General features: G+C 47.0%; 1 long non-coding RNA gene across 1 annotated transcript; it reads left to right on the top strand.

Annotated features, from left to right (window-relative positions):
- Positions 1-19,091: 19,091 nt before the first annotated feature.
- LOC140429977 (uncharacterized) lies at positions 19,092-31,330 on the top strand. The gene is made up of 2 exons (XR_011949249.1): positions 19,092-19,171; positions 29,897-31,330. It is a non-coding gene; the product is annotated as an uncharacterized lncRNA (long non-coding RNA).
- The last annotated feature ends 40,759 nt before the right edge of the window (positions 31,331-72,089 follow it).

The following is a 72,089-nucleotide window of genomic DNA, read 5'->3' on the forward strand; positions in this document are numbered from 1 at the left end:
TCCAATGCTATTCACCCCAACCGCTCTAGGTGGTAACGAGTTCCGCATTCCCAGAAATCTAGGAGTGAGAAAATAGTCTTCAAGACTATTGCCGCAATATTGTCGAGGGCCATGGCCTTTGCAGTATCCAGAGCCTTCAGCCATTTCATAATATCACATGGAGTCAATCGAATTGGCTGAAGACTGGCTTCTGTGATGCTGGGAACTTCTGATGGAGGCTAAGATGGATCATCCACTCAGATCTTCAAGTTGAAGGTTGTTGCGAATACTTCATTCAACCTATTGCACTGTTGTGCTGGGCTCACCCATCATTGTGGATGTAGATATTTGTGCATCCCCCTCCTCCAATTAGTTGTTTAGCTGTCCACTACCATTGACAACTGGATGTGTCAGGACTGCAGAGCTTAGATCTGATCCCATTGGTTGTGGAATCGCTTAGCTGTCTGTCGCTTGCTGAGTATGCTGTTAGTCCTGTGTTCTAGCTCCACCAGAACAACACCTTATTTTTAGGTTTGCTTGATGTTGTTCCTGACATACCCTCCTACATGTTTCATTGAACTAGTGTTGGTGGTCATGATAGAGTGTGGTATATGCTGATACATGAGGCTACAGGTTGTGGTTGAGTACAGTTCTGCTGCAGCTGATGGCCCACAGCGCCTCATACTTGCCCATCTGATTTACTAATCCTAGCAAGCCATTCAAGTGTATCAACTGTTAAAAAAAAATAAGGAATGAAACCGGACAGACCACTCAAATGTTAGTTATGAGGACTTGGCAGGGACTACAGAGCTGAGATTGCCATTGTCATTTCCAGTATCTAGGTCGATGCTGGGTGGTCCGTCCAGATTCATTCCTTATCAGGGTTTGTTTTTAGCAGTTTGAAATGAAATGAAAATGAAAACGAAAATGAAATGAAAATCGCTTATTGTCACAAGTAGGCTTCAAGTGAAGTTACTGTGAAAAGCCCCTAGTCGCCACATTCCGGCATCTGTTCGGGGAGGCTGGTACGGGAATTGAACCATGCTGCTGGCCTGCCTTAGTCTGCTTTAAAAGCTAGCAATTTATCCCAGTGTGCTAAACCAGCCCCTGTTTGAGACAACTGAGTGGTTTGCTCAGCCATTTCAGACGCATTTAAGTGTCAACCCCATTGCTGTGGATTTGGGGTCACATTTAGTCCAGACCAGGAAAGCACAGCAGGTTTCCTTCCCTAAAAGACATTATTGAACCAGATGGTTTTTGGAACAATTGACAATGGTTTTGTGGTTATCATTAAACTTTTAAATTTCCAGAGTTTAATTGAATTCAAATTTCACCATCAACCATAATGGGATTCATAGCATTGTCCCAAGAGCATTACCAATCCAGTGACAGTACCATATGCCAGCGCCTCCCCTTACTGAGATAAACATAAGGACAGATATAGAGTATGCTGCTATTCAATATCATGACATTTTTACACCATCACAACAGAGGTAAATTGCACCCAATTTTGATCTTGTGAGACAGAACTAAAAATTACAAGTGATAAGAAACTAACCACAATGTTTGTACACATTTAGATATTTTTGACAGCTCCTGGACCACATAAAAGACAGTTAAGTGCTCTCTGTCTGTTTCAGAGCTGGGTACTTCATAGCCATTAAAGCGTGAAGGGAAATTAGTGAAACAATGCAAACTACTGGGTGTCTGTGAAATCTGTCAATCACAGCCTAGTGAAAGCAACAGAGGAATAAATAAAAGGCTTGCACATCAAAGGTCTGAGGGGGTTTAAACCTAGCTGACTGGTTTTCTCTTTCCAGGCTTGACAGGTGCTGCTTCCTCTGCCTGAGCCAGCAGGTGTGTTGCACAGGTGAGTTTTAAAGCAATGATTTTTTAAAACTTTCTCTGCCTGGAATGCTCTCTAGCTTCCAAGCACGGGTCTCTCTGATTGGGGGTTTTCAAGCAGGGTTCTATCTAATTGAGAGGAGGGGTTCTCTGGTGGGGGTCTCTTTAAATGGGGGGGGATCTCTGGTGGGGAGACACTCTAATTATGGGATCTCTGGTGTGGGTCTCTCTACTTGGGGTCTCTGGTGGGGATCTGTCTAATCAGAGGGGTTTTGTTGGGGGAGTAGGGTAGCTCTGGTGGAGGTGGGTAGGGTAGCCCTCCAATGGACTTTGAGGGCAACCCCTCAAAGGGATACTCCCCTTGACCCACCGCGAGGGCCACGCTTGTCAAGACCTGCACTAATTCCTGACCGTCTTATTCCCAGCGCAAAGGACTGGAGAATCACGCGGGCCCAGAGAATATGGTGCCTGACCCTTTAATAGGATGCAAACGATCCAAATGACCCATTTATATCTTCCCAATGGCGCAATCCAAATGCCAGCGGGGGATCAGAACATCGGGCACATATACCACTTTATGCCCGGTGCTGGATTCTCCCCCTCATCAGGAACCCCCCTCCTGGCGGTGGGTGGCAGAGAATACAGCCCAGTGTGTTTTGTATCTGCTTCTGTACCACAATTGGTTACTGCATCTCAGCCACATACTGACATGAAGCTGAAGTTTTGAAAAAAAACATAAATCGCCAAGTGGGTTTGAATGCTGGCTTGGTAAAAGTGTTCTGTTTTCCTGTCACTCTCCTTAAATTTCTTGTGTATAATTATCAAAGCAGGAGCGTGTTTTCGTGTTCCCTAAAGCAGCAAAATCTGCCAAATTGAATAACAGCTGCTCTCTGATACGAGCTCAATGTTACAAATGTTATTAAACATTCAAGCAAAGGGATTTTTGTTCAACAGAATCATTTCAATTTGTCTCAGCAAATCAGCCAAGGAACTCGGAAAGTGGAATTAAATTTGTGGAACTCACTCATCTCCAACTGTGACCCCCCCTCCCCCACCCCTCCCCTCCCCCACCCCTCCCCTCCCCACCTCCTCCCCCACGCCCTCTTCCCAAAGCCCATGGATAAATTGAAATGCAGGGTGTGGGCAGGGGGATTTCTTTTGCATGCTCTGGAGGGGGGGCATTTTTACCTCCAAATTTCAATGTGTTTGCAATTGGGTGGGCTCAGTCCTGACCCTATCCTGCACCCAGCGCAGACCTTCTAGCTTTAACAGAGCCAAGACAGTCTTGACAGGTGGGTTGGCCATTTAAATACTGGAATTAAACATCTTATTTAGCCACGTTTTAAAATTTAAACCGAGTCACAAATTCTTGATCGACAAGGGTGTCAGGCAGGAACTCGGAGTTAAGTCTGCAATCAGAGTAACCATGATCTTATGGCATGGAATAGATCAGGCCTAAGGGGCCAAATGACCTCCCCTGCTCCTATTTCTTATGTTGGCTTGATCCATTTAGGTTAGATAAATACACAACGGGATAATAAGGATACACTGATCAGGTTGGAAGAAGTCAGATGGTGGAGAATCATGTGGGGCATAAAGATCAGTGTAGGCCGGTTGAGCTGAATGACTTGTTTCCCTGCTGTGAAATATGACATAGTTTCCAGTTCGGCAAGGAGTAAAGGCTTTGTTAATTGATTGCAGCTGGAAGAATTAAATCCCACATAATTCCTGCTAGGTAGGAACATTCAAAAGATTAAGAGAAGCAGTTGACTTTGTTATAATCTTTTAATATTTGCTAAATCCAGGTAGAGTTCGGGAAGGTTACATTCGTTATTCACATAGGAAAGCATAAACTTAGTAATTACAGGCTGGGGGCATAAACACAGCGTGGGGTTCCTCATTCCATGGCCTAAATGTGGTGGCGAGCGGGAATAGCAGAGTTTTCCCACCGACCACAAAGGCAGGTTTTCTCGCCCATATACTTCTCACCTCATTGAACATACATCAACAGGAAACGCATCGTTTTGCGGCCTGTGGTTCTCCTGCCGCACTGCGAACTAAATGAATCATCACAGCAGGCGTCATATTTAAACCGCATCCACCTTCTCAATGGCTGCAGGCCAAGACTGCGGCAACAGAGGGACGATCCTCAAGGCTGCAGGCCATGTTTAACGACGCGTCGCTACGTCACCTTCTTGACACTGTCAAGGATCACGTGGAGGTGCCCTACCCACACAATGGCAAGAAAGAGGTTCAAAAACCTCGCAACTGCAGTTTGGGCAGGTCACGAGTGCAAACTCGGCCCAGCAGGGAGCAGCCATCCAGTGCAGGAAGAAGACGAATTATCTCATCTGTTCTGCCGGGGTAAGTCAACCATCTCATCACTGTCAGCTCATACTCTCACTCGCCTCTCAGACATTCGCAAGATAACACTCCACAGGGGTCTCATACACACTGCCAGCTCAAGGGACATCACCACTCACTCTCTCATACATGATGTGGAGGAAGGACCAGTGCTCCGATAGCTAGTGTTTGAAATAAACCTGTTGGACCTTAACCTGGTGTTGTAAGACTTCTTACTCTACTCTCTCATACAGACATTGACATCTCCACCTGGCCTCGCATCCTGTATAGCTTGTGTATTAATGCCATGCACAGCTCCACTCAGCGTTCACGCAAGGCAGGCATCCTTATCAGCTGCCTTGACATGCATCATGATCTCACTCTCTCCATCTGGTTTTATGCAGGACAATAAGAGGGAGATGTCTCATGTTGGTGGTGGGAAGCCTGACCCGATGGCAGTCAATCACTTCCTGTGAGGAGCGTACTGCCAGCTGACCGGAGAGGACCGGAATTGTGCCTGCAGTGACGGTGAGGTCAGTAGCGCAAACACCAGTGAGGACACTTCACCAGCTGCTCCCTCAGAGAGCAGGACTTCTTAATGTTTTGGAGTCTGCTACCATGTATAATTATCTCAACTCTTCCATAGGCAGAACATCCAAACTCCCCGGGGACACCCCGGGATCCAACCCTTCATGTCCAGGCCCGAGGACATCTCTGATGAGGATCCTGAAGAAATGCATCTGGAAGATCTGCCACAGTGTTCACCCACACCCACCACCAGCACACAGAGAAACACCTTGGTGGAACCAAGGTCAAAAGCAGGCTCGGCATCACAATCTGGTAAGCACAGCACAGATCCTGGTCCACAGCAGACGGGGACAAGCCAATCCAACAACACTCGGAGGATACCTGGAGGTGAGGATTCTGCTGACCCTCAGTCAGGTGACGAGCCTATAGATTCAGTCCTAACTCAGATGTTGGAGCTGCAGTAACAGACCCGAGAATATCAGGCAGAGTTATCAGATGCCAAAACCAAAAAGGAGCAATCACATTGCTGAGAGTGTTCCATAGGCCCCCTAACAGTCCAAGAGAAAAAGAACAGCAGATATGCAGGCATATTTCAGAGAAGTGTAAAAGTAACAGGGTAGAGATAGTGGGGATTTCAACTTCCCCAACATAGACTCCAAGGTGGTCATACTGTAAAACTATGTAAAACATAGTTTAGAGAGAGTGGAGTTCTTAAAATGCATCCAGGAGAACTTTTAAGCAAGTACACAGAAGACCCTTCAAGGGAGGGGGCAGTCCTGGACTTAATTTTAGGTAATAAAGCCAGGCAAGTGGCTGGAGTATCAGTGGGGGAGAATTTTGCAGACAGTGATCATAGCTGTTAGATTCAAGATGGTTATTGAAAAGGACAAGGATGGGCCTGAAATCAAAGTTCTAAACTGGGGGAAGGCCAATTTTTATAAGATCAGATATGGTTTGGCCCGCGTGAATCATAGAATCATAGAATTTACAAAGCAGAAGGAGGCCATTCGGCCCATTGAGTCTACACCGGTCCTTAAAAGAGTTTCCTACATAAGCCCACACATCCACCCTATCCCGGTAACCCAGTAACCCCAATTAACCTTTGGACACTGAGGGGCAATTTATTGTGGTCAATCCACGATTGTGGACTAGGAGCAGACATTTTTCGGTAAATCTGTGACAGAAGAGTGGGATACGTTCAAGAAGGAAATAGGGAGAGTCCAGAACCAACATGTTCCGATAAAGAAAGAGGGTGGGACCAACAAATCCAGTGAACCAAGCATATCGAAGGATATACAACATTGTGCCAAAGAAACAAATCCACTTGTTTCCCAACCGGAAACCCAGGATGAACAGGGATATCCACTGCTTGCTGAAGTCGAGGTCTAAGGCGTTCAAGTCAGGCGACCCTGACCTCTACAAGAAAGCCAGATATGATCTAAAGAAATCCATCAAAGATGCCAAAAGACAGTACCGGACCAAGCTCGAGTTCCAGGCGAGCCACACAGATCCCCGCCGTCTATGGCAAGGTCTGCAAGACATAACGGGCTACAAGATGAAGGCATGTAAAATCGCCGGCTCCAATGCACCCGTCCCTGATGAGCCCGACACAGTGTATGCCCGCTTTGAGCGAGAGGTCAGCGAGAGCAAGCCCTCCACCCCGGAAGCCTCGGATGAACTTATATCTGAGATCACCACTGCAGATGTCAGAGCAGCCTTCTCGCAGGTCAACGCACGGAAAGCCACTGCCCCGGATGGGATACCCAGATGAGCACTCAAGTCTTGCGCGGATCAGCTGGCGGGGGTATTCGCAGAAACTTCAACCTCTCTTTACAACAATCTGAGGTCCCTATCTGCTTCAAGAAGACGACCATCATCCCTGTACCAAAAAAAGTCAAGCAGTGTGCTTTAATAACTATCGTCCAGTGGCTCTGACATCCATCATCATGAAGTGCGTCGAAAGGTTAGTCATGGCACGAACAAACTCCAGCCTCCCAGAATCCCTTGATCCACTACAGTTCGCCTACTGCTGCAACAGGTCCACAGCAGACGCCATCTCCATGGCCCTGCACTCTACCCTGGCACACCGAGATAACAAAGACACCTATGTCAGACTCCTATTAATCGACTACAGCTCAGCCATCAACACCATCATTCCTACGAAACTCATCTCCAAACTCCATGGCCTTGGCCTCGGCTCCTCCCTCTGTGACTGGATCCTGAACTTTCTAACCCACAGACCACAATCTGTAAAGATAGGCAACAACACCTCCTCCACGATCGTCCTCAACACCAGTACCCCACAAGGCTGTGTACTCAACCCCCTACTATACTCCTTATACACCTATGACTGTGTGGCCAAATTCCCCTCCAACTCGATTTTCAAATTTGCTGATGACAACACCGTAATGGGTCGGATTTCAAACAATGACGAGACAGAGTACAGGAATGAGATAGAGAATCTGGTGAACTGGTGTGATGACAATAATCTCTCCCTCAATGTCAACAAAATGAAGGAGATTGTCATCGACTTCAGGAAGCGCAGTGGAGAACATGCCCCTGTCGACATCAATGGGAACGAAGTAGAAAGGGTCGAGAGCTTCAAGTTTTTAGGTGTACAGATCACCAACAGCCTGTCCTAGTCCCTCCATGCTGACACTATAGTTAAGAAATCCCACCAACGACTCTACTTTCTCAGAAGATTAAGGAAATTTAGCATGTCAGCTACGACCCTCACCAACTTCTACAGATGCACCATAGAAAGCATTCTTTCTGGTTGTATCACAGCTTGGTATGGAGCCTGCTCTGCCCAAGACCGCAGGAAACTACAAAAGGTCTTGAATGTAGCCCAGTCCATCATGCGAACCAGCCTCCCATCCATTGACTCGATCTATAATTCCCGCTGCCTCAGAAATGCAGCCAGCATAATTAAGGACCCCACGCACCCCGGACACACTCTCTTCCACCTTCTTACGTCAGGAAAAATATACCAATGTTTCAGGTCACGTACCAACCGACTCAAGAACAGCTTCTTCCCTTCTGCTTTCAGACTTTTGAATGGACCTACCTCGTATTAAGTTGATCTTTTCTCTACACCTTGCAATAACTGTAACATTATATTCTGCAGTCTCTTCTTCGTTCCCTATGTAAGGTATGCATTGCTTGTACAGCATGCAAGAAACAATACTTTTCACTGTATACTAATACATGTGACAATAATAAATCAAATCAAATCAAATCAAATTGGATAAGGCGAAAAAGGAAGGCTTATGGCAGATATCGAGGGCTCAAAACAGCAGAAGACCCATAGGCGGATAGAGTGCGTAAGAGGGAACTTAAAAGGGAAAGTAAGCGAGCAAAATATTACGGGCCAGGGTTTAGAGAACCCCAAAGTGTATCATGGAGTTCACCTGACCCACAACTTTTAATAGATTTTGGTTATGGGGAACACAATGGCCCACTCTACAGGTGTGATGCAACAGAGATCTAAAGTACTTTTAAAACAAAACAATGTTTATTATATGAATCCAGTTAACATTTTATAAACACACAGTAAGCATCTTAGCAACTATCCACTCAAATATTTCCCCCAAAGAATACAGTACTCTATAAGTAACCCTTAATCTTTCCTGGCAATATCCATAAAACAAATACCCTCTTTAACACAGACAGATTTAAATTCTCTACTGAGAACAGTTATCACTTTTAAATTAGCAAGTGATATAAAGACATTCTTTTTATGCAGAGAGAGATCAAAATTACACCTTGTTTGGCTGGATGCAGCTCCATCTCTGAAAACGAAACTAAACACACACTGTAGCTGCCAGCTCAAAAACAAAAGTAAAAGCAGACAGACAGCCCAGCTCCAGCCACACTCTTTCATCACCGCAGCTATTTGATAAACACCCATTTCTTAAAGGTACATGCACTACAGCTATTTGATCAACACCCATTTCTTAAAGGTACTCTCACATGACAAAAAAAGGAACATGAAAGGATACTGGCAGGTAAAATAAAGAAAATTCCAAACGTGTTTTATTTGTGCATTAAGGATAAAAGGATAACTAGGGAAAGAGTAGGGCCCATTAAGGACCACAGTGGGAATTTATGAGCAGATCTGGAGGACATAGGGTGGGTTCAAAATGTAGGTGTTCACGAGTGGAAGGGCCAGTGTGGGTATGGAAATCAGGGAGAAGGACTGTGACAAAAATTAATGAAATTAACACAGCCAGAGAGGAGGTTCTGAGTGGTCTGGCAGGCTTAAAAGTAGGCAAACATCCAGGGCCAGATGAAATGTATCCAAGGCTGTTGAGAGAGGCAAGGGAGGAAATAGCAGGGGCACTGGCAATAATTTTAAATTCATCCCTGGCCACAGGAGAGGTGCCAGAGAACTGGAGGATAGGCAATGTGATACCTTTATTCAAGAAGGGAGGCAGGGAGAAACCAGGAAACTACAGACCAGTCAGTCTAACCTCAGTGATTGGAAAACAATTGGATGAAATTCTGAGAGACAGAATTAATCTGCATTTGGAGATGCAGGGATGAATCAAGAACAGTCAGCATGGTTTTGTTTAGGGGAGTTCATGGCTGAGCAACGTGATTACATTTTTAGAAGAGGTGGCTATGTGTGTGGATGTGGGCAATGTATTTGATGTTGTCTACTTGGACTACAGCAAGCTCTTGATGAAGTCCCACATGGGAGACTGAGAGCGAAGGTAAAAGCCCACGGGATCCAAGGAAATTTGGTAAATTGGATCTGATGACTGAGTGACAGGAAGCAGAGGGTGGTGATCAAGGGGTGTTTTTCTGATTGGAAGCCTGTGTTCAGTGAGGTCGCGCAGGGATCAGCTTTGGGGCCCTTTCTGTTTGTGGATTAAGTAAGTGATTTAGACATGAATGTCGGAGGGTTGATTAGTAAGTTTGCGGATGATACGAAAATTGGTATGGTGTGAATACTGAGGCGGATAGCCTTCGAGGACAGGGAGGTTATAGACGGGCTGGTCAGATGGGCTGATCAGTGGCAAATGGAATTCAATCTGGATAGGTGTGAGGTGTTGCACGTGGGCAGGATAAGCAAGGCAAGGGAATACATAATAAACGACAGGACCCTGGGAAGCACCAAGGTTCAGAGAGACCTGAATGAATCTACAGTAAAACCGCAAACTGAAAGTAAAGTTTGAAGAAGAGTAAGGTGCTAAAAACTACCATCTGAAACAAAGACTCATTTTTCCTTATACTTACTTTCCCCCCCTTTCTTCTCCTTTGTCTTGTGTGCGTATGTGTGTGTGTACAGAGAGTGGATGGCAAATTAAAGTGGGGCATTAGGAAATAGATAACAGGAAACCCGTTGTATTTGATACATCGGTCATTATAGTTCTTGTTGCAAATAAGCAGTTATTGTGATTAAACTTACAAAATTGGTGACTGTAATTGTTGGGCAGCCAAGAGACAAAGAACAAAGAACAAAGAAAAGTACAGCACAGGAACAGGCCCTTCGGCCCTCCAAGTCTGCGCCGACCATGCTGCCCATCTAAACTAAAATCTTCTACACTTTCGGGTTCCGTATCCTTCTATTCACATCCGATTCATGTATTTGTAAAGATGCCCCTTTCATGTCACTATCGTCCCTGCTTCCACCACCTCCTCCGGCAGCGAGTTCCAGGCACCCACTACCCTCTGTGTAAAAAAATTGCCTCGTATATCTCCTCTAAACCTTGCCCCTCGCACCTTAAACCTATGCCTCCTAGTAATTGACCCCTCTACCCTGGGAAAAAGTCTCTGACTATCCACTCTGTCTATGCCCCTCATAATTTTGTAGACCTTTGTCAGGTCACCCCTCAACCTCCTTCGTTCCAGTGAGAACAAACCAAGATTATTCAACTTCCCCTCATGGATAATGCCCTCCACACCAGGCAACATCCTGGTAAATCTCTTCTGCACCCTCTCCAAAGCCTCCACATTCTTCTGGTAGTGTGGTTACCAGAATTGAACACTATACTCCAAGTTTGGTCTAACTAAGGTTCTATACAGCTGCAACAAAGACTTTGGGTATTTTTTTAAGAAATATTGGTTAATTTTCTTGTCCTGTAAATCCGGGTCAAGTGAGTTTGGAATTGACCACTCACTAGCCCAGGGTGTCATAATACTCTCCTCACCTAAACCCTCAGCGAGCTTTGCCAAGCTAATTTCAGATGATAATGCATTTGGAACACTTGGACCGTTGAACCTAATCTTGTTATGCTTATGTTTACGAGATTGGATGACAATGCTGAGGTTGGAAATGGGCTCGGAGTGAGGATGAAATGCAGCTGATGTGGACTCTTTAATACCAACGATGCGGAACATTAAGGGTTCAATGGTCTGTCTGCAATATTGGAATTGCTAGGGCCAGCGACTGGCCATTAGGGAAAATGATTGTGTCAAAGAGCAGGCAGGGGTCTGAAGATGTTTCTCGTGAGGTCTTCCATGCCCAGTGAAAGGTCAGGCTGACTTCAACCCCATTCCCTCACTGAGAGTGCTGGATGTCAATGTTATGCGGAGTGAAGTGACACTGAGGACTCAGTATGATCAATATTCATCAGTACTTGCAGGGTGGCATAGTGGTTAGCACTGCTCCCTCACAGCGCCAAAGACCCGGGTTCAATTCCAACTTTGGGTGACTGTGTGGAGTTTGCACTTTCTCCCCGTGTCTACATGGGTTCCCTCCGGGTGCTCCGGTTTCCTCCCACAATCCAAAAATGGGCAGGTTAGGTGGATTGGCCATGCTAAATTGCCCCTTAGTGTCCAGAGATGTGCAGGTTAGGTTACGGGTATGTGGAGATAGGGCGAGAGAGTGAGCCCAGGTACGGTGCTCTTTCAGAGGGTCGGTGCAGACACGATGGCCAAGTGGCCTCCTTCTGCACTATAGGGGATCTATGGTTCTATGAATGCTCTTGGCTGACCTGGTCCAAATCTCACCGAACATTTTCACCATCAATGTCACACAGAAGGCATTGTTCTGTAGCTGGAGATTGATCTTCTTGAGGGATCGTTTCAGACTGCAAGCATACTGCCACAAACGCACTGAGATTTGTATCCCAGCTTATGCCTCATATAGACTGGGCTGCTGGAGAAATGGTTGAAGAGGCTGCACCATCTGATTTGGAATAGGCCAGCAGATTGGGCCTGGTAATGTGGACATTTGAAGGGTCGATGCAGACTCGATGGGCCGAATGGCCTTCTTCTGTACTGAAGGGATTCTGTTCTAAGAAAAGTGCTGGGGTTGTAAATGAGGAACGTTCAATTAATATTTGAAGTTTGTTACACAGCCTAAAAACTGCGATGATTGGAACTGGTAGCGATTCAGGCAGGGAGAAGAAATTCCATGGCAATGATAGTTGGGATGATAAGCACCTTCTCTGATAGATGAGCAGTGACAACATGCATCCCTCCAGGACTTTTGCAGGAACTCCCAGCTTGCAGATGATGCTAAGCGAGGTCATGGGCAATTCTGAAAGGTCCCATTCTCCGAGCAGAGAATGCATCTTGTGAATGTGAGCACAGAGTACCCAATTCATTTTTTCCAAATAAGGGGCAATTTAGTGTGGCCAATCCACCTAGCCTGCATATATATTTTTTGGGTTGTGGGGGCAAAATCCACGCAAACACAGGGAGAATGTGCAAACTCCACACAGACAGTGACCCAGAGCCGGGATCGAACCTGGGATCTTGACTCCGTGAGGCAGCAGGGCTAACCCACTGCGTTACCATGCTGCCCTGAGCACGGACATTTTTAGCCATTCCTTTTAATGGGAAAAAAACACAGGTTGTGGGATCATGAATTTCTTCGATGTATTCCGTGATTGCCACTGGGGAAAGGAACATTGGATCATCCGTACAGTTAACTGCCAAGAGAGAAGCAGAAAACTGCAAGTGGACAAAGAATGATGAAACGAGCTGGCAAAATAATGATGCATTTAACTGCTCGGTGTTAACAAAGCGTGAAGCCCTGTTTGAGCAGATGGGAATACATTCCAAATGTCGACGTATTTGGGGATGTAGATGCACAATGAGATTTATAGACCCAGGTATTTAAATCGTTTGTATATGTATTTAGTCATGCAAAAAATAACACTCACATAAGTAAATGGGGTTGGTCCTTGGCTTCACAGAAAATTACAGAATCTAAAAATCAGTAAGTGCCTCTCTGGTGACACAGAGTGCTCAAGCTCCGGCGATACGACTTCCATCTGGCATACACCCCGGGCAAAGACCTAATCATTGCCGACGCTCTCTCCAGGGCAGTCAACACTCCGTGTGACCCAGCGGGATTCGTCTGTCAGGTTGACGCCCATGTGGCCTTCGTGGCCTCCAATCTATCTGCCACGGATGAACGCCTTGTCCAAATTCGCCGCGAGACAGCGGCTGACCCTTTGCTACAGCGTGTCATGCGCCACCTAACAGACGGGTGCCAATGTCCGCAGTTCTACAACATCAGAGATGATATGGCGGTAGTTGATGGTGGTCTCCTGAAACTGGACCGCATTGTCATCCCACACAGCATGCACCAGCTCGTCTTGAACAGCTACACGAGGGCCATCTTGGCGTGGAAAAGTGCCGCCGACGGGACCGAGAGGCTGTGTACTGGCCCGGCATCAATGACGACATCGCCAACACAGTTCTCAACTGCCCCACTTGTCAGTGCTTCCAGCCGACCCAACCACGTGAGACCCTACAGCCCCATGAGTTGGTCATGTCCCATTGGTCCAGGGTCGGCATCGACCTGTGCACGCGCTGGGCAGGGACTGTCTTGATTGTAGACTACTTTTCAAACTACCCGGAGGTGGTACATTTACACGACACCACATCGTCTGCAGTCATCCGTGCCTGCAAGGACACCTTTGCTTGACACGGCATCCCACTCACTGTGATGTCGGACAATGGCCCCTGCTTCACAAGCCAGGAATGGTCCAACTTTTCCAGGAGGTACAATTTTGTGCATGTGACATCCAGTCCCCTGTACCCCCAATCCAACGGCAAAGCAGAGAAGGGCGTCCACATCGTAAAATGGCTCCTCTGCAAGGCTGCCGATGCTGGGTCCGATTTCTACCTCACCCTGCTGGCCTATCGTTCGGCCCCACTGTCCACTGGCCTGTCGCCAGCCCAGCTGCTCATGGGTCGCACCCTGAGGACGACGGTGCCGCCCATTCACGTCCCGGACCTCGACTACGTTCCGGTCCTTCAACAAACGCAACAGTCTCGTGCACAACACAAGGCGGCTCATGACTCCCGTGCAGCTGATCTCCCTGCTCTGGCTCCAGATGACAATGTCCGTATCCATCTTCCGGATGGTGGCTGGTCTGCAACTGCTGTGGTTCTTCGGCAGGTGGCTCCCTGCTCGTTCCTGGTTCGTCTACCGGATGGCTCCATTCTGCGCCACAATCGACGTGCCCTTCATCTTGTTCCGCGCTCGCTACGTGATCCTCCACCATTGCCACGCCCTCCTGTTGACCCTGACCTGGACTATGCACAGATTCCGGTCACTCTGCATCCTCCTCACTCTGATGCAGTCCAGCCCACTCCTCAGCCGACGGCTCCTAACCCACCCTTGAGGTGGTCAACCAGAATTCGTCGCCAACCTCAGTGACTTAATTTGTGAACTTTGTGGACTTATGGGGCGCAATTCTCCCATCGGGAGTCTAAGTGCCGACGCCGGAGTGAAAACTGGAGTGTTTCAATTTGGCGTCGGAGCCCGCTCCCAGCCCCCTATTCTCCCGCCCCCGGGGGACTAGGAGCGGTGTTGCGTCACTTAACGCCGCGTAACTGGCGTCACCTGCGCATGCGCGGGTTGGCCGGCGCCAACCCGCGCATGCGTGGTTGCCGTCCTCCCTGAGGCCGCCCCGCAAGAAGATGTCGGATGGATCTTGCGGGGCGGCGGAACAAAGGAGGTCTTCTTTCGGAGAGGCCGGCCCGCCGATCGGTGGGCACCGATCGCGGGCCAGACCCCATTTGAGGCTCCCCGGTGCAGGAAACCCCCTCCCCCCCCACCACAGGCCGCCCCCACAGCGTTCCCGCGCTGTTCCCGCCAGCAGCGACCAAGTGTGGACGGCGCCGGTGGGAACCCGTCGTATTGGGCAGGCTGCTTGGCCCATCCGGGCCGGAGTATCGCCGCTTGCCCGTTACAAACGGTGAGCGGCGATTCTCCCTGTTGCCAGCCGTGATTCTTGCCGCGCTAGCTTGGGGGGGGTGGGAGAATTGCGTGCGGGCGTCAGGGTGACGAGGCGGGACACGCGCGCCGCCCCAGCGATTCTCCCACCTGGCGTGGGGGGGGGAGAATTCCGCCCATGGACTTTCTGATTTGTTCTGTTCTTCCGTTTAATCGTTCAAGTGATTTGTATATAGTGTTCATCTCGTTATTCTTGTGACACACTGTCTTTCAGCACCAGGCACCTTCCCATGTAAATAGCTTAGTTTTTATGTACATAGTCCTGTAAATATTTCGCACACACATTCACCGGAACATTCACCATACACTATTTATTGCCACGCAGGTACATTTTTTATAAAAGGGGGGGGATGTCATAATATACACCAATATATCATGGTGCAGACACACACTGATGGACACACAGTGGGACCAATCAGCTCACACAACACCGCAGCCAATCACCAGTGACAGCACATGCACTATAAAGACAGGGGGCATCAGAATTCCCGCTCATTCGAGTTGCAGCTAGCTAGGAGGACAGAGCTCACAGACTGCAACACAGACATTCACCATGTGCTGAGTGCATCGACTGGTTAGGACAAGTCAAAGATCTTTAGTTAAAGCTAGTATCATATTAACCCACAGTCTGAGTATGTTTAAACAGTTAATGATTCAATAAAATAGTGTTGCACTATTTCAAGTGTTGGTGACCTGTATGTGATCCAGAACACCCAACACATCAGTCGTGATACAGAATTGGCTGGCCGAAAGAAGACAGCGAGTGGTAGTGGATGGAAAGTATTCTGCCTGGAGGTCGGTGACCAGTGGTGTCCCGCAGGGATCTGTTCTGGGACCTCTGCTGTTTGTGGTTTTTATAAATGACTTGGATGAGGAACTGGAAGGGTGGGTTAGTAAGTTTGCCGATGACACGAAGGTTGGTGGAGTTGTAGATAGTGTTGAGGGCTGCTGCAGGTTACAACAGGACATTGACAGGATGCAGAGCTGGGCTGAGAAGTGGCAGATGGAGTTCAACCTAGATAAATGTGAAGTGATTCATTTTGGAAGGTCAAATTTGAATGCTGAATACAATGTTAAAGGTAGGATTCTTGGAAGTGTGGAGGAACAGAGGGATCTTGGGGTCCACATACATAGATCCCTCAAAGTTGCCACCGAGGTTAATAGAGTTGTTAAGAAGGCTTATAGTGTGTTGGCTTTCATTAACAGGGGATTGAGTTTAAGAGCCGTGAGGTTTTGCTGCAGCTTTATAAAACCCTGGTTCGACCACACATAGAATATTGTGTCCAGTTCTGGTTGCCTCATTATAGGAAGGATGTGGATGCTTTGGAGAGGGTGCAGAGGAGATTTACCAGGATGCTTCCTGGACTGGAGGGCATATCTTATGAAGAAAGGGTGAGGTAACTCGGGCTTTTCTCACTGGAGTGAAGAAGGAAGAGAGGTGACTTGATAGAGGTGTACAAGGTGATAAGAGGCATGGATAGAATGGATAGCCAGAGATAACCCAGGGCGGAAATGGCTATCACGAGGAGCCATAATTTTACGGTGATTGGAGGAAGTTACAGGGGAGATGTCAAAGGTAGGTCCTTTACACAGAGAGTGGTGGGTGCGTGGGATGCACTGCCAGCAGAGGTGGTGGAGTCAGAGGCATTAGGGACATTTAAGCAACTCTTGGACAGGCACATGGAGAGCACAAGGGGTGAAGGTTAGGTTGATCTTAGATTAGGATAAATGGTCGGCGCAACATCGTGGGCCGAAGGGCCTGTACTGTGCTGTAGTGTTCTATGTTCTATATTCTATAGGGCTTCAACTGTGGTGAGGATGGGCAGGCCATCCTAGGCCTCACTCATGCCATGTAAAATTACAGACAGGTTACGCGTAGGTGGGAGGGCGGCTGCAAGGCCAGCCAGGTCATTTTATGGCTCTTCCCGCCTGTGAACCCACCAATGGTGGCGCGGCATCCTCTGCCCCAAAAATACTCCATTCGACACTCTGAGGGCATGAAAGCATTATGTAATTGCAAGCTCTTCCTTTAAAACTTTAACATTCACTAATTCTGAACATGCACACTTCATTGTTCCTGTAAGTCACCTTAAGAATGTTAAAGTGTGTGTTTCATTTAAGTAGCACTACCCAGATGCGAAATCAAAGTTTGTGAATCATACAGTATTAATATAACCAGCATTTGTCCCCCATTCTCCTGATTTACTCTTCAGCTCTACTTAGCATCACCAACACTTTGTAGTATCCTGCTGTTGTCAAGTGAGAAGGTTACTCTCTCCCTTCAGCTCTCTAAGCTTGAAGTGCTAAATGACCCTGCTCTCCTATGGAAGATGTTTCTGTTTCTATGAGCAGGCTACCATCAGCTTCTCTCAAAAGGAGTAAAAATACACACAGCATATCAGGTTCTGTGGAGAATGAGGTGGTGGGAGTGCTGCTTGAAAATATATATTGGCCTGATAATGCGACAGGCTCAGTGGATGATATCTCTCTACCATTTGCTCCACTTACTGCCACTTCCCATGTGGCATTCGCACTCGGCAAGTGATGGTAAGGACCCTGAGTTCCCCCAGTGGAGGAATTGAATCCAGTAGTGACGTCCTCTTGCCTCAAGCGAAGTCTACATTTCCTGCTCCATGCCTTGGTCTTGGCTGAGGCAAAGAGGGAGACTTGGAACTAATCTTCAGTCCTCTTCTCCAACTTTAAAGCCCTTAAGTCCTGATGCATAATCAATACGCCTATTGAGATTTTCCATCCTTGCACTGGCAAAGATCGTTCTTGATAGCAGGAAGCCCACCAGATATGGAGCAAACGTTATGAGACCCTAACCCAAGGTTAGAATTGGGATGGATGCAGAAGAAAGAGTGGAATTACTGCCCTACCTGAGCTCTGTCCTGAAAAGGAGAATCTATATAGTCATGCTTTATTATTATTCTAATTGAATGTGGCTGACTGCCATTTGGTAAATCCCTCTCGACATGACACCCTCTGTTTTCCCTTGCCAGACTCACACTGTCTCACTTTGTCTCATTCAGTCTATTCCTGTTACTCCAAAATCATTTTTGACTGGGAAAAGATTCAATTCATCTCCGAAAATAAAACAGAAGATGCATTCTCTTTTACACAATTTCAGTTCAAAATTGGCAGATGTTTCAAATTCAGCAAAATCAAATTAAGAGCAGCAGGCTATACTTTTTAATCCCTGCCCAACAGCAATTTCAGATTCACTATTATGCTTTGCAGGTTCCAGGTTCAAATCCCGCCACTGCAGATGGTGAAATTTGAATTCAGTAAAAATCTGGAATTGAAAGTCGACATGAAAACATTGTCAATTGTTGTAAAAACCCATCTGGTTCACTTATGTCCTTTCAGGAAGGAAATCTGCCATCCTTACCTGGTCTGGCCGACATGTGACTCCAGACCCACAGCAATGTGGTCAACTTTTAACTGCCCCCTCAAGGACAATTTGTCATGTGAGAGTACCTTTCAGAAATGGGTGTTCATCAAATAGCTGCAGTGATGTCAGAGTGTGGGTGGAGCTGGGCTGTCTGTCTGCTTTACTTTCGGATTTGAGCTAACAGCTACAGCGTGTGTTTGGTTTCGCTTTCAGAGTTTGAGCTGCATCCAGCCAAACATGGTGTAATTTTGATCTCTCTGCATGTAAAGAATATCTTCAGATCATTTGCTAATTTAAAAGTGATAACTGCTCTCAGTAGAGAATTTAAAACCTGCTATCTTTGTTAAAGAGGGTATTTGTCTTCTGAATGTTGCTAGGAAAGATTAAGGATTACTTATAGAGTACTGTATTCTTTGGGGGGGGGGGGAGTCTTTGAGTTGATAGTTGCTAAGATGTTTACTGTGAGTTTATAAAATGTTAACTGGATTCATAGAATAAACATTGTTTTTTTTTTAAATTACTTCAGATCTCTGTCGCACCACACCTGTAGAGTGGGCCCTTGTGCTCCCCATAACCAAAATCTATCAAAAGTTGTGGGTCAGGTGAACTCCATAAGACACTTTTGTGTTCTCTAAACCCTGGCCCATAACAAATTAGAGATGGACAATAAATGCTGGCACAGCCTGTGACGCACATGTCCCACAAATAAATTTTTAAAAGATCCAATTGATCAGCAATACCTTAAAGATAATCCTCTCACTGTCTGTTTCAGGAATGAATGTGACACAGAAGTAAGAGTCTGACCAAGCCAAGTACGTCTCCAGGATTTTGATCCCTGCCATTGTCCCAACAATTGGAAAGGAAGGATGAATTTTCAGGTACTTGTTCGGCATGACATGGTGAAACAAACAAATGTATTGACCTTCTTGAATTATCCTTGAGAAGGTGATGGGGAACTGCCTTCTCTGTAGCGTAGGTACACCCCCAGTACTGTTGGGGAGTGAGTTCCAGAATTTCAATCCAGTGAAGATGAAGCAACAGCAATGAATTTTCCCAACAAGATAAATTGGAGGGGAGCTTGCAGGTGGTGGTACTCCCACGCATCTTCTGCTCTCGTCCTTAGGGGTCTTAGAGTTTAGAAGGTGCTGCCAAAGGATCCTTGACAAGTTGCACCATGTTGGTGGTACACACTGCTACCACTTTGCTTCAGTGATGGAGGGAGTGAATGCTTAAGGTGGCGGATGGGATTCTGATTCAGGGGGGATACTTTGTCCTGGATGATGTCGAGCTTCAAGCGTTGTTCGAGTGTCATTCATCTGTGTAAGTGTGGAATATTCCATTATGTTGGCTTGAGCTGCAAGGGTATGATTGAATGGTAGGCCTCCTCAGCTTCTATCCTGATCCTCAACCATCCATTCTGGTGGAAGTCCAGGATTCAGGACTTACCAATAGTGATGGAGCTGCACAGCAAAATTAATTGAATTGCTAACTCTCCACTCAATCAAGGATATTCTGGATGGATGAGCGACACATGCTCCTGAATCCAAGTCTTCCACTAGAATGAGCAGCACACAGATTTTCCAGGGTATTGTTTTATTATTTTGGCATTATTAGATTTTTTAAACTAGATATCTGAACCTTACTGATCATGTGAATTTGAGGTAATGTTTAATAAATAGATATTAGGGACTGTACCTGATGAAAAGGCACAGGCCAATTATGACTGAGATGAGGAGGAATTTTGTCACTCAGATGGTCATAGAGTCATACAGAACAGAAGAGGCCCTTCAGCCCACGGACAGTGACCCAGAATCAAACCTGGGACCTCGGCGCCGTGAGGCAGCAGGGCTAACCCACTGTGCCACCGTGCTGCCTCTAGAAAACAACTTAAGCCTATCCAGTATCTTCATAGCTCAACTGTTCCATCAGAGGCAACATCCTGAAAAGTTTCCTCTGCATCCTCTCCAGTGCAATCACATCCTTCCCATTGTGTGGAAATTGGAACCACATTCGCTGTGTTTCAATGCTCTGGCACTTCCCCTGCGACCATAGAAGAATTAAACATTTGGGAGAGAGTCCCTGTACTTTCCTCCCTTGCTTCCCGCAGCAGCCTGGGATGAGATTTGTACATTTAAACCTGCCAAAACCTCTAATAGCTCCTCGCTCCTTGTGGCAAACTGTTTAAGAACCGCATAGTTCCTCTCCCCAAATTCTATATCAACAGCCTCCTTCTCCTGAGTGAAGACCAATGTGAAGTCCTTGTTTAAAACCCTACCAATATTCTCCAGCTCCACCGCAGATTGCCCCCTTGGTCCCCAAAGAGCCCAACTCATTCCCGAGCTAGCTTCTTCCCCTTAATACACATACGGAATATCTTGGGATTCTGCCTATTCCTACCTGCCAGTGCTTTTTCATGCCCCCTCTTTGCTCTCCTAATTGCTTTCTTAAGATCCCCCCTGCACTTTCTATTCTCCACTAAGGTCTCTGCTGATTTGACTCCTTTGTACCTGCTAAAAGCCTTTCTTTTCTTTCTTATCGAGTCCTGAACATTCCTAGACATTCATGGTTTTCTGGGCTTGTTGCTGTTACATTTCACCCAAAAGGGAACACATTGGGCCTGTGCTCCCCACATTTCCTTTTTGAATGTCCCCCCCACTGTGCTGCAGTAGATTTTCTCACAAGAAGCTGCTCCCAGTCTACATTGACCAGACCCTGCCTATTTCTAATAAAATCTGCCTTATCCTTGGTGCTTCACGGTGAATCGTGGGGTGAATCTCCAGGGTGAAGACACAGCTGTTGAGGACATTCAAGACTGAGATCCATAAATTTCTGCATATTAAAAACGTCAAGGGATACGGGAATAGTGAAGAGGAAGATCAGCCATGATCCCATTGGATGCCGGACTGGGCTCGAAGGGCTGAATGGTCTACTCCTGCTCCGATTTCTTTTGTTCTTATGTAAGAGACCGGAGAATCCCGTCCTTCATTTTTGGAGACAAAAAGGAAAAAAAAAATCAAAATGCTGGAGACCATTATAAACAACGTGCTTTGTGTTCATTTGGGAAGAATTGAGAATGGTTAATGAAGAGAGGTTCCATACCTTCATTCGCTCCTTAAGCAAGTAATACTTTGCAGGCGAGCATTCCTTCTTGTGGCTATCAAATACAGGAAAAATGGCTATTATATGCACTGTTCTTATCAAATTGGATCTGACATTACCATATATGGGAATCCTTATTCAATTGGCAGTAAACGTCAACATATTCTTCAGAATATTTTGCCAACACATGTACAAAACGGCCTTTGCTTATTGTCAATGAGATCATCTTTGTTTAAGGCCTGAATTTCGCATTCATTGGGTGCGCATGATGGGCGGGATTGTCTAAAAGATGTCATGTCATGCAATTAACATCTGGCCAGTGGAGAAGGTTTGCAGGCAGGGGCAGGAGTGTGGCAGGTGCCAGGTCGAATGGGGACCCGGAGGGAGGTTTAAACACGGCTGTGGCGGAAAGCAGAAGACATCCTGGAGTTACAGAGGAGGCACAGGTAACTGAGCAAAGGAAATAGAGATGGCAGCAGCACCCAGTCGACATGCCAGGAGGGGAGCAATGCAGATGGGCACTCTGGCCCCCGCTTCTCAGTTGACTGCTTTGGCACTCTCATTGAGGCAGTGACTGCCAGGTGGGACATCCTTATGTTGTGGCATGGCAAGAGGAGGCCACCCCATCAAACAAAAAAGGCCCAAGCAGAGGTGGCAGCCGAGGTCAGCCGCGACACCAGGATACAGTGCCGATAAAGGTTCAATGCTCTTCACTCAGCAAGAGTGAGTACTGAGTTGGCATGGTCGATTGTGGAGAAATCAGGAAGGATAGCCATCCTTGGTGGCGATTAGGGGTGTAGAGATCAAATGAACATAAGACGCATATACCTGGGCATGTTAAGGCTGGGAGATAAGTTCGAAAACCATTCACCCATCCAAGGGTCAGGTGTGCAAAGATGACAGAACTTCAAATGGTTCACGGGATTCGGGGGGGTTGGGAGAATGAGAACATGTTCTGAACTTGCAGGTGGAGGATAGAGTAATGACAGGACCTTTGTGCTCAAGAGAGGTCATAATGCCGATGAACGCACAACAACTGACCATGGGGTGGTCAATCTTCTCATCCTGAGCACAGATGTGATAGATGCCCTTGTGCTCGGGTGCGAGCGTGGAGGAAGGCCCCCTAGTCACGGAGAGTCAGGCATCTTGGAGGAAGGTAAGAGTCCAATGGACAGAGATGACACAGTGGCACAGTGGTTAGCACTGCTGCCTCACAGCGCCAAGGACCCGGGTTCGATTCCCACCTTGGGTGACTGTGGAGTTTGTAAGTTCTCCCCGGATCTGTGTGGGTTTTCTCCGGGTGCTCTGGTTTTCTCCCACAGTCCAAAGATGTGCAGGTTGGGTTGATTGGCATTGCTAAATTGTCCCTTAATGTCCAAAGATATGTAAGTTCAGGTACGGGATTGTGAGGCTAGGGCGGAGGACTGGGCCTCGGTAGGTGAAAGCCAGGTATTTATAATACACCTAATATAGGTAAAAGATAGCTGTTTAAGCGTAAATATTAAGCCCCAGTTTTAAATTATGGATTAAAAACACATATACTGCAAATTCATGTCATCATTTTGTCCAACATAACTTTTAGGTACATAGTTTTAAAGTAACACAGAAGACTGACAAGACAAACACTTTTAACTACATTTCTCCAAGGACAAGGGCTGAATCCATGGCAACGAGGTGACAAGAGTCCAGTAACTTAAAGGCTCTATTGTTCTATTTTCGGGCCATAAGTGATTACAGCGTGAACCACATTCCATAACTTATAAGGCTGAAACATTTTAATGGACAGTTTATAAAACATCGAATCAAATATATTTGATTCCAACTTTCTCAAAACATAACAATTTCATAGAAGCAGCATATTTCACTTTACTAGATTAAAACAGATTTGATTTACATTTTGCAAGTCATTGTCCAGAAGTCTCCATTGTTACAATAGCCAAGCCAGCATACAACCAGTTTTTGCTGGCTTTGATCAAGCACCATATCACATTCTTTAACATACACAAGTGTGCAGGTACGCAACAATTAGAAGCAATGTTACATATTGAAGCTGGACGGCTTGCCGTCAAATCAAATGTGTTTGAGTCCAACCCAAACCAATTAGGATTATATTGGGGTGTGATTAGATGACTGAAGACAGATATGAAACAGTATAACTGAAGAGTTTCTGTTCTGTCATTTTTAGGTAGGTTTGGGTAGGGGTAGGTTTTTGTGGGTAGATTGGTAGTTTTTGTTTTGTTGGTTTGAGGGTGAAGATTAGATCTCTCTCTCTTTTTCAATTCACTGTCTCCCTGTATTCATATGTCATTTTCAGACTTTGACTTTTAAAAGTTATTGTCGAGCTGTTTGCCTAAGCAAGAAGATAATGGGCGAGATTCTCTGACCCCCCGCCGGGTCGGAGAATCGCCAGGGGTTGGCGTGAATCCCGCCCCCGCCAGATGCCAAATTCCCTGGCACCGGATATTCGGCAGGGGCGGGAATCGCGCCGGTTGGCGGGCCACCCCGCGATTCTCCGGGCCGGATGGGCCGAAGTCCCGCTGCTAAAATGCCTGTCCCGCCGGCATGGATTAAACCACCTACCTTACCGGCGGGACAAGGCGGCGCGGGCAGGCTCCGGGGTCCTGAGGGGGGTGGGGGGGGCGATCTGGCCCCGGGGGTTGCCCCCACGGTGGCCTGGCCCGCGATCGGGGCCCACCGATCCGCGGGCGGGCCTGTGCCGTGGGGGCACTCTTTCCCTTCCGCCTTCACCACGTTCTCCACCATGGCGGAGGCGGAAGAGACTCCCTCCACTGCGCATGCGCGGGAATGCCGTCAGCGGCCGCTGACGCTCCCGCGCATGCGCCGCCCGGAGATGTCATTTCCGCGCCAGCTGGCGGGGCACCAAAGGCCTTTTCCACCAGCTGGCAGGGCGGAAATTCGTCCGGCGCGGGCCTAGCCCCTTAAGGTTGGGGCCCGGCCCCCAAAGATGCGGAGCATTCCGCACCTTTGGGGCGGCGCGATGCCCGACTGATTTGCGCCGTTTTGGGCGCCAGTCGGCGGACATCGCGCCGATACCAGAGAATTTCGCCCAATGTCTGTGATTCTTTGAAAGCTTCAAATTGTCTACGAATTGCCTTTTAAATGACTTTCAAATTGTAATCAATAGAAGACAAATAAAACAATTCTTATTGGCACCTGAGAAGTTTTAACTTAAATTTCTACTGAGTTCCAGTAATCGCAAAGTGCTGCTGGTAACCGGATGGTAGAGATCCTTCAGTAGGGTGCTCTTTCGGAGGGTCGGCGCAGACCCGATGGGCCAAATGGCCTCCTAACCCTAACCCTAATCCTTCTGTACTGTAAGGATTCTATGATTCTATGATAGGTGGAGATTGCAAACAATGTAAGGTTGACGAATGTGATATAAAATAGTTACTTTAGAGATATTAGTTAATATAATGTAGAAATAAGCCACTTTGATTCTGGCAAGTAGAGACAAAGGATTTTAGACCGCATGGAAAAAAGCAGGAAGAGGTGTGTCTATGAGAGTGATGCTGAATTGATAGGGGCCGGAGAAAGGGATTGGAAGTGAGCCAATCAGAATAGATCAAACAGGTCAGGAGGGACATAGGATGACCTATGGGTGTCGAGTATGTGAAACTTGATGCCATTTGAATGTATCAGTACTGATCTCTTTGTCTGGGACATTCACTTCGTCCCGGAGCTGCAGAGAGCAACATGTTATCTGTATCACTGTGGACTAAGTTTAGCTTGCAAGCTGAATAAAATAACTAATGTTATACTTGCAAATCCATCTCAACTTTTATTGAGGCCAGACTGACGGATAAAGAAATTTGGGATTCAACATTTGGTGCCGAAAACCGGGATTTCTCAGGGCGATCCTGGTCCAACTGCGAAATCAGAATTAGACTGATTATGAACAGGAGGATGGGGAACGAGGGCCCTCAATGTAGAACTGGAAAATGACCGCGCATTGATTGTTCCCCTCTTCTTATCGTCTGATTAGTCTGGTCACTCGCGGTTGGCACAGAAAGACCGCCTCGACGAAATCACAGGTCAGCCTGGGGATTAGCAATTTAATTGATGGGATTTCATATTGTTGATTCGGCTTGGGTTAGGGTTTTGGGTTGATGTGACATCTCAAATGATGATTCAATTCCAAGTACAAGGGTTCAGAGGCTGATGGGACTTCAGTAGTGAAGGTTCAGTCTATTATATGGGTTCAGGGCTGATGGGACTTCAGTAGTGAAGGTTCAGTCCAGTATAACTGTTTTTAAATCTGAAGATGGTTCAACTCTATGTGTGAGTGTTTTAAATATATAGTTGATTAAGCTAAAATTGTCTCCTTGGACTGTATTGGCGAAAAACGCAGTTCCGAGGACTAGTTGAGATTGTGGGGAATGCTGCATATTGGTTGAAGCAGAAGTCTCTCAAAGGGTTAACAGCAGCAGGCAAAATCAAAAGACAGACAGTGCTTCTCACTCAGGCTTTGAGATAACAGCAGCAGCCTGTAGTGTAATCGGATACCTTTCCTTTGAGTCAGTGAACACCAGCAAAGTTACGTTTTGAATTAATTAAAGGAAACCAGTGGGTTTCTCCACCTCTTTGATAAAAGTTATTATTTTCGAAAGCAATTGATTGAAATTGCCAGAATCTTAAGTTTTACTTACTTGAAATAATGTTTATCTCATTTTATCAGGAGATTAATAGAAACTTAAAGGAGGTCACGGACAGCATTTTTAAAAAAAAGTGTAAATCTGGAGATGATAGTTGATTTTGCCAACACTTATGTGAATGTAAAAGAAAAAAAAAACTTGTTGAAAGAAAAATTGTTGAGATAAAGAAATAATTAAGTTGTAAATGTTATACAAGTTTGTGTTAAGCAAATTGTAAATTTGGTTCTGAGTTGAGATCAGAGCTAAGCTTGCAAGTTGCAGTAATTCAATTTGAATTTTCAAACATTTTTAAGTTTTAAAAAAAAAAGCGCAAGTAGAGACAGGAAAGACGCGGGTCAAACAAGAGATGAACTACGTAGTTCAATGGCTGGCCTTGAATTGACAGAAAAAGAAAAATTCAATAATTTGGAAAAGTCAGTAAAAGTTCCGTCTGCACCCATAGCATGGTCTGCGCTCATTCCAGAACCACCAGAGTACAATAATATATACCCAGTCATTGCTCCCCAGATTCCAAATTTGCCAGAAACTCAAGCCCTTTTGGATGATAGTGTGGGTGATAGCGTGGGTCCTGATTTACCAACTTCACGACCAGAAGAGCAAAAGGAACTCTGTCCCACAAGCCCAGTTAGCTTTAGGACAAGATCTCGGACAGCGAGAGAAGGGCTTGACCCTCACCAGAAACAATTAAGCATATCACCTAAGTCTCTCCAAACTAAGGAGAAACCACAAGATTCGGGAACAAAGGAAGCTGAAACAACTTCTTTTGAAGAGAAAGAACTCCCCCTAGTGACAGGGAGAGACGTTGAAGTCTTGGAACAACCAGGGGAAATAGCTAGAGTGCCCCCTGGTGACATTCGGAGACAGTTACCGATTAGGAAGATGCAAAACTCCGATGAAGTGACTGCGGGAGCGAACCCCACGATAGACGTTTACTTCCCATGGACACCCAGTGAGATGATGGCTATTATGGCTACAATCCCAGATAGAAAAAAATCTCCTGCTGCCTTCGTGGATTCCTTGAGAACTACCATCTCAATTTATCAAGCTGATTCAAGGGACCTCTGGGCCCTAGTCCAGCAGATTTTAACCCCAGCAGAGTACCGCAATTATCTTAACCACCTGAATTATGCTAGTCATGCCGCACTTCAGCAGGCCTATGCGTTAGACGACGATAGAAGGACACAGATCCTGAATGCGTTGAATAGCACATTTCAAAGGCCCATAAATCTTTCTGTTATCTTAGACCTAAAACCTAAGAAGACTGAAGAGCCAGAGGAATTTCTGGAGCGTTTTAATGAAATCTACCGTGGGCAGTCAGGCGACTTGCTGTATCAAAATGGTCAGAATTCCCCTCAATATTGTGCTATGTTGATGCATTGCCTACCACCTTCTGTGGTTACTGCTGTGAAATGTAATAACATGAATTGGACAGAGAACGACCCTTCCCAGATGGCAAGGGCAGTCAGATTTTATTGGAAGGAGGGTGTAGGCCAAGAAGGAGGCTCAGTTACAAAGGTTAAGACTGAGTATGTAATGAAAAAGGATGATTGGCGATCCCAACAAGCGGCAGAAATGGTAGTTTATCAGCAGGAGCCCCAATATAGTGACTTTGGGTGGGTGGATCAGCGAAGCGGAGGATACCAAACCCACCCAAAGGGACCCTCACCCCATTTTTATGGCCCACCGAACGCATCGACAGCTCTACAACCGCAGCCCCCTCTGAGGGGCCATTGGTCTACTGGGAGAAGAGGACGAGGCAGATACAGAGGGAGCAATGCATGTTTTAATTGCGGCCATGCAGATCACTGGCAACAGGAATGCCCCTTTAAAAGACAGGACAGGTGTGTGAGTATCCTATTTCTGAACCTGTGACAGTCACTTACGAGAATAAGTCTGCAGAGCATCAGTTTGTAGTGACTACTGGATTGGACTGTAACTTGTTGGCTCGAGATTTACTGTGTATCTTCCAGCTACAGCTAGAATGCGGAGATGAGGGGGTAACGGTTACATCATGGAGGATGAGACAACAGTGCTATATTTCTATCACCCCCCAGTGGTGGACGTTAGACGTTGAACAGTCACTGCATCACGTTACCCTGGCCTATGACAGAACTGGACAAAACAGGGAGTTGGAAGACAAATACCGGCCATTACTTGAGACTGAATGGCCAGTCAAGGTTACAGCCACAGTCACGGGAAAAGAAGGTACAGCCGATTTTGTTACAATATCACCACATTTATGGCCACAGTCAGCTTCGGTAAGCCCTCATATTACACGTCAGGTCCACGACCAGTACCATGCCAGGGATATGGGGCGAATGGTCAGGAGGGCAGTGGATCATTCGGATCCAACAGAGTACGCACTTCAAGTCATGCCGGACGGCACTACCATAAAAAATTTTGAGGTCCCTGAAACAATTAACACTCGACTGCAGCATCACAGGGGACATGATGTGTTGGAATATGTCAATCCACAGGTCTGGGCGGAATACCCATCACAAGTGGGAAAGACAAATGTTACACCTATTAAGGTGATGATTAAGGATCATGTAAAGCTACCTTCCATTCGACAATACCCCCTGAAATCTCAAGCTGCTCCATCAATAGATAAATTAATTCAAGAGCTGTTGAAACAGGGTATTTTGGTCCCTTGCCAATCAGAATGTAACACCCCCATACTTGCTGTGCCAAAACCAGCCAAACCAGACCAGTACCGATTAGTCCAGGATTTACGTTCAATCAATGCCATCGCATAGCCGTTACATGCTCTCACCCTCCAACAGGATATTACGGTGTATAGCTCCCACTCGGTCATCGCACTACTGAGGCAACTGCAGACTCAGCATCATACCGCAGCTCGTCAGAATAGGTATGAGATATACCTTTTGAACAATCCACGTCTGACATTTAACCACTGTACCACTATCAATCCAGCCTGTTTTCTTAGTGGTCCCCCTGTCCATGAAGACGCACCTGGCCACGACTGTTTAGCCTTGATTCAGGAAACTACCACAATAAGGGGCGATTTGAGTGACATTTCGTCAGAACAACCTGACATGATTATGTGTGGTCAAATATCCCACCGGGGTTTAGTTAATGACCTACTGCAGGCCCTCCTTGCCCGCGCAGATTTCCGTTATTAAATGCGCTGCCCACACGAATGGTACAACCCCAGTTGACGTTGGTAATGAACGAGCAGATTGTGCAGCGCGAACAGCCACGCAAATTCAGCAAGTGATGGTGCCTAAGATGTTAAGTCAGAGTAAACGATCTACTATAAATATGTCTGCTTCTGACAAGTCAATGCCAACCATCCAAGACGTCATAAGGTTACAGGAGGACGCTCCTGAGAGTGATAAACAAATGTGGAAACGGTTAGGTTGTACATATGATTCTGTTTCCTCTTTATGGACCACGCCTGCACATCAGACTTGTATGTCTGGTGTGCTGGCTTTATGGGTCATTGAATGTGTACACTTTGCAACTCATTGTGGGGCTCGAGGGACTAGTGATTTGTTGCTGGACACTTGGTGGCACCCTAAAATGCAGGGGTTGGCCCAAAGTATCAGTAATCGGTGTTTGATTTGTCAGCAATATAACACCGGAAAAGGTATCCCTTGTGGGATGGGGCAAACCCCGTTGCCCAGTGGTCCCTTTGAGACGCTCCAAATGGATTACATTGAGTTGGAAAGGTGTCAATGTTATAAATATGTTTTGGTCATTGTGGATGTGTTCAGCAGATGGGTCGAGGCGTATCCGACTATCGATAATAAAGCTGCTACTGTGGTTAAAGTCTTGATGCGGGAAATCATTCCCCGTGCTATTTTACAGGTGTGGAGCATGATGGAGTGGCTACGCATCGTCTGTATGATATTTGGCCTCACTCCGCTTGGCGTGTTATTGGCGATGGACATGGAAAAGGGGAATATTATGTATCTGTGTAGCCCCAACCAATCTACAAGGTTACATCACCTCTGCAAAGGTGATGTTCATCGCTGCCCCCATATACGAGGACATGGTATCGACTCATGGAAGGTCATCAAAGTTCAGGAGAATGCAGGAGTCATGAAGCAGTTGCACCGGTCCCGGCGATGGGAAGGGAACATTATATGGACATTGCCTTGTTTTTGGAATACATGTAAATTTGATTTTGGATGTGTTAAGAGTGATGCAATAAAGGTAAAATCAGGCTGTCAGAAGAGCGTAGGAAGAGGCTATGAGAAAGTGAAAGGGACTAGAGAGGATGGGGCGTATGAGAAGGGAAGTACAGCTAGAACGTAGGTTACCGGGAGATACACTTAAGTTAGTTAAAGGCCAAACTGAGGAAAACCCGGGTAGTAAACCTTGGGAGCGCTCGGGGCAATAACCAAGGAGTTGTCTCAGCTACGGTTGTTTGCAATGCAGAACCGGTATGCTCTTGACTATCTTCTGGCCCGTGAGGGTGGGGTATGCGCCATAGTGCAGGGCAAGTGTATCATGGGAGTTCAAGACTTGACCGCTAACATCACTAAATTTATGGATCACATACGGGATCACTTGGACGGGATGCAGGATCCTGGCTCTTGGGGTAACTGGGGATTTGGAGGTTGGAAGGACTGGTTGATAAATATGGCCATGTATCTAGTGGTAGCTATCGGCTGCATCTTTGTGGGCCTGGCCATCCTTAAATGTGTGATGGGTAGAATGCGGGGTGCACTGGATCAGATCAAAGCCCCAAAAAATTTAACTGTTAAAATCCATGAGGGTGAAGCAGATGAAGGGGGGCTAAGACAGGAATTGGAAATGCAGCGACGGATCTTTTTAGATGAGGAACCGTAGCTATGGATTGGATAGTCCGGTTATCATGGAATGATAAAAGGAGGGAATGACGAATGTGATATAAAATAGTTACTTTAGAGATATTAGTTAATGTAATGTAGAAATAAGCCACTTTGATTCTGGCAAGTAGAGACAAAGGATTTTAGACCGCATGGAAAAAAGCAGGAAGAGGTGTGTCTATGAGAGTGATGCTGAATTGATAGGGGCCGGAGAAAGGGATTGGAAGTGAGCCAATCAGAATGGATCAAACAGGTCAGGAGCGACATAGGATGACCTATGGGTGTCGAGTATGTGAAACTTGATGCCATTTGAATGTATCAGTACTGATCTCTTTGTCTGGGACATTCACTTCGTCCCGGAGCTGCAGAGAGCAACATGTTATCTGTATCACTGTGGACTAAGTTTAGCTTGCAAGCTGAATAAAATAACTAATGTTATACTTGCAAATCCATCTCGACTTTTATTGAGGCCAGACTGACGGATAAAGAAATTTGGGATTCAACAAGGTTGTCTCATTTCTGATAAGGACTTCTAAACAGGAATCCTCAGTTATTCAGCAATAACAAAGCCTCCATGATGTTACTGATACCAGTCTCACCTGGCATGGACATTTGACTATGTGAGGAGTGATAATACTAACCAATTGTCTTCGTCCGACAGATCAGCCATCTTCCAGAGCCAGCTGAGACACTCAGGACACTCAGGACTCTCCATTGACACCCAAGGAGGTGCTGCTGAAAGATCCACCAGCATCACACCCTCTGTCACAACCATACACCAGCATAGACACAAGTATATTGATGGGCTTTAGGTCAGCAGTTTGGGTGGTAGTACACTATGGTGTGGGTGTGGCACACTTACATAAGGATGCGGTGGAAGGAGAGTGTGTCAAGGGCACCAGCTGTCGGGGGATTGCCAAATACCAGGACAAGGCTGGGTCCAAGTCAGATGATGAGTCTCTGGAGCCGCCCATCAAATGGCAGATGCTGGATTTCCATCGGTGTGCAAAGATAGATCTGACGGAGATCCCAGATGGTCTGCACTTATTGAAACTTACAAGATACTGTGAGGCCTGGATAAAGTGGACATGGAGGGGATGTTTCCACTTGTCGGAAAAACTAGAACCTAAGGATACAGCTTCAAACTGAAGGGACGATCCTTTAAAACATTGGTGAGGAGGAATTTCTTCAGCCAGTGGGTGGTGAATCTGTGGAACTCTTTGCTGCAGAAGGCTGTGGAGGCCAAATCAGTGAGTGTCCTTAAGACAGGGGGGAAAAAAAAATCTGGTTTAGCTCAGTGGGCTAGACAGCTGGTTTGTAATGCAGAACAAGGCCAGCAGCGCGGGTTCAATTCCCGTACTGACTCATTACCCGAACAGGCGCCGGAATGTGGCGACCAGGGGCTTTTCACAGTAACTTCATTGCAGTGTTAATGTGAGCCTACTTGTGACAATAAAGATTATTATTATTATGCCATGGTCTCTGTCACGGAGGAGTCCATGTATAGCTTGAGCACTGCATTGAACCTGAGAACCGAATACACAACCGTTTCTATTGGGTGCAGCTCCAGAAAAGAATCCTAGGATTGTGAAAAATGAAAATCGCTTATTGTCACAAGTAGGCTTCAAATGAAGTTACTGTGAAAAGCCCCTAGTCACCACATTCCGGCGCCTGTTCGGGGAGGCTGGTACAGGAATTGAACCGTGCTGCTGGCCTGCCTTGGTCTGCTTTAAAAGCTGGCGATTTAGCCCAGTGTGCTGTGAGGAAGGGCTCGATCCTGCAAACCCATTCCTTGGCAGTGACCTCTGAAGGACACACCCAGTGTGTTTGATCTGGTAGTCTCTCTGCCAGGTGCGTTTCCATCAATATTGTGCAGGGAGGTCCAGGGATACCTCTGACTGGCAGATGATCTGCCTGTCATCGCTGTGGACTCCTCTCTCAGTTTTCTGGATGAGGGTGGCAGCTCCTCTGCCCCCATGCCAGTGACCTTGCCATCTTCTGAGGCCGTAAAGACTGAGCAGTGACCAGCCATGTCACTGCGTGAACCCTCCCAGGCGGGGCCTGCTCAGGCACTGATGTCCAGAAGACGAATGCCAAACTCAACAGGGCTGACATGACGGCAGAGTCGGCAATCTGCTTTCAATGCAGCTGTCAGCAAGGGGGGAAGGTTCTAAGGCATATCACTTGGAAGCGTAGGTTTAAGGCACCATGAACACGGGATGTGAAAAATTTGAATTCAGATTTTGCTTTAATGTCCAGAGTGTCATTTGCATTTTCCATAGGTGCAGGCATGATCAGTGCCTTATGATAGACAGCCTTACACAGGTTGTGAGGCGACATTGGGGTCATGGCATTTTATTGTCAGAAATGTGTGCGAAGGAGGTGGCGCCCTTGCATTGAGATGGAAGTCAGCCAAGCTGAAGGAGCGTTGAATCATGGCCATACTGAAGTCTCTGCCTCCCCGAGGATTCGTCACACCTTGAGCCTCATCCTCACCCTGTGACTGCTTGGGCTTCTCCTCAGATCCATCTGCAGAGTTCTCCTCTGTGACAGGTGCAGTTGCCGCCATATTCTCATCCTCAAATGGGTCCCCCCTTACCAATGCCAGGTTATCCAGAGCACAGTGGACCACAATGATAAGCGACACTATCTCTGGAGGATATTGTAGGGTTCCTCCGGAACAGTCCTGGCAGTGCCCCCCCCCCCCCCCCCCCCCCACCCCCACCCCCTCCATCATGGCAGCTTTGAACCTTTGAACAAACTGACAGTTCGATAACTCTCCATCTCGCTAACTCTCTCTCTCCGAATGACTGTTCGGAAGCTAGGATAACGTTTATAAGGTATTGACAATAATCGAGTTATGTACAGCGCAGAAGAAGTCCATTTGGCCCAGCACACCTGCATCGGGCCTTTGTTCAAGTTAGCCTATTAATCGCACCCCCCTGCTCCTTCCCTGAAGCCCTGTATTATTTTTGCCTTCAAGTATTTCGTCAATTCTCCTTTGAATGTTGCTATTGAATCTGCTTTCCAATTCCGAAATAAAGAAAACTTGAAAATGTTGGTGATACACAGTCGGTATTCAGCATCCAGAGAGAAATGAAACAAGTCATTATTAAGAAGTGGGATGTAAACACATATCTGTGTTTTCTAATCAGTTTTATTTTTCTGACTTTTCTCTGCTGGGGTTGAATTGGACTGGCCAGTTCGGAACCTATGCTGCAATAGTTGACTTGCTCTCTCTTGTGGTTTCGGACTGGTGGAGGACAATATATGGTGGACTACATCAGCCCAAACCATTGTCAGAAAGCACCCCTACCCCCACCTCCATCCTGGATCCTATCCTAGACCGTAACCTATTAAGTCAGTGTTAACCTATTATAAGATGTCTAACAAGACTTCTTACTGTGCTCACCCAGTCCAACGCCAGCATCTCCACATCTTAACTTATTATAGGAGAGCCAAAATGGAATTATGGTACAGAGTGGAAGTGCAATTAACATTATCACTCGGAGTTTTGGAAAGCAACTGACAGGAAACCACATGTAACACACATACTCCCATTGTCAATACGTTGATTGCAGCTCGGCACAATTTAACCCCATTAATGTGCTTTCCCTAAAAATATCACCAAGGAATAAATACCATTTCAAGGAACGCAGGCAAAATATACTTTTGTCACTAACTACTCATTACTAAAAATGGATTGCATGCATGACATTGATTTCATAATTGGACCAAATTCATCTGACAAATGAATAAGTCTACACACCACAATTATATCGCTGGGGATATTTAATTGAGTTCTGCAGAGGAATAGGAGTACGCCACGGGGACGGTGGTGGCATAGTGGCATTGCCAATGGAATAGTAATCCAGAGATCCAGGGCAAAATCCAGGGTCCGGGGTTCAAACCCCACCAAGGCAGATTGTGACATTTGAATTCAATAAATTAAAAAATGCAGTGATGACCATTGTCGATTCTCATCAAAAACCCATTCCCTTCAAGGAAGAAATTAAAACTGCCGTACCTGGTTCAGCCTACATGTGACTCCAAATCCACACAGCAATGTGGTTGACTCCCAAACGGAGAGTAGTTAGAGAGGGGCAATAATAATCTTTTTTGTCACAAGTAGGCTTACGTTAGCACTGCAATGAAGTTATGTGAAAGGACCCTAGTCGCCACACTCCTGTTCGCGTACACAGAGGGAGAACTCAGAATGTCCAAATTACCCAACAGCGTGCCTTTCGAGACTTGTGGGAGGAAACCGGAGCACCCAGAGGAAACCCACGCAAACAAGGGGAGAACATGCAGACTGCACACAGACAGTGACCCAAACTGGGAATCGACCCTGGAGCTGTGAAGCAACAGTGGTACCTACCGTTCTGCCCAATAATGCTGGCCTAACCAGCGATGTCCACATCCCATAAACAAGTTTAAAAAATTCAACCCCACAAACTTAGATCATGCTTGATCTCTATCTTGACTTGGTTCACCGTGCTTCCACATTCTCTTTTACTCATTCATGTATTATGGGCCAGGGTTTAGAAAACTCCAAAGTATATCATGGAGTTCACCTGGCCTACAACTATTTCTTGATTTTGGTTACGATGAGCACATGAGCCTGTCTTTCAGGTGTGTTATTCAACAGAGTTCTTAGGTGCTTTTAATAAAAAAACAAGCTTTATTCTAAGCATTTACTTCACATTTGTATAAACACAAACAGTAAGAATTATTATCAACTAAAAACATAAAGACCCAACACAGCTCCAGTCATCTATGTATAACTCTTAATGAATTCCCCCTTAACTGTTCCAATTCAAGAACAAGATCCCATAAACCAAGAACCCCTTTTTACCTAAAACAGCAGGTAATTATAGTCATTAGGGTTCTCCCTTGGGATAACTCTTTAAAATTGAAAATAGAGAGACGGGCCAAAATACTTCTCCGTCTGAGTCTACAGCAGCCAAATGTGAAAACGAAAGTAAAAACTCACAGAGCCACAAACCAGCTCCAAAACTCAAAGCAAAAGTGAAACTTAGAACCGCAGCCCAGCTCCACCCACACAATGACATCACTGAAGCCATGTGATCAGACAAAAACATTTCTTAAAGGGACACTCCCATGACACATTGCTGTTACCGCAAGGGCAGCATTTATTGCCCATCCTTAACTGTCCTTGAGAAGGTGACGATGAGACAACTTCTTGAACTGCTGTCATCAATGTGATGTAGGTACGCCCACAGTGCTGTTACGGGATTTCCAGGACATTGATCCAGCAACAGTGATGGAACGGTAATTTGGTCCACATCAGGATGGTGTGTGACTTGAAGGGAAACTTGTGTGTCAACAACACATTTTGTTATTAGGGCACATATTGGGCAGCAAGTTTGGGAATCAAAAGATACACTGTGATTTGTGAATCTCGAGGATGTTTAGGCCAATAAATACTGCTCCGTCGTTCACTTCACCTAAACAGCACCTCACGATTAGTCTCCCATTATCTGCTGAATCTGCCCATATTGTCCAACAGTAACAGCATAAGGAACCTTGAATGATTGATTATTATTAATCTAATTCCAGTCAACACCTCTGACTCAGAAACAATTTAGACCGTTCGCTCTCATTCCTGCAGATAGTATATTCTTCATGGAGTTTTAGAACATTGTACATTTTAAATGCTTGTCCTTTCTGTTTCTTTTCTCTTTCTCTTAATCAAAATTTGCTTTCCCTCTTTTTATTTCTCTTTCTGTAACTGATTTGATTCTAATTCATCCTCCATCTCCATTCCTCCTCTGTGGCTGGGCAATTAACAGCCTTCTGGGGATAGACTGGGAGAAAGAAAAGCTCATAAAATGACACAGAAGGCATTAGAGAGGGAGTATGAGATCTTCCCGCTGCCACAGCATATTAATGGCCACTTTCTGCCTCCGTTGGCATTTTACCAGCATTAGGACTCACCCCTGCCATGTAGGGAGAACGGAAGATATTTCAAAGTGGCTTCTTAATGGACTGTTCCCTGTCAGATCGCCCCCAGGGTTGTGGCATCAGTGTGTGCAGGTTCAGGATCCACTTTTGGTCCTGGCAGCTGAACCTCCTGCATGAGCCTCTGGCCTGTTTCTTACTCCATCCTTAAATCTGACTGCTTAAGGGGTTAGGTTCACTAAAACCCCAAATACCCTGTTGCTGCATCACATCATTATCAGCTCGTACATTCAGAAAGTTATCAGGAAGTATTTTCTCTCACCTTTCTGTTCCAAAGGGTCTAACCAAGAGGGTACACAGTCAGGTGCCTCACCACAGGAAGCTCAATAGGTGTCATAATATTGCAGGAATGAAGCTAATTTCACAAGCTTCAACCAAAATATATTCAGTAAAATAGAATAATGTGCATATATATCGGCATCCAACTTACACAGAACAATATTAAAAAAAGATAAGTGTACAGCACATATCAGAGTGAGAAACATTGAAGAATGACCGGTGGCAATGAAAGTTAAACTAAGTTTAATCATGAGGGTAAGTCGCAGATACTGTGAATATAAAGGATCAAAGATCTGGCAACTTATCCATTGAGACAGAGGATCTATGCGGAGCCATACTATTGGAGCTTTGTCGTCCATTAACAGACTAAGAATATCAAAATCTCTGGGGTAAAAGTTTACATTTTCACGCAGGGGTTATATTAGTACCTGTGAGAAAGAAAATGGTAAGGTTTGGATGGAATCAATTTGATGAGATCATTTCAGAGACCAAACAGCATTATCATAGAATTTACAGTGCAGAAGGAGGCCATTCGGCCCATCAAGTCTGCACCGGCTCTTGGAAAGAGCACCCTACCCAAGGTCAACACCTTCACCCTATCCCCATAACCCAGTAACTCCACCCAACACTAAGGGCAATTTTGGACACTAACCTGCACATCTTTGGGCTGTGGGAGGAAACCGGAGCACCCGGAGGAAACCCACGCACACGCGGGGAGGATGCGCAGACTCCGCACAGACAGTGACCCAAGCCGGAATCGAACCTGGGACCCTGGAGCTGTGAAGCAATTGTGCTATCCACAATGCTACCATGCTGCCCACAATCAGCATCTTTCCATTACATCTTTTAAATTCCACATGACTGCCATGGAAAGACATAGGGTCAGTCTCCATGTGTCCACCAGCTCTCTCAGTCTTATTACTTTTCTATTTTCAGATTGCTTGTCTGATATGTAGTCATTCCACAATTTCCCTACTGAAAGAATTGGGAAAAGAGACGGCAATATTTATAGACCCCATGTCCTTGCCACTGATTTCTGCTAGTCATCCCACACTGTTAGCAATCTACAATGGTAACGTCCATGACATCTTGGACACCAATATCTCCAATTTAAAAATCCCATTGATTCAACACGTCATCCCTTCCAATCTTTATAGCCTCCGCCAGCTCTACAAACCCTCTGCATTCTCACATTGTGGCCTCTTTGGAATACAGGAATATTAGAAACGGAAGTAGACTATTCACTCACTTGAGCCTGCTCTGTTATTCAGTTAGATCATGGCTGATCTCCGCACTCTGTTCGCCTGACTGTCCATCCCACTGACCGTCCCTCCACACGTCTCCCATCCCTGTGCCCGCCCATCCCTCCAGCTGCATGCCCATCCTTGCGCCCGTTCCTCTATCCACCCCTCCCTCTGTCTCACTCTGTCTGCATGCCCACCTACCCCCATCCTTCTGCCTGGCCGCCCTTCCATCCACCCATCCTTCGCTCCGTCCCTCCATCCACCCACCCGTCCCTCTGCCTCCTTGTCTATCCATCTATCCATCCATCATACAAATATCTGGATGTTCATCCCTCTTGCATGACAACGCAAAAAAACATAATTTTATTCACAAAAACTAGGATGTCTCTAATGTTTCCAGAATAATAACTGGGAGGACATCGGCGCTGGCTGCTATTTCTCCTGAATTATAGGATACATTTAATTCCAACTTTTGTCCACACAAGTGCAGTTAAATGCAGAAATACAGGTGTTTCTTTCAGAGTTAGCCTTCTCCTACATAGGATGCAGTTTCAACTCTGGAATTCCGAGTCAAAAAACTCAACACTGAAATCATTACACTGTCATGAACATGCCTAACTTAAGTGATTATTTTTATGCTTAAGGAAGCCAAATAAGTTAACACTGACATTTCTAGGAGTAGGTGAGTTTCTTACAGAATAATAAGTGATAATTTTTGGCTGAACAACCTCTCTGCAACTGAAAAACTAACTTTACAAATGTGGAGTTGCATTCCTTCAGAATAAAATTACAGTTGCAGATGTTCTGAAAGATAGTTTTTATAATATATACATTGTTTCTCTGCGGAGTCTCATTTTTGCCCCGTGTCTGGGTGGATTTTCTACCGGTGCTCCGGTTTCCTCCCACAAGTGCTGTTAGGTGAATTGGAATTTCTAAATTCTCCCTCAGTGTACCCGAATAGGCGCCCGAGTATGGCGACTTGGGGATTTTCGCAGTAACTTCTTTGCAGTGTAAGCCTATGTGACACTAATAAAGATTATTATTATTATCCACTTTTACCTTTCACCCTTCATCCATTGTGAATTTCCAAATTGTCATTTTGCTTCCAACCATGTTTTAATTATAATTTATATTTTCTCTGTTTTATTTTCAAGTGGGCAGCACGGTAGCACAAGTGATTGGCACTGTGGCTTCACAGCGCCAGGGTCCCAAGTTCGATTCCCCGCTGGGTCACTGTCTCTGCGGAGTCTGCACGTTCTCCCCGGGTCAGCGTGGCTTTCCTCCGGGTGCTCCGGTTTCCTCCCACAGTCCAAAGACATGAAGGTTAGGTGGATTGGCCACGATAAATTGCCCTTAGTAACCAAAAAAGGTGAGGAGGGGTTATTGGGTTACGGGGATAGGGTGGAAGTGAGGGCTTAAGTGGGTCGGTGCAGACTCGATGGGCCAAATGGCCTCCTTCTGCACTGTATGTTCTATGTTCAATGTTTAGATTCCTCAGGCAGGATTTTACCACAGGCTTGGAAACTTTAACACCAGGCGAAATGGGCATCAAAAGCACACAGTGGAACTGGCTCAACACCCAACTAACTTTATCATGCTTCCTGACAACAGGCTTTGCCTAAACTAGACTGAAACACTTGTGTCATATTTGAGGTTACCTTCCAACTGTGCATCTGAGCCATCACTAAGACCACTTATTTCCGCATTCCTCGATTTTGTCCCTTGCCTCAGCTTATATGCGACTGAAATCCTTATCCATGCCTTTTTCTTAAACTCTCGGCTGCACTATTCCAAAGCACTCCTGGAATTTTCTCCCACGTTCTACCCTCTATATGTTAGGAAAGAATCAATGTCCCCGAGCACTAAAGTTGGAACTAGGGATTTAAGTGTTTAATAGACTGCACTTATGGTTTAATAGACTTTAGGGGATACAGGGGGCACTGTTTTCTTATTGGGGACGTGATTACTGAACACAATGAACTTGCAGTCAAAGAATTCAAGACTTACTACCGGTTCTTATCATAGAGTTAACACCACACACTTCAGTGCTTCCAAACCCTGCTGTCCAGGTCACAGCATTACCTGTTCATCCAGCATTACTATCCTCATTGAGCAGAGGAGGCAGTGGCGTAGTGGTATTGCAACTGCATCATTAATCTAGAGATCCAGGGTAATGTCCTGGGGATCCAGGTCCCAATCCCACCACAGCAGGTGGTGAAATTTGAATCCAATGCAAGTCTGGAATTAAAGGTCTACTATCATAAGGACACATCTGATCTTTTATCTTTACCTAGCCTGGCCTACATCTGACTAAAGACTTAAATGCCCTCTGAAAAGGCCGAGGAAACCATTCAGTTCAAGGCCAGTTAGGGATGGGCGACAAATGGTGGCCAAGCCAGTGATGCCCACGTCTTATTAATAAAAAAGGTTAAAATGCCCCCACCAGAGGGGGAAGCGGAGATAGTGGTGGCGATGGATGCCGAGAAAGCATTTGATAGAGTGGAGTGGGATTATTTGTGGGAGGTGTTGAGGAGATTTGGCTTTGGGGACGGGTATATCAGGTGGGTACAGTTGCTGTATAGGGCCCCGATGGCGAGCGTGGTCACGAATGGACGGGGGTCTGACTATTTTCAGCTCCATAGAGGGATGAGGCAGGGATGTCCTCTGTCCCCGTTATTGTTTGCACTGGCGATTGAACCCCTGGCCATGGCACTGAGGGGTTCCAGGAAGTGGAGGGGAGTACTTAGGGGGGGAGAAGAACTCTATATGCGGACGATTTGTTGCTATATGTGGCGGACCCGGCGGAGGGGATGCCAGAGATAATGCGGATACTTGGGGTGTTTGGGGATTTTTCAGGGTATAAACTGAACATGGGGAAAAGTGAGTTATTTGTGGTGCACCCGGGGGAGCAGAGCAGAGAGATAGAGGATTTACCGTTGAGGAAGGTAACAAGGGACTTCCGGTACCTGGGGATCCAGATAGCCAAGAATTGGGGTACATTACATAGGCTTAATTTAACACGGTTGGTGGAACAGATGGAGGAGGATTTCAAGAGATGGGACATGGTGTCCTTGTCATTGGCAGGTAGGGTGCAGGCGGTTAAAATGGTGATCCTCCCGAGATTCCTTTTTGTGTTCCAGTGCCTCCCGGTGGTGATCACGAAGGCTTTTTTCAAAAGAATTGAGAAGAGCATTATGAGTTTTGTGTGGGCTGGGAAGACCCCGAGAGTGAGGCGGGGATTCTTGCAGCGTAGTAGGGACAGGGGGGGGCTGGCACTACCGAGCCTAAGTGAGTACTACTGGGCCGCCAATGTTTCAATGGTGTGTAAGTGGATGGGAGAAGGGGAGGGAGCGGCGTGGAAGAGAATGGAGAGGGCGTCCTGCAAGGGGACTAGCCTGCAAGCAATGGTGACGGCGCCGTTGCCGTTCTCACCAAAGAAATACACCACAAGCCCGGTGGTGGTGGCTACATTGAGAATTTGGGGGCAGTGGAGACGGCATAGGAGAGGGACGGGAGCTTTGGTGCGGTCCCCGATAAGAAACAATCATAGGTTCGTTCCGGGTAGAATGGATGGGGGATTTGGAGCATGGCAAAGAGCTGGGGTAGTACAATTAAGAGATCTATTTGTAAATGGGACGTTTGCGAGTTTGGGAGCGCTGACGGAGAAATATGGGTTGCCCCAAGGGAATGCATTTCGGTATATGCAATTGAGGGCTTTTGTGAGGCAACAGGTGAGGGAATTCCCGCAGCTCCCGACGCAGGAAGTGCAGGATAGAGTGATCTCAGAGACATGGGTGGGGGACGGTAAGGTAGCGGACATATACAGGGAGATGAGGGACGAGGGGGAGATCATGGTAGATGAGCTGAAAGGGAAATGGGAAGAAGAACTGGGGGAGGAGATTGAGGAGGGGCTGTGGGCGGATGCCCTACGTAGGGTAAACTCATCGTCCTCGTGTGCCAGGCTAAGCCTGATACAATTTAAGGTGCTACACAGGGCGCATATGACTGGAGCACGGCTTAGTAAATTTTTGGGGGTAGAGGATAGGTGTGCGAGATGCTCGAGAGGCCCAGCGAATCACACCCACATGTTCTGGTCATGCCCAGCACTACAGGGGTCCTGGGTGGGGGTGGGGAATGTGCTTTCGAAGGTGGTGGGGGTCCAGGTCGAACCAAGCTGGGGGTTGGCTATATTTGGGGTTGCAGAAGAGCCGGGAGTGCAGGAGGCGAGAGAGGCTGACGTGTTTGCCTTTGCGTCCCTTGTAGCCCGGCTGCAGGATATTGTTAATGTGGAAGGAAGCTAAGCCCCCGGGGGTGGAAACCTGGATAAACGATATGGCAGGGTTCATAAAGTTAGAACGGATTAAGTTTGTGTTAAGGGGTTCGGCTCAGGGGTTCACCAGGCGGTGGCAACCGTTCGTCGACTACCTCACAGAAAGATAGAGGGAATGGAAAAGAAGTAGATAACAGCAGCAACCCAGGGGGGAGGGGGGGGGGGGGGTGGAGGAATCGGACGGACTCTCAGGGATGTTATTGTACATGTATAGGTATTTTGTATATGTAATTGTCTATTGGACTGTTGGACTGTAATTTTGGAGAGTATTTATTTTGGACAAGGCAGTTGCCATTTAGTTTTTTTTTTCTTTTGTTTTTGTTTATATATATTATTTATTTATTTGTTTAAAACTGGCCACGTCTATTTATATTGCTTTATTGTTGTGTAAAAGAAACATTACGTATTGTTATGTTTGGCCAAAAAACTCGAATAAAATATATTTTTAAAAAATAAAAAATAAAAAAGGTTAAACAATGACTGAGTCAAGAATTTTTCATCATATTTTCAAATCATAGGAACATAGGAACAGCAGAGCGCCGTTCAGCCCCTTGAGCCTGCTCCGCCATTCAGTTAGATCAGGGCTGATCTCTGGCCTAGTTCCATGCATCTGAATTTGGCCCATGTTCCTTAATACTTTGCTCAACAAAAATGTATCTATCTCAGAGTTAAAATTAACACTGATCCAGCATCAATTGCCATTTGTGGAGAAGAGTTCCAAATCTCTACAAGAAGAGATTTCTGTGTAGAGGTGCTTCCTAAATAAATAATCGCTTATTGTCACAAGTAGGCTTCAATGAAGTTACTGTGAAAAGCCCCTGGTTGCCACATTCCGCCGCCTGTTCGGGGAGGCCGGTACAGGAATTGAACCTGCGCTTCTGGCCTTGATCTGCATTACAAGCCAACTGTTTGAGAGAGCTAAGATGAGCAAGGAGGGGACATGAGAAGTATTTGGCAGGAAGGATCAAGGAAAACCCAAAAGCTTTCTATAGGTATGTCAGGAATAAGCGAATGACTAGGGAAAGAGTAGGACCAGTCAAGGACAGGGATGGGAAGTTGTGTGTGGAGTCTGAAGAGATAGGCGAGATACTAAATGAATATTTTTCGTCAGTATTCACTCAGGAAAAAGATAATGTTGTGGAGGAGAATGCTGAGCCCCAGGCTAATAGAATAGATGGCATTGAGGTACGGAGGGAAGAGGTGTTGGCAATTCTGGACAGGCTGAAAATAGATAAGTCCCCGGGACCTGATGGGATTTATCCTAGGATTCTCTGGGAGGCCAGGGAAGAGATTGCTGGACCTATGGCTTTGATTTTTAGGTCATCATTGGCTACAGGAATAGTGCCAGAGGACTGGAGGATAGCAAATGTGGTCCCTTTGTTCAAAAAGGGTAGCAGAGACAACCCCGGCAACTATAGACCGGTGAGCCTCACGTCTGTAGTGGGTAAAGTCTTGGAGGGGATTATAAGAGACAAGATTTATAATCATCTAGATAGGAATAATATGATCAGGGATAGTCAGCATGGCTTTGTGAAGGGTAGGTCATGCCTCACAAACCTTATCGAGTTCTTTGAGAAGGTGACTGAACAGATAGACGAGGGTAGAGCAGTTGATGTGGTGTATATGGATTTCAGCAAAGCATTTGATAAGGTTCCCCACGATAGGCTATTGCAGAAAATACGGAGGCTGGGGATTGAGGGTGATTTAGAGATGTGGATCAGAAATTGGCTAGCTGAAAGAAGACAGAGGGCGGTGGTTGATGGGAAATGTTCAGAATGGAGTTCAGTCACAAGTGGAGTACCACAAGGATCTGTTCTGGGGCCGTTGCTGTTTGTCATTTTTATCAATGACCTAGAGGAAGGCGCAGAAGGGTGGGTGAGTAAATTTGCAGACGATACTAAAGTCGGTGGTGTTGTCAACAGTGTGGAAGGATGTAGCAGGTTACAGAGGGATATAGATAAGCTGCAGAGCTGGGCTGAGAGGTGGCAAGTGGAGTTTAATGTAGAGAAGTGTGAGGTGATTCACTGTGGAAGGAATAACAGGAATGCGGAATATTTGGCTAATGGTAAAGTTCTTGAAAGTGTGGATGAGCAGAGGGATCTAGGTGTCCATGTACATGGATCCCTGAAAGTTGCCACCCAGGTTGATAGGGTTGTGAAGAAGGCCTATGGAGTGTTGGCCTTTATTGGTAGAGGGATTGAGTTCCGGAGTCAGGAGGTCATGTTGCAGCTGTACAGAACTCTGGTACGGCCGCATTTGGAGTATTGCGTACAGTTCTGGTCACCGCATTATAGGAAGGACGTGGAGGCTTTGGAGCGGGTGCAGAGGAGATTTACCAGGATGTTGCCTGGTCTGGAGGGAAAATCTTATGAGAAAAGGTTGATGGACTTGAGGTTGTTTTCGTTGGAGAGAAGAAGGTTAAGAGGAGACTTAATAGAGGCATACAAAATGATCAGAGGGTTAGATAGGGTGGACAGTGAGAGCCTTCTCCCGCGGATGGAAATGACTGGCACGAGGGGACATAGCTTTAAACTGAGGGGTAATTGATATAGGACAGAGGTCAGAGGTAGGTTCTTTACGCAAAGAGTAGTGAGGCCGTGGAATGCCCTACCTGCTACAGTAGTGAACTCGCCAACATTGAGGGCATTTAAAAGTTTATTGGATAAACATATGGATGATAATGGCATAGTGTAGGTTAGATGGCTTTTTGTTTCGGTGCAACATCGTGGGCCGAAGGGCCTGTACTGCGCTGTATTGTTCTATGTTCTATATGTTCTATGTTTAGCCCACTGTGCTAAACCAGCCCCTCACATCTCTCCTGAATGGGTCTGGCCATAATTTTTAGAATGTACTCCCCAGATTTTTTAAATTCATTCATAGGATGTGGGCATCGCTGGTTAGGCCAGCAGTTATTGCCCTTCAGAAGGTGGAAGTGAGCTGCATTCTTGAACTGCTGCATTCCCTGATGTGTAGGTACACCCACTGTGCTGTTTGGGAGGGAGCTCCAGGATTTTGCCCCAGCAAAAGTGAAGGAACAGTGATATATTTCCAAGTCAGGGTGTAGAATTAAGTGGTGGGTACATCCAGGTGGTGTGGTTTCCAGGTATCTGCTGCTCATGTCCTTCTAGATGGTAGCAGTTGTGGGTTTGGAATGTGTTATCCAAGATAAGGAAGCTTGGCGAGTGACTAGTGCATCCTGTATATGGTACACATGGCTGCCACTGTTCGTCGGTGGTGGAGGTTATGAATGTTTGTGGAAGGGGGAGCAATCAAGCGGGCTGCTTTGTCCTGGACGGTGTCAAGTTTCTTCAGTGTTGTTGGAGCTGCACTCATCCAGGCAAGTGGAGTGTATTTCATTATACTCCTGACTTGAAGGGCGGCATGTGGCACAGTGGTTAGCACTGGGACTGCGGCGCTGAGGACCGGGGTTTTAATCCCGGCCCTAGGTCACTGTCCATATGGAGTTTGCACATTCTCCCCATGTCTACATGGGTTTCACATCCATAACCCAAAGATGTGCTGGTTAGGTGGATTGACCATGCTAAATCGCCACTTAATTGGAAAAAGAATAATAATTGGGCACTCTAAAGTTATAAAAAAACAAGGAAAAAAAATACTCCTGACTTATGTCTTGTAGATGGTGGACAGGCTTTGGGGGGGTCAGGAAGACAGTTACCCGCCATAGGATTCCTAGCCTATGATCTGCTCTGGTAGCCACAGTATTAATATGGCTAGTCCAATTCAGTGTCTGATGTTGATTGTGGGGGATTCAGCGATGGTAATGCCATTGAATGTCAAGGGGCGATGGTTAGGTCCTCTCTTGTGGGAGATGGTCTTTGTCTGGCACTTGTGAAGCATGAATATAACTTGCCATTTGTCAGCCCAAGCCTGGATGTTGTTCAGGTCTTGCTGCATTTGGACATGGACTGCTTCAGTATCTGAGGAGTCACAAATGGTGCTGAATATTGTGCAGTCATTCGCAAACATCCTCACTTCCGACCTGATGATGGAAGGGAGATCATTGCTGAAGCTGCTGAAGATAGTTGGTCCTAGGGCGCTACCCTGAGGAACTCCTGTAGTGATGTCCTGGAGCTGAGATGATTGATCTCCACATACCACAACCATCTTCCTTTGTGACAAGTATGTCTCCAACAAGTGGAGAGTTTTCCCCCGATTTCCATTGACTCCAGTTTAGCTAGGGCTCCTTGATGCCATACTCGATCAAATGCTGCCTTGATGTCAAGGGCAGTCACTCTCACCTCACCTCTGGCATTCAGCTTTTTTTTCCATGTATTAACCAAGGCTGTAATGAGGTCAGGTGCTGAGTGACCCTGGCGGATCCCAAACTGAGCATCCATGAGCAGGTTATTGCTAAGTAAGTACAGCTTGATAGCACTGCTGCTAACTCCTTCTGTTAATTTGTTGATGATGGAGAGTAGACTGATAGGGTGGTAATTGACTGGGTTGGATTTGTCCTGCTTCTCGTGCACAGGACAAAGCTGGGAAATTTTTCACATTGCCAGTGTTGTAGTTGTACTGGAACAGGTTGGCTAGGGGTGCGGTGAGTTCTGGAACACAACACTTCACTACTATTGCCGGAATATTGTCAGGGCCCATAGCCTTTGCAGTATCGGGCAGCATGGTAGCACAAGTGGATAGCACTGTGGCTTCACAGCGCCCGGGTCCCAGGTTCGATTCCCATCCAGGTCACTGTCTGTGCGGAGTCTGCACGTTCTCCCCGAGTCTACATGGGTTTCCTCCAGGTGCTCCGGTTTCCTCCCACAGTCCAAAGACATGCAGATTAGGTGGATTGGCCATGATAAATTGCCCTTAGATACCAAAAAGGTTAGGAGGGGTTATGGGAAAGGGTGGACTAAGGGCTTAAGTGGGTCGGTGCAGACTCGTTGGGCAGAATGGCCTCGTTCTGCACTGTATGTTCTATTCAGTGCCTTCAGCCACTTCTTGATATCACATGGAGTGAATCATATTGATTGAAAACTGACCTCTGTGATGCTGGGGATCTCCAGAGGAGACTGAGATAATAATAATCTTTATTGTCACAAGTAGGCTTATATTAACACTGCAATAAATTTACTGTTAAAAGCCCCTAGTCGCCACATTCCAGCGCGTGTTAGGGTGCACTGAGGGAGAATTCAGAATGTTCAAATTATCTAACAGCACGTCTTTCGGGACTAGTGGGAGGAAACCAGAGCACCCGGAGGAAACCCACACAGACACGGGGAGAACATGCAGACTCCGCACAGACAGTGACCCATGCCGGGAAGTTGTGAAGTAACAGTGCTCACCACTGTGCTACCATGCCGTCCGTCATCCACTCGCCATTTCTGGCTGAAAATTGTTGCGAATGCCTCAGCCATGTCTTTTATTGGAATCAATAACCAGTGGAAACATTTTGGGCTGGATTGTCCGTCACCTGTAGTTGGGTTCCCAATTTGATGGAGAAGCAGAATCGTCCAACAAATGGGGTGGACACCGTTCCAATGTTCCGGTTTCCTGCTGGCAGCGGTATCGAGAATCGCACCAGGGGGAGGATGAAAATAGGTCCAATTGTCCCATTTGCATCCGATTAACAGGCTGAACACTTGATTCTACAAGCCGGCAGCAATCTCCGGTCCTGTCGGCCGGGATTCACATGGGCGGGAATTGGTATTTCCCAGCGTGGCCCTGGCGCGGAGGACCTCGCGGTGGGCCAAGGGGGTAACTCTTTAAGGGAATTGGCCCCAAAGGCTGTGGATCACAGCCTAGTAAAACCAGTTTGCATTGATGTGAATGATAGCCCTGCGGATCAAATATCTGAGGTCATATTTGCTTTCTAGGGATTTACAGGTGATACGTCTTGTGCCAGAGCTAGCAGCTGTATTGCAAAGGTAAGTTTTAGAGCAGTGATTTTTTTCACTGTCTCTGTCTGGACTGCTTTTGAGCTTCCGACCAGGGGTATCTGTTGGGGGTCTCTCTTATAGGGGGTTTTGGGTGGGGCCTTTTTTTTGGATGGGTGTCTGTGGTTGTCTCTGTAATGGTGGAGTCTCTGTTGGGGGTCTCTCTTACAGGGGAGTCTCTGGTGGTGCTTGTCTTATGGAGAGGTCGCTGGTTGGGGTCTCTGTCATGGGGGTCCATGGTGGGGGTTCGTGTCGGGGGACTCTGGTCACCTTCGTACTATGGGGTGGGAGCGATTGAGCAAATCCTGTGAGGGGGGTACGGCATTGTGTTGCGGTGGGGAGATGCCAGTTGCCGTGCCGCGCTATTATGCCGTCCACTCAAAATGGTGGCCCGATCGCTGGATTCACCAGGGAATCTATTGCAGTCCCCGCCATGCATAGATTTGCATGGCAAGGGTTAGAGATTCCAGCTTCCAGCGCGAGCGAAAATCAGAGATGATTCATCTCTGGTGGGAAAACATAGTTTCCCAAACGGAGAATTCAGCCTTTATCGGTAGCTGCTCTGTCTTTTTCATTTCATTTCATTTTTCATTTTCATTTTCATTTCATTTCATTTCATTTTTTCATTTTCATTTCATTTCATTCATTTTCCTGTTAATATCTGGAAGGCTTCGATCAGATCACCCTTTTCATTCTAAATTCTAAAGAAAAGAGGCCTATTTGGTGTAATCTCTCCTCATAACGTAACCCCTGAAGTCCAGGTGTCATTTTGTAAACCTACAATGCACTCCATCCGAGGCCAAAATATCCTTCGTAAGGTGTGGTGCCCAGATGTGCTCACACTACTCCAAGTGGGGTCTAACCAAGGGTTTGTAAAGCTGCAGCACAGCCTCTGCATCCTTAAACTCCAGTCATCTAGATATAAACATAGAATTAGAATTCCTACAGTGCAGAAGGAGGGCATTCAGCCCCTCGTGTCTGCACCAACCCACTGAAAGAGCACCCTACCTAGGTTCACTCCCCTGCCCTAGCCCCGTAACCCCACATAACCTGCATGCCTTTGGACACTAAGGGGCAATTTAGCATGGCCAATCCAGCTAACCTGCACATCTTTGGACTGTTGGAGGAAAGCAGAGCACCCGGAGGAAACCCACGCAGACACGGAGAGAAACTGAAAACTCCACACAGACAGTCACCCAAGGCCAGAATTGAACCCGGGTCTCTGGCGCTGTGAGGCGGCAGTACTACCCCTTGTGCCACCGTGCCGCATTCATTTGCCTTCTTGGCTACTTTCTGCACTTGTTTGTGGCATTTTAAAGATCTATGCACCTGAACCTCAAGGTCTCTTTGGATATCCACTGAATTTAGCTTCATACCATCTATAAAGTATTCTGCTCTATGTTTTTACTCTGCTCTATCATGGATACTCTCACGCTTGCTTACGTTGAAATTCATCTGACACAGTTTTGCCCATTCACCTAGTCTAATAATATCCTTTTAGAATTTTATGCCGTCCACTGTCTACAATGCCACCCAACTTTGTGTTGTCAGCAAATTTGGATATATGACTTTCTATGCCATTATCCAAGTCATTAATGAATAATGTGAACAACTGAGGCCCTATTGCGAACACAGATCCCTGTGGGACACCACTAGTCACATCCTGCCAATCTGAGTACCTACCCATTACCCTACTTTCTATCGCCTGCCATTCAACCAATTTCCTCGCTATGTCAGTAATTTTCCCTCAACGCCCTGGGTTCCCACCTTGGTTAACAGTCTCTTATGTGGAACTTTATCAAATGCCGTCTGGAAGTCCATACAAACAATATCAATAGGCATTCCCCTGTCCACTCACTTAGTCACCTCTTCAAAATCCCTCCACGGACTCAACCCATCCTTACCTCTAGAACATAGGACATAGAACATAGAACATTACAGCGCAGTGCAGGCCCTTCGGCCCTCGATGTTGCGCCGACCTGTGAAACCACTCTAAAGCCCATCTACACTATTTCCTTATCGTCGATATGTCTATCCAATGACCATTTGAATGCTCTTCGTGTTGGCGAGTCCACTACTGTTGCAGGCAGGGCATTCCACGCCCTTACTACTCTCTGAGTAAAGAACCTACCTCTGACATCTGTCCTATATCTATCTCCCCTCAATTTTAAGTTATGTCCCCTTGTGCTAGACATCACCATCTGAGGAAAAAGGCTCTCACTGTCCACCCTATCTAATCCTCTGATCATCTTGTATGCCTCAATTAAGTCACCTCTTAACATTATTCTCTCTAACGAAAGCAGCTTCAAGTCCCCCAGCCTGCCCTCATAAGATCTTCCCTCCATACCAGGCAACATTCTGGTAAATCTCCTCTGCACCCTTTCCAATGCTTCCACATCCTTCCTATAATGCGGTGACCAGAATTGCTGCAAATACTCCAAATTCGGCCGCACCAGAGTTTTGTCCAGCTGCAACATGACCTCATGGCTCCGAAACTCAATCCCTCTACCAATAAAAGCTAACACACCGTACGCCTTCTTAACAATCCTCTCAACCTTGGTGGCAACTTTCAGGGATCTATGTACATGGACACCGAGATCTCTCTGCTCATCTACACTACCAAGAATCTTACCATTAGCCCAGTACTCTGTCTTCCTGTTATTCCTTCCAAAATGAATCACCTCACACTTTTCTGCATTAAACTCCATTTGCCACCTCTCAGCCCAGCGCTGCAGCGTATCTATGTCCCTCTTTAACTTGTAACATCCTTCCGCACTGTCCACAACTCCACCGACTTTAGTGTCATCTGTAAATTTACTTACCCATACTTCTATGCCCTCCTGCAGGTCATTTATAAAAATGACAAACAAACAGCAGTGGCCCCAAAACAGATCCTTGTGGTACAGCACCAGTAACTGGACTCCAGTCTGAACATTTCCCATCAACCACCACCCTTTGTCTTCTTCCAGCTGGCCAATTTCTGATCCAAACTGCTAAATCACCCTGAATCCCATGCCTCCGTATTTTCTGCAGTAGCCTACCGTGGGGAACCTTATCAAACGCATTACTGAAATCCATATACACATCAACTGCTTTACCCTCATCCACCTGTTTGGTCACCTTCTTAAAGAACTCAATAAGATTTGTGAGGCACGACCTAGCCTTCACAAAATCGTGTTGATTACCTCTAATCAAATTATTCCTTTCCAGATTATTATACATCCTATCTCTTGTAAACCTTTCCAAGACTTTGCACACAACAGAAGTAAGGCTCACTGGTCAATAGTTACTGGGGTTGTCTCTACTCCCCTTCTTGAACAAGGGGACAACATTTGCTATCCTCCAGTCTTCTGGCACTATTCCTGTAAGCAAAGATGACTTAAAGATTAAAGGTTCAGCAATCTTCTCCCTAGCTTTCCAGAGAATCCTAGGATAAATCCCATCCAGCCCAGGGGAGTTATCTATTTTCACACTTTCCAGAATTGCTAACATCTCCTGCTTATGAACCTCAAGCCCTGCTAGTCTAGTAGCCTGAATTTCAGTATTCTCCTCGACAACATTGTCTTTTTCCTGTGTGAATACTGATGAAAAATATTCATTTAGCACCTCTCCTATCTCTTCGGACTCCACGCACAACTTCCCACTACTGTCCTTGACTGGCCCTACTCTTACCATAGTCATTCTTTTATTCCTGACATATCTATAGAAAGCTTCAGGGTTATCCTTGATCCTACCTGCCAAAGACTTCTCATGTCCCCTCCTGGCTCTTCGTAGCTCTCTCTTTCGGTCCTTCCTAGCTAACTTGTAACTCTCAAGTGCCCTAACTGAACCTTCATGTCTCATCTTTACATAAGCCTCCTTTTTCCTCTTGACAAGTGTTTCGACAACTTTAGTAAACCACGGTTCCCTTGCTCGACCATTTGCTCCCTGCCTGGCAGGTACATACTTATCAAGGACACGCAGTAGCTGTTCCTTGAACAAGCTCCACATTTCCATTGTGCCCATCCCCTGCAGTTTTCCTCTCCATCCAATGCATCCTCGGTCTTGCCTCATCGCATCATAATTGCCTTTCCCCCAGATATAACTCTTGCCGTGCGGTTATATACCTATCCCTTTCTAAAGTAAACGTAATCGAATTGATGTCATTATCAACAAAGTGCTCACCACTACCTCCAAATCTAACACCTGTCCAGGTTCATTACCCATTTGGGTAATCCATAATGGCCTCGCCTCTCATTGGCCTATCTACATACTGCGTCAGGAAACCCTCCTGCACATATTGGACAAAAACGGCCCCATCTAAAGTACTTGAACTATAGCGTTTCCAGTCAATATTTGGAAAAATAAAGTCCCCCATAACAACTACCCTGTTGCTTTCGCTCCTATCCAGAATCATCTTTGCAATCCTTTCCTCTACATCTCTGGAACTTTTCGGAGGCCTATAGAAAACCCCAAACAGGGTGACCTCTCCTTTCCTGTTTCTAACCTCAGCCCATACTACCTCAGTAGACGAGTCCTCATCAAACGTCCTTTCTGCAACCGTAATACTGTCCTTGACTAACAATGCCACCCCTCCCCCTCTTTTACCACCTTCCCTGAGCTTACTGAAATATCTAAACCCCTGCACCTGCAACAACCATTCCTGTCCCTGCTCTATCCATGTCTCCGAAATGGCCACAGCATCGAAGTCCCAGGAACCAACCCATGCTGCAAGTTCACCCAACTGATTCCAGATGCTCCTGGCATTGAAGAAGACACACTTTAAACCACCTTCCTGCCCTCCGGTACACTCCTGCAACTTTGAAACCTTACTCATGACCTCACTACTCTCAACCTCCTGTACACTGGAGCTACAATTCAGGTTCCCAATCCCCTGCTGAACTAGTTTAAACCCTCCCGAAGAGCATTAGCAAATTTCCCCCCCAGGATATTGGTACCCCTCTGGTTCAGGTGTAGACCATCCCATTTGTAGAGGTCCCACCGACCCCAGAATGAGCCCCAATTATCCAGAAATCTTAAACCCTCCTTCCTGCACCATCCCTGTAGCCATGTGTTCAACTCCTCTCTCTCCCTATTCCTCATCTCGCTAGCACGTGGCACGGGTAACAACCCAGAGATAATAACTTTGTTTGTCCTAGATCTAAGTTTCCACCCTAGCTCCCTGAATTCCTGCCTTACATCCCTATCCCTTTTCCTACCTATGTCGTTGGTACCTATGTGGACCACGATTTGGAGCTGCTCCTCCTCCCCCTTAAGGATCCCCAAAACACGATCCGAGACATGACGTACCCTGGCACCTGGGAGGCAACACACCAACCGCGAGTCTCAATCATTCCCACAGAATCTCCTATCTATCCCCCTAACTATGGAGTCTCCAATGACTAATGCTCTACTCCTCTCCCCCTTCCCTTCTGAGCAACAGGGACAGACTCTGTGCCAGAGACCTGTACCCCATGGCTTACCCCTGGTAAGTCGTCGTCCCCAACAGTATCCAAAGCGGTATACTTGTTACTAAGGGGAATGGCCACAGGGGATCCCTGTACTGACTGCTTCCTCCCAGCCCCTCTCACCGTCACCCATCTATCTTCATTCTTCGGAGTACCTACATCCCTGAAGCTTCTATCCATGACCACCTCTGCCTCCCGAATGATCCGAAGTTCATCCAGCTCCAGTTCCCTAACGTGGTTTCTGAGGAACTGGAGATGGGTGCACTTCCCACAGATGAGATCAGCAGCGACACTGACAGTGTCCCTCACCTTAAACATTCTGCAGGAGGAACATTGCACTACCTTCCCTGCCATCCCCTCTAGATAAAAAACGAAAAAGAAAGAAAGAGCTTCCCTGTTATTCACGCTACCCCTTAAGTTAAAGGAGGTGAAAGGGTGGGGGAACACTACAAGTGTAGTGTCTAGGGTTTAGAAACTGCCCAACTTAAATACAGGTAAAAATAAAACACTTAATCAGCAACCACTGCGCCCCACACAAAAACAGCAATCAGCTGTTATTGGTCTGCGCAAACAATTTAAATCTTTACTACTTACCCAGCAGTCACTCTGTCCTCACTCTGACCGGATTCAGCTGGAAATTCCCTACAGTAAGCTTTTTAAAAAATGTACTCCCCTTCTCAGCAACCTCTGCGCCCCGCACGATAACACCCAAGGGAAAATAAAAGAAAAACTACTTACCAGTCATCAGCCAATCCCTTACCTGCAGGCTGTGATGTCATGGTTCAACTTCCTTCTACTTCTACCTGCCCTCGAGCCTTCCTCTTGATCTTTACAGCGGATGTTTTTTTTTGGTTAGGGAGGAAAACACTGAAGAAGTGTTCCGGGTTTAAGTGTCACTTGACAACAGCTCCTCCACAAATCACTTTCAAGTTAGGGTGCCCCGCAACAGCCAATCAGCAGCTCCACTCTACTGCCCTCTGCTGGATGCTTGTCTTCACTTGAATAGCTAGGGTCACTTGCACAGGTACACCTTCAAGTTAGGGTGACCACACGCACGTATGCAAATTTGCCCCACAACAGCCAATCAGCAGCTTCGCTCTACTGCCCTCTGATGGATGCTTGTCTTCACTTGAACAGCTAGGGTCTCATGCACAGGTACACCTTCAAGTTAGGGTGACCACACGCACGTATGCAAATTCCCCCTCAACAGCCGATCAGCAGCTCCGCTCTACTGCCCTCTGCTGGATGAGCAGAACCACGTCACTCCAAGAGATCTGTGCTTCTCCAATTCTGGCCTCTTGGGCAAACCCAATTTAATCACTCGAACATTGGTGAACATTGTTGCTGCTGCCTCAACCCGAAAAGTGGAACTCCCTGCCCTAAACCTCTCCATCGCTCTCTACCTCTCTGGTGTCAGCATTTGCTATCTAATGCTCCTGTGAAGCGTTTTGAGATGCTTTATCATGTTAAAGGTGCAATATAACTGTTGCTGTTTTACATAGATCATTGTGAATCCGTTTATGATGTTGTTGCGCATAGCAACCAGGGTTCTTCTTCACCATGGAAACAAAACACAGTTTCATTCCCTAATGTGCTCCTTCTTAATCAGTTCCTCCCTCTGGTTCAGTCCTGATGCATTATTTTTCTCTTAATTCGTTTTCTTTACTATTGATTCAATTCATCCGTCATAGGGGAATGAAGTTTCCGACTTCACCATCTCACTGAGCAAAAACAATCAGGAGGGAAAATTAAAAAATACAAACTCCACAGAACAGGATTTCATGTCGAACAAAGAAGGAAAAAACATGAAAATAGATAAGATAGCGTGTGTGAAATTGTTTGATATTCTGAAAATTGACTTCTTCAAAATGATGTCAGTTAGCATGCGTGTGCAATTAATATTTTTCAAGAAGTGGAGATGCTGCCGTTGGACTGGGGTGAGCACAGTCAGAAGTCTTACAACACTAGGTTAAAGTCCAACACGTTTGTTTCGAATCACGAGCGTTCGAAGCACAGCTCTTTCCTCAGGTGAATGAAGGGGTGGGTTCCAGAAACATATATACAGACAAAGTCAAAGTAGCTCCGAAAGCTAGTGAATCGAAACAAACCTGTCGGACTTTAACCTGGTGTTGTCAGACTTCTTACAATATTTTTCAAGACAGGGGCTTTGGTGAAAAGGTTCCTTTAGATTTCTGTTGCTGCGCGAGGAAAGAACAAGCCTTATTTTCCATTGATGATATCAATTTGCCATTGCAGCTACATGTCATTAACCCAGGTTTCTCACCTACTGAAACAATAATGCTTTGCGGGAATGTTCGATCGTCCAATCCGCATCCAAGGTTATGAAAGACATTAAGGGGTTGTTACGAAGTGCCTGGGGAACTTTTACTCAATTAAACACAGTCTGTAAGTGCAAGTTGTTGCTGATGCTAAGGAAACCTCACACTGACAGATACCTACTCCTTCTCTTATTCCGATGTTTCTATGTTTTCTAGTCAATGTTTCCACCTGCATCAATACCCAGTGATGAAGATTACCTGGCCATTATCAGATTGCTTCTATGCCATGTGCAAATTGGCCTAGAATTTATGTTGATCAGGCGTTCTGAGGTAGAATAGAGTCATAGAGGTACACAGAACAGAAGAGGCCCTCCAGCCCATCGAGTCTGCACTGGCAAAGCTACAGTAAATCTACACTAACCCCACTTTCCAGCACTTGGTTCATAACCTTGAGTGTTATGACATTTCAAGTGTTCATCCATGTACTTTTTAAATGGCGTGAGGTTTCCCACTTCTGCCACCCTCTCAGGCAGTACACTCCAGACTCCCACCACCCTCTGGGCAAAAAGTGTTTCTTCAAATCTCCTCTAAACCTCCTCACCTTAAAATTATGCCCCTCGTTATTGACCCTTCGACTAAGTGAAACAGCTGTTTCCTATCCACCATGTCCATACCCTCATAATCTTATATACCTCAGTCAGGTCCCCCCTCAGCCTTCTCTGCTCCAAAGAAAGTAACCCAAGCCCATCCAGCCTCTCTTCATAACTCAAATGTTCCATCCCAGGCAACATCCTGGTGAATCTTCTCTGCACCCGCTCCAGTGCAATCACATCATTCCTACAGTGAGGTGACCGGAACTGCGCACACATCTCCAGCTGTGGCCTAAACAAAGTTTTGTGCAGCTCCAACATAACCTTCCTGCTCTTATGATCTATGCCAAGACCGACAAAGGCAAGTATCCCATATGCCTTCTTAATTACCCTCTTTATCTGTCCTGGCGCCTTCAGGGATCTGTGGACCATCACCCCAAGATCCCTCTGTTCCTCTGAGCTTCCTAATGTCCTGCCATTCATTGAGTAATCCCTTGTCTTGTTACTCCTTCCATAGTGCATCACTTCACATTTCTCATGATTAAATTCCATCTGCCACTGACTGATCAGCCCATCTGACCAACCAGTCGATATCGCCCTGCAATCTAAGACTTTCTTCCTCACTACAACACATGTTGCCAATCACCCTGTATCCAATGTGCTTTAACCTTTTCGTGATTGTAATTACTGACCACTTTACTTATCCCTGGTACTTCTCGGTTATCTTTTTTTCAACTGGAACTGCTTGCAGGAGACCATTCCAAAATGTCTCTCCGAGAGTTGCTGGCCATTTAAAGGGCCGACAGCTCTTCAGTGCCAGCAGCGCCACTGGGAGTGTTGACCAATGCTGGGACTGCAGCGGGCCCTGAACCAGGAGCGTGAGTAAGTGGAGTTGCAGCTTGTTGGGTCAAAGAAGGCCGGACCCAAAATGAGGGTGTGTTAGGGGGCTTGGGGACTGGTCACGAGGGTGAGGGATGAACGTCCAGCTGAGGTTGCCCCAGACTCTATGCGGTCCTCTGTGAGCCTACAGGGTGCCCAATCAGGAGGACCCATCCCTCTGATCTCGCTTTTTCTGGAGACCTCCTCATGTGGCAAATTGCCCACCTGCCACTATGGCCATTAATTTGTCGCTTAAGGGCCTCAGCTGGCATCAGGGTGGGCAGGATTTCTTTCAAAACCCATGCTGCTGGGCAAATCCCAGCAGAGGTGAGAAGGAGACGGGCACAGCACCTCCCTCTATCCCACCTGATTTTATCCCCACTTGCTCCCCTAATTCCCAGCCCAGACCTGGGGATGGGAGCGCATCAAACGCTGATGCAGGTTATTTCTTTCGCTCCTAGCGTAAATATACAAATGTAGAACGAATTTATTAAAAACTAACTCCAAAGTTTTCTACTTATTGAGATGCTCTACAATAAACATGGCCAGAGTGCCTTTCAATGGGCAGTAGGTACAAATGTACATGTGTAAATATGGCAGTATTTTCTCTTCATACTGTGATGGAACGGCTGTCTAAAGCAGAACAGTTACGCAGAATTGACCAATATTTAGAAGAATAACAGTTTATCCTTTGAAATGTAATATTAATAATAATCGTTATAGTCACAAGTAGGCTTACATTAACACTGCAATGAAGTTTCTGTGAAAAGGCACGAGTCGCCACATTCTGGCGCCTGTTCGGGTACACTGAGGGAGGATTCAGAATGTCAAATTACCTAACAGCACATCTTTCGGGACTTGTGGTAGGGAACCGGAGCTCCCGGAAGAAATCCATGCAGATATGGGGAGAATGTGCAGACTCCGCATATTAAGTGACCCAGCCGGGAATCGAACCTGGGAGCCTGCTGCTGTGAAGCTAACCTCTGTGCTACCGTGCCGCCCCCAAATGCATCCATGGTATTTGTTTTTCCTGCCATTCCAGATACCAGCTCCTGGGGTCTGCACTTCAACCAACTTCCTCCCTTCCAATTCTTTTGGATGTTCGACACAAGCAATGTATCCACAATGCAGCTTGGGATTGTTTTTCCTTTTTGCCTGACTGTGGTTTGACTTTTTCCAGAGTGCTGGCCTATACAGAGTCGGAAGATTTCTGAATCCCCGTTTCCTGCAGCTCGTTTAGCTTCACCACGTGTGCAGTCGCTGCAGCCCAGACTCTGCACCTTCAATGGCAAGCAGGTTTTACACCTGTCATTCATCTTTACTCATGGTTGCAATCGATATTTTTTTGTAAAAACCTTCAGCATCAGCGGCTTGCTCCGCCCAACTTGTGTGTGTGTGGATCGGTCCTGAGAATTGTTTCTGCTGTCGATGCCGCCTCCACCGATTTTGTTAACCATCTTTTTTTTGTTCAACAATTCCAATTTCTTGCTTCAACCCTCGTCGCCAGTTTTCTCTTTTTTAATATCTTTGAATTTGCTGAAAAGTGAAAAGGTATGGGGATGCCCAACCTCTGAATTCTTACAAACATGGTGAGAGGTTTTATCAGGAACGTTGCTCATACAATCTAAGATGGAGAACTGACTCCCACACAAACACTCACTGCTAATGTCACGACAAATCTCGTGATGCTTCACCAGCAGGGACGTTTTCTCTGATACGTAACGATCAATTTTCCAGAGGACTTGACAGTTTAGATGCTGAGAGGTTGCTACCTCTGGCTGGGCGGCCTAGAACTAGGGAACATAAGGTGTGATTCTCCGACCATGTTGTGCCTGGCGCAAATCTGGCTACGTCGGGAGCATTGTGAGAGAGCTCCGAAACGCTGCCTCACAACGCCAGGGACCCAGGTTTGATTCCACCCTTAGGTGCCTGTGTGGAGTTTGCACATTTCCTCCGGGTTCTCCAGTTTCCTCCCACAGTCTACAGATGTGCAGGTTAGGTGGATTGGACATGCAAAATTACCCCTTAGGATGAGGTTACAGGGTGGGGGATAGGGCCGAGGTAGGGTGGTCTTTCAAAGTGTCGGTGCAAACGTGATGGGCCAAATGGACTCTTTCTGTGCTGTAGGGATTCTATGATTCTAAGCCTGTCAATTGATAAGAGCAGGTAGTTGCAGTTAAGTCTTCCCCCTCAATTGCTGGAAACATTTGATATCTCTCCCAGCATGTCAAGTTCAAAGATCGGTCAGATGAAGGGGGCCTGAATGGGGGGCCCTGAAGGAGGAGCTGGACTTTGTCGAACCCATAGCAAGATGTCGCTCACTTTAGGGGTTGGGGGGCGCTGATGTCAGCAATTGGGGGGGGGTCTTTGCCAACATTTGAGGGGGGCCTGATGGCAGCAATGGGTGGGGGGCCCAATGCTAGTGACTGGATGGGGCGGGGGGGTTGTCAGGTGAGGGGGGTGCTGATGTCAGCAATTGGGGGGGTCTTTGCCAACATTTGAGGGGGGCCTGATGGCAGCAATGGGTAGGGGGGGGGGCGATGCCAGTGATTGGGTGGGGGGGCTGATACCAGCCTTGAGTTGGGGGTTTCATACTAGTGATTGGGGAAGGTGGTGGTGGTGGTGGTGGTGGGGGGGAAGGGGGGGCGGTGGGGGGGGGGGGGGGGGGTGGTTAGGGGGCAGAGCTGGGAGTGCTGTACGTTTTGTCTGAGATCGCGACGTCCTTTAGAAATAATGCCCGACTTCTGATAATCCGGCCTTGCCACCTTAATCAATTCCCACCGCGTGAATCACGCTTGGCTCCAAATAGTATTGAAATGTGCGTGGATTATGATCGGAGTAATGCCACCCATCGGGAATGACACCTTGTTTCCTGTTGGAGAATTCCACCCCTAGTCTAAGCCTTAAGGGTTGGCCATTTGGGGCTGGGATGAGGAGAAACTTCCTCACACAAATAGTCGAGGAACTTTGGAATTCGCTGTCCCAGAGGTGCTGAGGGCATATTCAAGACTGAGATTCACTGATCATAGAATTTACAGTGCAGAAGGAGGCCATTTGGCCAACAGGTCTGCACCGGCTCTTGGAAAGAGCACCCTACTCAAGGCCACGCCTCCACATAACCCAGTAACCCCACTTAACCTTTTTGGACATGAAGAGCAATTTTTGCATGGCCAATCCACCTAACCTGCACATCTTTGGACTGTGGGAGGAAACCGGAGCACCCGGAGGAAACCCAGGCAGACACGGGGAGAATGTGCAGACCCGGCACAGACAGTGACCCAAGCCGGGGACTCTGGAGCTGTGAAGCGACTGTGCTAGCCACTGTGCTACCGTGCTTCCCTCTGATAGCTCTGTGAACACAAATTAACAAAAGCAATATTTGGGGAAAGGGCAGAATATTTGGGGCTGGTTTAGCACACTGGGCTAAATAGCTGGCTTTTAAAGCAGACCAAGCAGGCCAGTAGCATGTTCATTTCCCGTACCAGCCTCCCCGAACAGGCGCTGGAATGTGGCGACTACGGGCTTTTCACCGTAACTTCATTGAAGCCTACTTGTGACAAGCGATTTTCATTTTCATTTTTCATTTCATTTCATTTTCAGAAAGGTAAAGCCAAGATAGAACATTAGTGATGATCATATTGAATACTGGAGCGTATTGAATACCAGAGGGGTTGTTCTGACCTACCCCTGCTTCTATTTCTTGTGTTCTAATGTTCGTAAGGACGTATATTCCTGAGATCCAGCCCTGTTACCTCCTTTGCCTCTTCAAAGATCACTGCGCATCTCCAATTCTGGCCTCTTGCACCGTTCTGATTTCCTGTTGGTGGGAATGCCTTGTCCTTAAAGTCTGGAATCACCTTCCATTATTTACAACTTCTCCACCGATTTCTTCTTTGAGTTCTTGTTTAAATCTCTTTGGCCAAGCTTTTGGATATTTATTCCAATGTCATTACATGGCTAGAATTTTATATTGCTCAGGTGGGCTCGGACTCAGCACAGAAGCAGGTGATATCTTGGGAGAAGATATCATCATGCTTTTGCGCAATATTTTGGCCAGCGGACACTTGTAAGAGGTAGAAGCACAGCCTCCGATAAACGCACTGGAAATTTAGCCTGTTAGTGGGCCGATTGAATGCTACTTTATGCGGCCCAACTGCTTTTATCATTGGCAGGTGGCCCAATGGGCAGCCCCCCGAGACTAGTGCCTGTCCCCCTGAGGGAGCACATTAGAAGCGCCGGCCCGTACACTCCCCTTTCTCTGCGCTCGCCCTCTTCCTGCCTTACCCGGCAGCGCTGAGCCTTTCCCAGAGTGTGCTTAATGCTGGATGGTTGTTCATTGGCTAACCCCGGCCTGGGACGCGTTTTGAGTCCGCTTCCCGACCCGCTGAGAGTGCGCGTGCCCAACAGGTCCAAAACTCAAGGCTAAGTGGTTTAGTACCAAATTTGTTCTGCTCTAAAGGTGTTATACAAATGGAAGTTGTTGTTGCAAAAAAGTAAATTAATGGTGGGCGTTTGCTGCCTTCTGGCACGAAACATTTATTTGTTACAGCTTAGAAGATAGTGGGTTAAATTAATGGCAATGGAATCGATGCTTCTCTTCAAATGTTTGTGCTGAAAAGGTCGGATGCTGACCTGGCGAACTGAAAATCTTATGGGCCGCATGACAGAGCCAAGCGTTCGTTCCCTAACGTGGCCTCGTATCCAAAACAACAGCACAGGTCAATGGTCTCCTTTGATCATTCATCAGCAGCGGCAGATCAATGGGTGCAAGGAAGTCATCCTCAAAATGTTGGGTCAAACAGTCAAAAAGGAACAGCATCAACACAAAGTAACACTCAAGGGGAAAGCTAAAGGAGGCTATCAAACATTCCCTCAGATCCTTGTTTCTCATTAACAAGTTCCGGGATGGAAGCAGTACAGATGTTCACATTTGAATCACAAGCCACTGAGAGAAGCAAGGTATTAGCTGTTTGACGGCATTATGAATACAATGAAAGATGACAGCAGGTGTTTTTAAATTTTGTCCTGCATATCTGATATTCGATCAGGCTTTGGATATATCTTTAATACAATATGACATGTTTCATGATTGATTGGGCAATTGAGCAATTATCAATGAACATAATAGTCTAAACTTAACATTGTTGGGACCAATTTGTAGATCTGGCAGAAGTTAAACAATTTAGCAATGTGGAGACTGATGCATGAACTTCCACAGACCTCCTGAAATAAAGCTCCTGTGATCATTTCAGGCCCAACACCTTAATTGTTCTACCCTAATTTCAGTTTGTGATGAGGGCTCATTTGCAGTGACTAAAGAACAAAGGACAAAGAAAAGTACAGCACAGGAACAGGCCCTTCGGCCCTCCAAGCCTGCGGCAAACATGTCTAAACTAAAATCTTCTACACTTCCGGGGACCATATCCCTCTATTCCCACCCTATTTGTATTTGTCAAGATGCCCCTTAAGCGTCACTATCGTACCTGCTTCCACCACCTCCTCCGGCAGCAGATTCCAGGCACCCACTACCCTCTGTGTAAAAACCTTACCCCATACATCTCGTCTAAACACTCCTCATAACTTAAACCTATGTCTCCTAGCAATTGACCCCTCCACCCTGGGAAAAAGCTTCTGACTATCCACTCTGTCCATGCCCCACAGAATTTTGTATACTTCTATCTTGTCGCCCCTCAACCTTTGTTGCTCCAGTGAGAACAACCTAGTTTATCCAACCTCTCCTCATAGCTAATGCCCTCCATACCAGTCAACATCCTGGTAAACCTCCTCTGCATCCTTCTCATAGTGTGGCGACCAGAATTGAACACTATACTTCAAGTGTAACATAGCTAAGGTTCTATACAGCTGCAACATGACTTGCCAATTTTTATACTCAATGCCCTGGCTGATGAAGGCAAGCATGCCGTATGCCTTCTTGACTACTTTCTCCACCTGCGTTGCCACTTTCAGTGACCTGTGGACCTGTACATCCAGATCCCTCTACCTGTCAATACTCTTAAGGGTTCTTCCATTTACTCTATGTTTCCCACCTTCCAAAATGTATTACCTCACATCTTTCCAGAGTAAACCCCATCGGTCATCTCTCTGCCCACGTCTCCAACCAATCTATATCTGCTGTATCCTCTGACAGTCCTCATCTCTATCCACAATTCCACCAAACTTTGTGTCGTCTGCAAACTTACCAATCAGACCAGTGACATTTTCCTCCAAATCATTTACGCACACTACAAAAACAGCAAAGGTCCCAGCACTGATCCCTGCAGAACACTATTAGTCACAGCCCTCCATTCAGAAAAGCACCTTTCCACTGCTACTCTCTGTCTGCTATGACAGAGCCATTTCTGTATCCAGCTTGCCAGCTCTGATCCCGTGTGACTTCCCCTTTTGTACCAGTCTGCGATAAAGGAACTTGTCGAAGTCCATGTAGACAACATCCACTGCCCTACTTTCATCAATCATCTGCGTCACTTACTCAAAAAACTTGATCAAGTCAGTGAGACACGAATTCCGGTTCACAAAACCATGCTGCCTCTCGCTAATACATCCATTTGCTTCCAAATGGGAGTCAATCGTGTCTCGATGAATTCTCTCCAATAATTTCCCTACCACTGGCGTAAGGCTCACCGGCCTGTAATTTCCTGGATTATCTTTGCTACCCTTCTTAAACAAAGGAATAACATTGGCGATTCTCCAGTCCTCTGGAACCTCACCTGTAGCCAGTGAGGATAAAAAGGTTTCTGTTAAGGCCCCAGCAATTTCCTCTCTTGCCTCCCTCAGTATTCTGGGGAAGATCCCATCAGGCCCTGGGGACTTATCTACCTTAATGTTTTACAAGAACCCAACACCTCCTCATTTTGCATCTCAATGTGACCCAGACTATCTGCACACCCTTCCCCAGACTCATCATCCACCAACACCTTCTCTTTGGTGAATACAGATCCAGAGTATTCATTTAATACCTCGCCCATTTCCTTTGGCTCCCGCATGGATTCCCTCCCCTGTCCTTCAGTAGACAAACACTTTCCCAGGCCACCTTCTTGCTTTTTTTATATGCGTAAAAAAAGCACTGGGATTTTCCTGAATCCTGTTTGCCAATTACTTTTCATGACCCCTTTTAACCTTCCTGACTCCTTGCTTATGTTCCTTCCTACTCAGTTAAAGGGACACACTGAAATGGGCTTCAGAAATGCTAAAAGAATAATCAGGAATGTGTGCTCCCCACCAGTTACAGAAACCAACTGGGGACAGCCGTGAGCCTCTTCCCTCCCATGCTGCCCGTCGCCACCCACCATCCCAACACAGGCAATGAACTAAAATCTGGGCCTCGGCTTGGGACAATCGGCGGGTCCCAATTTCAGTCTCAATTTTATGTTCGTCTTCCCTCTTTATCATCTTTACTGTGCCATGCAAGAAAGACTGAGAGAAAGCAGAACCACCCATAATTACATTTTGGAGATTACAGCCTATCAAAATGACATAACACCATCTGATAGCTTCATCCCCTTCATTCAGGATCATTGGAAACAACTAAATTCAAACCATAGGCTTCAACTGTAACAATAGGCCTCTGATCCAAATAAACATGAAAATATCAAAACGCAAAAATAAATCAGCAAGGTAAGAAATAAAATACAATAAATATTGTGAATGATTTTGGTTCTTCTGTTATTCTTCTGTTAATTTTAAAGATGAATATTATCAGGAAGCACAATCCAGAATAATTCTGGTTGGATGTTGATAGGTTTCTGGAATTAGGGTCAGATTTGGATTTGGATTTTGTTTATTGTCACGCGTACCGAGATACAGTGAAAAGTATTTTTCTGCGAACAGCTCCACAGATCATTAAGTACATGAAAAGAAAAGGAAATAAAAGAAAATACATAATAGGGCAACACAAGGTTCACAATGTAACTACTTAACACCGGCATCGGGTGAAGCATACAGGGGTGTAGTGTTATTGAGGTCAGTCCATAAGAGGGTCTGGTTTAGAAGTCTGGTAACAGCGGGGTTGAAGCTGTTTTTGAGTCTGTTCGTGCGTGTTCTCAGACTTCTGTATCTCCTGCCTGATGGACGAAGTTGGAAGAGTGAGTAAGCCGGGTGGGAGGGGTCTTTGATTATGCTGCCCGCTTTCCCCAGGCAACGGGGGGGGGGGTGTAGATGGAGTCAATGGATGGGAGGCAGGTTTGTGTGATGGACTGGGCTGTGTTCACGACTCTCTAAAGTTTCTTGCGTTCTTGGGCCGAGCAGTTGCCATACCAGGCTGTGATGCAGCCCGATAGGATGCTTTCTATGCTGCATCTGTAAAAGTTGGTAAGGGTTAATGCCGAATTTCCTTAGTTTCCTGAGGAAGTAGAGGCACTGTTGTGCTTTCTTCGTGGTAGCGTCGACGTGGGTGGACCAGGACAGATATTTGGAGATGTGTACCCCAAGGAATTTGAAACTGCTCACCATCTCCACCTCAGCCCCGCTGAAGCTGACACGGGTATGTACAGTACTTTGCATTCTGAAGTCAGGGCAGCACGGTAGCATAGTGGTTAGCACAATTGCTTCACAGCTCCAGAGTCCCAGGTTTGATTCCCGGCTTGGGTCACTGTCTGTGTGGAGTCTGCACGTTCTCTCCGTGTATGCGTGGGTTTCCTTCGGGTGCTCCGGTTTCCTCCCACAGTCCAAAGATGTGCAGTTTAGGTGGATTGGCCATGCTAAATTGCCCTTAGTGTCCAAAATTGCCCTTAGTGTTGGGTGAGGTTACTGTGCTTTGGAGGATAGGGTGGGGGTGTGGGCGTGGGTAGGGTGCCTGTTATAACCAGCCTACTTACGATTGGCTGGGGACTAATGACTATCCCACAATCCTGTGGGAGTATGAGCTTCCCCAATGAGGGGGGCGGAGAAACTCCTAGTATAAATAAGTTGGCCAGTTCAGGAACCAGCAGGAAGGAGAAGGTAGCAAGGGAAGTTACTGCTACTGTTATGTATATATTGTTATAGTAAATAAACGTTATTACTTTGTATCCTTAAAACTCGTGCTGGATTCTTCGTGGACCTTACAAAACTGGCGACGAAGGCCACCTCCCTGGAGTTTTATTGGATACAGGTTGGAAGTTGTTTTCTATTATACCATGCCTCTCTACGGACGTTTGGATGTTTTTGATGCTGCGCTGGAAAGCTGGAACCAGTACACACAACGGATGCGTTACTATTTCCGGGCAAACAATATCACTGAAAACGAGCGGCAGGTGGTCATATTGCTCACCGCCTGCGGCCCGCATACGTTTGGGGTGATTAGGAGCCTTACGTACCCAGCTGCGCCGGACACCAAAACGTTTGACGAACTTGTGAATATAGTGGGGCAACACTTTAACCCAACCCCGTCCACGATAGTCCAGCATTACCGGTTTAATACCGCTGAGAGGACCCCTGGAGAATCCCTTGCCGATTTTTTATCCAGGCTACGCGGGATTGCGGAATACTGTGACTATGGTGAGACCTTGTCAGAAATGTTACGCGACCGTTTGGTTTGCGGTATTAACAATGCAGCAACCCAGAGAAAGTTGTTAGCGGAGCCAACATTGACTTTTCAACAGGCAGTACAAATAGTCTTGTCCCGAGAGAGCACAGAGCGAGGAGTACAGGAGCTACAGGGAATGGAAGTGCATGCTTTGGGGCGCAACCCTTTTCGCCCAAAAACGTCCCCCCGCACTCCTGCGGTACCTTGGGCAAGGCAACGTCCGGACCGACGCCAGTGGCCATCGGACATTCCTCCCCGAAGGGAGCCTTCTCCAGAGCCAATGGATGAGGAGCCATGTCCGTGTCAGACTTGTAGGCGCCGACCCCGTCGCGGACGGCGGTCCTGGGGACGCCAGAGGCGCCGTCGTTCTGACCGAAACTGGGACCAGCCCAGGGGCTGTAACTGGGACCAGCCCAGAAGCCGTACCTTCCATGTGGATGAACCTGCGGCGACCACTCCTGAGGACGTGGAGACGGAGGACGACTGCCTGCAGCTGCATTGTGTGGCAGCTCCCCGTGTGGCCCCCATTAAGGTGACAGTACGGGTCAATGGCCACCCGCTGGAGATGGAGTTGGATACTGGCGCAGCGGTCTCCGTGATCGCCCAGAGGACATTCGACCGCATCAAGCAGGGTATACAGACCCTTACATTAACTGACTCACAGGCCAGGTTGGCCACCTACACGGGGGAACCACTGGACATTGCAGGAACTACAATGACCCCTGTTGTCTATGGACGCCAGGAGGGGCGTTTCCCACTTATCGTAGTGCGTGGCCATGGGCCCAGCCTGTTGGGTCGGGACTGGTTGCGCCATTTGCGGTTGCAATGGCAGCACATCCTCCAAACAGTTTCTGGAGGGTTGACTGAGGTGCTAGGACGATACCCAGAGGTATTCCTGCCTGGTTTGGGGAAAATAAAAGGGGCCGTAGCCCGTATCCAAGTTGAACCAGGAGCCACGCCGCGCTATTTCCGGGCGCGCCCAGTGCCTTACGCCTTGCTCGAGAAGGTAGAAGGGGAGCTCACTCGTTTGGAGAGTTTGGGTATTATCAGGCCCGTCCGTTTTGCAGACTGGGCAGCACCAATTGTTCCAGTAATGAAGCCAGATGCCACAGTTCGCTTGTGTGGCGACTATAAACTTACAGTGAATACAGTTTCCCGACTCGACCGGTATCCAATGCCTCGCATAGAAGATCTCTACGCGAAACTTGCAGGTGGACTCTCATTCACAAAATTAGATGAGTCACGCCTACCTGCAGTTGGAGCTGGACCCTGCCTCCCGACCATATGTAACAATTAATACACACCGGGGCCTGTATGAATATACACGGTTGCCCTTTGGAGTATCCTCTGCCTGCGCAATTTTTCAACGTGTTATGGAGGGCATTTTGAGAGGTTTACCACGTGTGGCTGTCTACCTAGATGACGTGTTGATTACAGGGACGTCGGAGCAAGAACATTTGGAAAATCTGGAGGCTGTCCTTAGACGCCTTTCGGAGGCTGGAGTCCATTTACGTCGCACAAAGTGCGTATTTCAGGCAAAAGAAGTAGTCTACCTAAGTTATCGGGTGGACCGCGAGGGTCTGCACCCCATCGCAGAGAAGGTGCGTGCAATTCAACATGCCCCCACCCCGACTGACACTTCGCATCTTCGTTCTTTTCTCGGTCTCGTAAACTATTACGGGAAGTTCCTCCCCAATCTGGCAACTACGCTGGCCCCTTTGCACCTGCTGCTAAAGAAAAATCACACCTGGGTTTGGGGTCAGCCGCAAGAAACCGCTTTCCGGCGGGTAAAGCAACAATTGTCGTCATCTGGGTTACTAACCCACTATGATCCGGGAAAGCCTTTGCTCATCACATGTGATGCATCCCCGTATGGTATTGGGGCCGTCCTGTCCCACAAGATGGAGAACGGGGCCGAGCGACCGATAGCTTTCGCCTCCCGCACATTGACTGCAGCGGAGAAGAAGTACGCGCAGATCGAGAAGGAGGGCCTGGCAGTGGTTTTCGCGGTGAAACGCTTCCACCAGTATGTGTACGGCCGCCATTTCACTATCGTGACTGATCATAAGCCCTTGCTGGGACTCTTCAGAGAGGATAAGCCAATACCGCCCATTGCTTCTGCACGGATCCAGCGCTGGGCTTTGTTGCTTGCTGCATATGAGTATTCTCTGGAGCACAAACCAGGTACGCAGATAGCACTGAGCCGATTGTCTTTATCGACCGGCCCGATGTCGACCCCCACGACCGGTGAGGTGGTTGCAACCCTAAATTTTATGGACACCTTGCCTGTCACGGCATCACAGATCCGTGAGTGGACCCAGACGGAGCCAGTCCTGTCAAAGATTCGGCACATAGTCCTGTATGGTGGGCAGCATAGACAGCTCCCAGGCGAGTTGCGGGCATTTTCCTCCAAGCTGTCAGAGTTCAGCGTGGAAGACGGCATCCTCTTGTGGGGGACGCGTGTGATTGTCCCGGAAAAAGGCCAGGAGCTGATATTATCAGACTTGCACAATGGGCATCTGGGCGTGACCAAGATGAAAATGTTGGCCCGGAGTTATGTCTGGTGGCCAGGCCTCGACACCGACATTGAGAAGGTGGCCCAAAACTGCTCCATTTGCCAGGAGCATCAGAAGCTTCCGCCGGCCGCGCCCCTACATCACTGGGAATGGCCAGGGCGGCCTTGGGCACGCTTGCATGCAGATTTCGCAGGCCCTTTTCAGGGATCCATGTTCCTTCTACTAATTGACGCCCAGTCCAAATGGCTGGAGGCGCATAAGATGCAGGGGACAACGTCCTGCGCAACAATTGAAAAGATGCGTTTATCGTTTAATACGCATGGCCTCCCCGAGCTGCTGGTCACGGATAATGGCACTCCGTTCACGAGTGAGGAGTTTGCTAGGTTTACAAAGATGAACGGCATCCGCCATATCCGCACTGCCCCTTACCACCCGGCTTCAAATGGGTTGGCAGAGCGTGCAGTGCAAACATTCAAAAGGGGCCTAAAGAAGCAGTCTTCCGGATCAATGGACACGAGACTGGCTCGCTTTTTGTTTACGTACAGGACCACCCCCCATGCAGTGACTGGGGTAGCTCCCGCAGAACTCCTAATGGGCCGGAAACTCCGTACCCGCCTTAGTATGGTTTTCCCAGACATTGGCGCAAAAATACGCCGCACACAAGAACGGCAGGGACAGGGATTGTCTCGGCATCGTCCGATTCGGCAGTTTGCGCCCGGTGACCCAGTATTCGTGCGAAATTTTGCTGGTGGTGCCCAATGGGTTCCTGGTGTAATCTTTCGCCAAACGGGCCCTATATCTTACCAAGTGCAAGCCCAGGGCCGTCTCCAGCGAAAACACATAGACCACGTCCGGTCCAGAAGATCATCCCCTCAAAAGACTCCCCGCCCCCGGAGCTCATTTCAACAGCCGCAAAGACCAGAGACAAGGGAAGGTAGTCCTCAAAATCTTCCACTGGTGCCTCACTCGAAGCCTGCGCAGGTCGTTACGGGACCGAATGGAGATAGAGACGCTGACATGACGGAGGCAGCAGACTCTGACTCCGAGATGGAGACACAGGATGCATCAGAGGGGGAATCCTCGGGTACACGGGCCGTGGATGTACAACCGCGCCGTTCATCACGGAAGCGCCGGTCTCTGTCTCGATACACGCCGCCTGATCCAGCGCCGCGTGCAAATGGCGTCCGGCCTGCGGCCAAACGAGTCCGACGCCTTCCTTCGCCAGGGTCTTCGGTGGATTCCTTGGACTTTGGGGGGGAGGGATGTTATAACCAGCCTACTTACGATTGGCTGGGGACTAATGACTATCCCACAATCCTGTGGGAGTATGAGCTTCCCCAATGAGGGGGGCGGAGAAACTCCTAGTATAAATAAGCTGGCCAGTTCAGGAACCAGCAGGAAGGAGAAGGTAGCAAGGGAAGTTACTGCTACTGTTATGTATATATTGTTATAGTAAATAAACGTTATTACTTTGTATCCTTAAAACTCGTGCTGGATTCTTCGTGGACCTTACAAAAGTGCCCTTTCGAAGAGCCGGTGCAGACTCGATGGGCCGAATGGCCTCCTTCTGCAATGTAAATTTTATGATTCTCAATGACCAGCCCTTTAGTTTTGCTGGCATTGAGGGATAGATTGTTGTCACTGCACCACTCCACTAGGTTCTCAATCTCTTTCCTGTATTCTGTCTCGTCGTTATTCGAGATCCGGCTCACACTGGTCGTATCGTCAGCATACTTGTCGGTTGAGTTGGAACCAAATTTTGCCACGCAGTCGTGTTTGTAGGGAGTAGAGTAGGGGGCTAAGTATACAGCCTTGCGGGGCCCCAGTATTGAGGACTATCGTGGAGGAGGTGTTGTTTATTCTTACTGATGTGGTGTGTGGGTCAGAAGGTCGAGGATTCAGTACCAGAGTGAGGAGCCAAGTTCTAGGTTTTGGAGCTTTGATATGAGCTTGGCTGAGATTATGGTGTTGAAGAAGGAGCTGTCGTTAATAAATAGGAGTCTGATGTGGGAGTCCTTGTTGTCGAGATGCTCTGGAGATGCGTGTAGGGCCAGGGAGATGGTGCCTGCTGTGGACCGGTTGCGGCGGTATGCAAATTGCAGTGGATCAAGGCATTCTGGGAGTATGGAGGTGATGCGCTTCATGACCAGCCTCTTGAAGCATTTCATTACAACTGAAGTCAGGGTCACCGGACGGTAGTCATAGAGGCAGTTTGCCTGGTTTTTCTTTGGCACCGGTATG

Source organism: Scyliorhinus torazame, chromosome 9 (assembly GCF_047496885.1).
Source record: "Scyliorhinus torazame isolate Kashiwa2021f chromosome 9, sScyTor2.1, whole genome shotgun sequence".
Classification (NCBI taxonomy): domain Eukaryota; kingdom Metazoa; phylum Chordata; class Chondrichthyes; order Carcharhiniformes; family Scyliorhinidae; genus Scyliorhinus; species Scyliorhinus torazame.